The 70,262-nt window shown below is 32.1% G+C and overlaps 8 protein-coding genes across 11 annotated transcripts in view; 5 read left to right on the top strand and 3 right to left on the bottom strand.

Moving 5' to 3' along the window:
- LOC124822459 (filament-like plant protein 4) overlaps nt 1-5,523 on the top strand; it is a 6,083-nt gene extending 560 nt beyond the window's left edge. The window contains exons 2-6 of one of the 2 annotated variants that reach the window (XM_047294464.2): nt 837-951; nt 1,511-1,715; nt 1,815-4,239; nt 4,351-4,393; nt 4,769-5,523. In XM_047294464.2, the coding sequence (XP_047150420.2) occupies nt 853-951; nt 1,511-1,715; nt 1,815-4,239; nt 4,351-4,393; nt 4,769-5,191 (3,195 nt within the window). In that variant the 5' untranslated portion in view covers nt 837-852 and the 3' untranslated portion in view covers nt 5,192-5,523. Of the gene's footprint in view, nt 1-836; nt 952-1,507; nt 1,716-1,814; nt 4,240-4,350; nt 4,394-4,768 lie in introns of both variants that reach the window. The other variant, XM_047294463.2, reaches the window with a different exon arrangement.
- Nucleotides 5,524-11,772: 6,249 nt separating this feature from the next.
- Nucleotides 11,773-26,346, top strand: LOC124822460 (5'-3' exoribonuclease 3-like). 2 transcript variants are annotated; one of them, XM_088097522.1, is made up of 23 exons: nt 11,773-12,096; nt 12,226-12,328; nt 12,437-12,513; nt 13,875-14,066; nt 14,164-14,283; nt 14,446-14,508; nt 14,685-14,828; nt 14,925-15,089; nt 16,230-16,307; nt 16,406-16,492; nt 16,746-17,042; nt 17,235-17,330; nt 18,659-18,754; nt 21,059-21,129; nt 23,092-23,220; nt 23,307-23,383; nt 23,475-23,515; nt 23,611-23,685; nt 23,829-23,986; nt 24,839-24,943; nt 25,051-25,126; nt 25,313-25,395; nt 25,502-26,346. In XM_088097522.1, the coding sequence occupies exons 1-23, from the start codon at nt 11,893-11,895 to the stop codon at nt 26,199-26,201; spliced, it is 3,237 nt and encodes a 1,078-aa protein (XP_087953648.1). In that variant the 5' UTR covers nt 11,773-11,892; the 3' UTR covers nt 26,202-26,346. The 2 variants fall into 2 exon arrangements, with proteins under 2 accessions (XP_087953648.1, XP_087953645.1); XM_088097519.1 differs by having other exon boundaries at nt 24,827-24,943.
- Nucleotides 26,347-33,572: 7,226 nt separating this feature from the next.
- LOC124829652 (cytokinin riboside 5'-monophosphate phosphoribohydrolase LOG3-like) lies at nt 33,573-36,530 on the bottom strand. The gene is made up of 7 exons (XM_088097514.1): nt 36,201-36,530; nt 35,370-35,467; nt 35,044-35,074; nt 34,859-34,958; nt 34,250-34,320; nt 33,891-34,034; nt 33,573-33,769 (listed from the first exon to the last, which is right to left on the bottom strand). The coding sequence occupies exons 1-7, from the start codon at nt 36,327-36,329 to the stop codon at nt 33,704-33,706; spliced, it is 639 nt and encodes a 212-aa protein (XP_087953640.1). The 5' UTR covers nt 36,330-36,530; the 3' UTR covers nt 33,573-33,703.
- Nucleotides 36,531-44,548: 8,018 nt separating this feature from the next.
- On the top strand, nt 44,549-46,684 carry LOC124829651 (elongation factor 1-delta 1-like). Its single transcript, XM_088097509.1, has 8 exons — nt 44,549-44,699; nt 44,982-45,090; nt 45,175-45,291; nt 45,384-45,471; nt 45,572-45,698; nt 45,809-45,922; nt 46,150-46,311; nt 46,440-46,684. Coding segments are annotated over exons 2-8 (696 nt in total). The 5' UTR covers nt 44,549-44,699; nt 44,982-45,004; the 3' UTR covers nt 46,442-46,684.
- Nucleotides 46,685-48,545: 1,861 nt separating this feature from the next.
- LOC148204772 (L10-interacting MYB domain-containing protein-like) lies at nt 48,546-50,649 on the top strand. 2 transcript variants are annotated; one of them, XM_088105338.1, is made up of 3 exons: nt 48,546-48,777; nt 49,538-49,873; nt 49,947-50,649. In XM_088105338.1, exons 2-3 carry the CDS (start codon nt 49,544-49,546, stop codon nt 50,529-50,531), a joined length of 915 nt encoding a protein of 304 aa, XP_087961464.1. In that variant the 5' UTR covers nt 48,546-48,777; nt 49,538-49,543; the 3' UTR covers nt 50,532-50,649. The 2 variants fall into 2 exon arrangements, with proteins under 2 accessions (XP_087961464.1, XP_087961459.1); XM_088105333.1 differs by lacking the exon at nt 48,546-48,777 and adding an exon at nt 48,837-49,062.
- Nucleotides 50,650-52,390: 1,741 nt separating this feature from the next.
- On the bottom strand, nt 52,391-54,882 carry LQY1 (DnaJ/Hsp40 cysteine-rich domain superfamily protein). The gene is made up of 5 exons (XM_047325904.2): nt 54,624-54,882; nt 54,456-54,539; nt 54,312-54,363; nt 53,561-53,717; nt 52,391-52,593 (listed from the first exon to the last, which is right to left on the bottom strand). Exons 1-5 carry the CDS (start codon nt 54,771-54,773, stop codon nt 52,572-52,574), a joined length of 465 nt encoding a protein of 154 aa, XP_047181860.1. The 5' UTR covers nt 54,774-54,882; the 3' UTR covers nt 52,391-52,571.
- A 3,781-nt stretch (nt 54,883-58,663) lies between these two features.
- LOC124848263 (HVA22-like protein i) lies at nt 58,664-61,870 on the top strand. Its single transcript, XM_047325905.2, has 7 exons — nt 58,664-58,961; nt 59,534-59,574; nt 59,681-59,779; nt 59,998-60,054; nt 60,156-60,219; nt 60,313-60,522; nt 61,043-61,870. The coding sequence occupies exons 2-7, from the start codon at nt 59,543-59,545 to the stop codon at nt 61,565-61,567; spliced, it is 987 nt and encodes a 328-aa protein (XP_047181861.1). The 5' UTR covers nt 58,664-58,961; nt 59,534-59,542; the 3' UTR covers nt 61,568-61,870.
- Nucleotides 61,871-66,446: 4,576 nt separating this feature from the next.
- The window catches only part of LOC148204771 (eukaryotic initiation factor 3 gamma subunit family protein), a 5,750-nt gene continuing 1,934 nt past the window's right edge, over nt 66,447-70,262 (bottom strand). The window contains exons 4-13 of the mRNA XM_088097491.1: nt 70,229-70,262; nt 69,705-69,775; nt 69,260-69,301; nt 68,759-68,883; nt 68,428-68,521; nt 67,798-67,894; nt 67,549-67,718; nt 67,367-67,472; nt 67,015-67,101; nt 66,447-66,862 (exon numbers count right to left, since the gene is read on the bottom strand). The exon at nt 70,229-70,262 is cut by the window's right edge and continues 48 nt beyond it. Of these exons, the coding sequence (XP_087953617.1) occupies nt 66,752-66,862; nt 67,015-67,101; nt 67,367-67,472; nt 67,549-67,718; nt 67,798-67,894; nt 68,428-68,521; nt 68,759-68,883; nt 69,260-69,301; nt 69,705-69,775; nt 70,229-70,262 (937 nt within the window). The 3' untranslated portion in view covers nt 66,447-66,751. The remainder of the gene's footprint in view (nt 66,863-67,014; nt 67,102-67,366; nt 67,473-67,548; nt 67,719-67,797; nt 67,895-68,427; nt 68,522-68,758; nt 68,884-69,259; nt 69,302-69,704; nt 69,776-70,228) is intronic.

The raw sequence follows: 70,262 nt of genomic DNA, 5'->3' as shown, positions 1-70,262 counted from the left end.
AGTTGCAGAGTGTCCAATTCCGCCATTCATTTCCGAAAATTTGATTCAATTTTTTCTCAGATTTATTGTTTCCGTTTTCAGGAAATCTTGACTAATTTGGATCTAATTTCGACTTTGTAATTTGGATTTGAATTAATTGGTATTAAATTGTTGCAGTTTATTCTGGAGTTTGAGCTCGAGTTGCTTTAAATATTCCAGAGAAGAGTTTTATAGTGTTGTGGCTGGTAGTTGTGTTGGTTCTCTTTGAGGATGATTTTTTTTACCAAAGGACTAAGGTTCTTTTTATTTTTGTTTAAAAAAAAATTCTGAAGAGGAAATGCATTTTTGTTCGAGTGTTCGGTTGTGTAATATCCTGGAACGAAAATATGTGAAGAGCTATGGTTAGATCTTGGAGATCGCGGTTACCATCATTGGTTTATGTTTGCTACTGTGTGAATGAATGCATTAACATCACAAATATAGTGACATGAGTCAATCGGGGACCCAAAATTGGTGCCAAATTATGAGCAATCTACAATTTGGCCTTGCCCTGTTGCACTGTTCGCTTTTGGTGTTGTGTCCTGTGTGCTTTCTATGGCCACCGACACTACCGACGAGTGCATATACCATATATACTTTATGTAGTGTTGAAAATGGAAGTCACTTGTGTGATGGTATGTTGTGGCTTTTTGTGAAACGGTGGGATGGTTGAGTATTCGGTTTCAGTTACTGTTTGGTGTGTAATAATATAGCGTGTGGGAAAGTAGCAGTACCCACTGGTTAAAAAACGGAAAAAGGAAAGTAAAAGAAAAGAAAACTTGCTGTTGGTTATAATTTCCACTGTTTTCGATTATAAGGTGTCCGTACTTTTCAATGGACCGACGCTGGCCATGGAAGAAAAAATCGTCGGACAAGGCTGTGATGGAGAAAGCAGCTGCAGAATTGGACTCTGCTGCGGATGCTGCCAATCAGGTATGTATTTATTGTCGGTTCACTAGAGCAAAGAACTAGTAGTTTCTAACATTTCTGATCGAGGAAATTATCCTGTATGTTTTTTTCTCACCTTCTTGACTCACGTGATTATTTTTAGTTTTAACGAGTGGAAAATGTCCAAATTGGTCCCCCACCCCGAAATAGGGGACAGTTTGATCCCTGTAAAAAATAAAATTCTATTTAGTCCTTCAAGATTTCAAACATGGGATGCTTTAGTCCTTTTGCCCATTTGAGTTAACTTTTACAAGGACAATTTGAGTCATTGATTATTTTGTCAAGGACTAAGTTAGTACAGGATTAACTTCTTTAAGGACTAACCATATGTTTACAAGGAAGAGAAAATGACTGAAGAACTAATGTGCCCCACTTTTGTTATCATTCTTGAAGGACTATATGATTATTCTTTTTAAGGGACTAAATTTTCTACTGTTATTTTTTTCAAAGGATGACTTTGGACATTTACTCATTTAGCCATTAGATTTGTCTTTAATTTGTTTCAAACTTACATATGATATTTGTTTTTTTGGTAAACAAGAAGCCGAGCTACGTCCAAATATCAGTAGAGTCATATTCTCATCTGACTGGTTTGGAGGATCAAGTGAAGGCATATGAAGAAAAAGTTCAGACACTGGAGGATGATATCAACAAATTAAATGAAAAACTGTCTGCAGCTAATTCGGAGATAAATACAAAGGAAAGCCTGGTAAAACAGCATGCTAAAGTAGCAGAAGAGGCTGTCTCAGGTATACTGCTGCAATGGTTCCTATTTAAAAATATTCAAAAGCCTTATTAAGCAGTGCGTCTTTTTTTTCTTGGAATTAATATTCATTGAAACCCTTCAGGCTGGGAAAAGGCTGAAGCAGAAGCTTTGGCTTTGAAGAACCATCTGGAGTCTGTCACTCTTGCAAAACTCACTGCTGAGGATCAGGCATCACAGTTAGATGGTGCGCTTAAAGAGTGTATGCGACAGATAAGAAACCTAAAGGAAGAACATGAACAGAAATTACAGGAAGTTGCTCTCACAAAAACCAAGCAATTGGACAAGATTAAGGGTGAGCTGGAGGCAAAGATAGCAAGCTTTGAACAGGAACTCCTCAGGTCTGCTTCCGACAATGCGGCTCTGTCAAGGTCCTTGCAAGAGCGTTCTAACATGATAATCAATTTAAGGGAAGAAAAAGCTCACGCTGAGGCTGAAATTGAGCTTCTTAAGGGCAACATTGAATCATGTGAAAGAGAAATCAATTCACTCAAATATGAGGTTCATGTTATTGCCAAAGAGCTGGAGATTCGCAATGAAGAAAAGAATATGAGCATGAGGTCTGCAGAAGCTGCTAACAAGCAGCACATGGAGGGTGTTAAAAAAATTGCTAAATTGGAAGCAGAGTGCCAAAGATTACGTGGTCTTGTGCGGAAGAAGTTACCTGGTCCAGCTGCACTTGCACAAATGAAGCTAGAAGTCGAAAGTCTTGGTCGAGAATACGGAGAAACTCGATTAAGGAAGTCTCCTGTCAAACCTCCTGGTTCTCACATGTCTCCTATGCCTGGGTTTTCCCTAGATAATGCTCAGAAATTCCACAAAGATAATGAATTTCTTACTGAGCGTTTGCTGGCAATGGAAGAAGAAACAAAGATGCTGAAAGAAGCTTTGGCAAAACGTAATAGTGAACTGCAGGCTTCAAGGAGTATGTTTGCGAAAACTTTGAGCAAACTTCAAAGTTTGGAAGCACAGGTTCAGACAAGTAATCAGCAGAAGGGATCTCCTAAATCCATCATAAATGAAAGCATTTACAGTCAAAATGCAAGCAATGCACCAAGCTTCATCTCCATGTCTGAAGATGGAAATGATGATGTGGGAAGTTGTGCCGAGTCTTGGTCTACAGCAATTCTCTCTGATCTTTCCCAATTCCCTAAAGGAAAGAATACTGAGGAATTGAGCATATCTGATACCACTAAGAAGTTGGAACTAATGGATGACTTTCTGGAGGTGGAGAAGTTGGCTCGATTATCAAATGACTGCGGTGAAGTTTCAGGTACTTCAAACAATATAGCAAACGAAGCTGTGACCGATGAAATATCAGAAGTCAGCACTGGGAAAGATGTTCCCTCTGACTCCCAAGAGAATAGTGATCCAAATCCACTGCCAAGTGAGGTGTCTTCTGCTGAGGAGTTATCAGCACCTGATCCCCAATCTGATGTTCCTAGCTTGTCGCTAGCAGAGCTTCAATCAAGAATATTATCAGTTTTCGAGTCCATGGCTAAGGATGCTGATATGGAGAAGATATTGAAGGATATTAAACACGTTCTTGAAGATGCATATGGCGTTTCAATCCAGGACTCTGTATCTGCCGTTCCCCATGATGTCACGCCTTCTGATATTACGTGTGATAAGCAGGGTAACGCTGAAGATGTTGCCTTAAATGCGGAGAAAAAAGTTATTTCATCCCAGCAACCTCCAGAGTATGTTCAGATAACTACGGATCTAGAAGCCGCAATGTCTCAAATTCATGACTTTGTATTGCTCCTCGCCAAAGAAGCAATGGCAGCGCATGATATATCTTCTGATGGAGATGGAATAAGCCAAAAGATGCAGGAGTTCTCTGTTACTTTTAACCAGGTTACCTCCAATGAAGAAAAATTGCCACAGTTTGTTCTGGACCTGTCTAGTGTTCTAGCCAAAGCAAGTGAATTCAGATTTAATATTCTCGGTTACAAGGGTACGGAAGCAGAAACCAACAGTCCTGATTGCATAGATAAGATTGCTCTGCCAGAAAATAAGTTAGTTCAAGACGATTCATCTGGGGAGAGATATCAAAATGGTCACTCCCATATTCTTAATCCCTGTTCCGATCCTGAAATTCCTGATGATGGAAATTTGGCCTCAGGCTATGAATCAAATGCCACGCAGAAGTTCTCAATGGAGGAGTTTGAAGAATTGAGGTTAGAGAAAGAGAAGGCTATTGCGGATCTGTCAAAATGTGCTGAAAATCTTGAACAGACAAAGTCTCGGTTACTAGAGACAGAGCAACATCTAGCTGAAGTTAAATCACAGATGGCTTCTGCTCAAAGAGCAAATAGCTTAGCTGAGACACAGCTAAAATGTATGACAGAATCGTACAGGTCAATTGAAACACGTGCAAGGGAGTTTGAGACTGAGCTTATTCATCTGCGAATGAAGACAACAACTCTGGAGAATGAACTAGAAGATGAAAAGAAGGCTCATGAAGCAGCTTTGGCCAAACACAAGGAGCTAGAAGAACAACTACAAAGGTTAGAGATTGAAGTACTGAAGTTACACATTGACATGCTTTCAAATATTTTGTGAATGTCTCGTGCTGCTTCTAATTCTGATTGCTAATTTTCCATGTTAATCTCTGTCAGGATTGAGAGCTCAGCTGCTGATAATGACATAAAGGCTAAGCAGGTAAAGCTGTAATCCCATTCAAATACTTGAAAATATTATTAAGTTGGAGAACCTTTAGATCTAAGTCTTACTTTCACAATTTTTTCTACAAATACTTATAGAAGAAAAAAAATCAAAATGAATTGAACTTCTTTCATAAGCTAAAATAAGCTTATACACCTCATCTTTTGGAGAATTTATGATGGAATTTCTACACAAGTTATAAGTGCATTAGTTGAATTTAGCTTACAAGAAAAACTCATTTTATTTTGGTCTCTTACAAGGGTTTACTGAGAAGTTTATACTCATAATATGTAACATCAAAATAGGCATCTCAATCTAGGATTCTTTGTGATGAGTAGGCAATCTAAGATTGAATTTTTTCCTTTATCATAGGAGAGAGACTTGACAGCCGCTGCTGAAAAGCTAGCCGAGTGTCAGGAAACCATATTTCTTCTTGGCAAGCAGTTAAAAGCTCTGCATCCTCAAACAGAGCCAATGGAATCTCCTTATTCAAAGGCTGAAAACTTCACGGAGCGTGAACCTAATAGCCCAAGTTTACAAGATCAAGCAGAGATGGACAGTGCTACTTCTACATTTGTGCAAAGATTGGATGGAGATTCCCCTTTACATTTTAGCAACAGTTTATATAGTCCATCAGATAACGAGACAATCTTTCCAGCCATATCTTCTGTACAGAATCCAAACCAAAGGCCTACCAAGTCATCCTCATCATCAGCTTCGTCCACTCCAACACCAGAAAAACACACCCGAGGTTTTAGTAGGTTCTTTTCTTCAAAAGGTAAAAACGGTCATTGAGCATGAAGCATGCATGACCGATGGGAATTCGTGATTCAGGGAGCCACACAGCAACAATGACATTTGGAAAGCATCAAGGTTCAATCCCCTTCATGATTTGACAGAATCGAGTTTTTGGGAGGTTTATCTAGTTAAAACACAACAGAATGCAATGGTTATTGGGTGGTTCTTGTATTTAATGGGTGTACATGGTAAACATATGTTTTTCTTCTTTTCCTTTCCATTGTTTTACTCCCTCTGTTCTGTAATTTCATTAGCAAACATTGACATAGCCTCTGAACTGTTACAGGATATGTTGAATATTGTTGTATTTCAGAAATTTATGCAGCATACCTTCATTCTTTATCAACAACAATAGATTAGTGATTTTTCATGTTGTGATAACCAGTGTCAGAAATGACAATGATTTCAGCCAATAAAACAGAAAACTAAAATAAGTTTTTCTTTCCTCTAATGTATCTATTGGGAATAAAGGTTCACTACTGTCAACAAGAGACAGTAGTCTTGTATTTTTCAGTTAGTTATTTTTGTACCGTTGGTTTACAGTTTTGTTTGTTTACTGTTTTGGGTTTACAGAAGCTCTATAAATAGAGCTTCTATGTTGCAGTTTCGAGTGACGAAAACAGAGCACGTAATACTTTGAAACACATCAAAATAATACAAGAAAGAGTTTTTCTTACCTCTCTCTCTATCCTCTCCATTTTTGTCTTCATCATCACCTCGAACAGTGGCCTCCTCCGTCGCCGGATCGCTCCCGAAGCAGCTCCCGAGACGAAGCTTCTCGACGCCCTAATCTCGCTTCTCCCTCAGGTTTCTCGTGGTTTGTTTCTGCCACGCTGGAAGTCACGATGCTTGGCAAATACCAAGCCGCATTGGACTGGGCCATACACACTGGTTTAAGTGCACAGTGTTGGGCCGTTTGTAAAATGGTATCAGAGCAGGTCTAGTACCTGCTCTGCTTCCGTTGGCTCTGATCTTGGCATCCTTACTCTTCTTGGTATCTTCTTGGTATCTTCTTGGACTGGTTCTTCCACCATGGATCAGATGGATCAATTTTCCAATCCATCCAGCCCCTATTATCTACATCCAGGTGAGAATCCAGGCCTCACACTGGTTACTCAAACGTTGAATGACAGCAACTACTCCTCTTGGAGCAGAAGTATGAGGAGAGCCTTGCTCTCTAAAAACAAGATAAAGTTCATTGATGGGTCTATAAAGAAACCCCAGAAAAATGACCCATTGTTTGACGTATGGGAGAGATGCAATGTGATGATTTTGTCTTGGATAACAAAGACTCTATCACCACAGATTGCAGAAAGTGTTATATACATTGAAGAAGCCAAAGAATTGTGGGATGAACTGAAAGAAAGATTTTCCAAAGGTGACTACTTCAAGATTTCTGATTTACTTCAAGAAATACATTCCATTAGGCAAGGAGAGAGAGGAGTTAGCCAGTTCTTTACTGATCTAAAGATTCTATGGGAAGAGTTGGAGTCTTTAAGACCCATACCCATTTGTACATGCAAAGTTCCATGCAGCTGTGATCTGTCACGAGTCTCCTTGAAATATAGAGAAATGGAGCATGTGATGTGCTTTTTAAAAGGGTTAAATGACTCTTACAATACTGTTAAAACACAGATTCTTCTCATGGAACCCCTCCCAAATATCAACCGGGTTTTTTCACTCATTATGCAACAAGAGAGACAAGAAAAACACAACTCTGCAGATACAAAAATCCTGGCAAATGTGACTGACAAAAACAGTCAGTGGAAAGGCCAAGGAAGGGGTTCTGGATTTCGTGGCCAAGGAAGGGGAAGAGGTAGAAATCCTAACTATGGTAAACAGTGCTCATACTGTAACAAAATGAACCACACTATAGATGAGTGCTACTCTAAACACGGATACCCTCCTTGGTACAAAAAGGGTGACAACAATCAAGATAAAAAGGCTGACTGGAATTCTGTAAATGCCTGCCAAAACAACACTGAAACAGAGGGGACTCCAAGCACACAACAGACTGCTAATGGTACTGGTAACAGCAATATTTTCAACTCCTTTACAGCAGAACAGATGCAGAAACTTCTCAGAATCATGGATAAAATTGATGAGCCTACCCACAAAGTCAATCAAGTTCAAAGGAATGACACTGAAAATAGAGAAGGTAATCTTTCCTGGATAATAGACACTGGGGCCACAGACCATGTGACCCATGATAGGACAAATTTTGTCACTTTCTTTAAAATTAAACCCATCTCTGTTAAATTACCAAACAACACTGCTCTCACTGCTGAGCATGCAGGAACAATACAGTTCTCAAAAGATTTTATCATTTTTAATGTTCTTTACATACCTGAATTCTGTTTCAACTTGATTTCTGTCCAAAGTCTTATTAAAGATTTGAACTGCAGTCTAACTTTTACCTCTAAGACTTGTCAGATAAAGGAGAACCATACTTTGAAGATGATTGGTTGTGCTAACTCTTGGAAGGGACTCTATTACCTACAAGCTTTTCCTAAACCTGACCAGAGATACATTGCTAATACTGCTTTCTCTTTTAAGAACACTGATGTAAATTTGTGGCATTGTAGGCTAGGTCACCCTGGAGACAGGGTTACAAAACAGATTTGTGAGAATTTTCCTTATGTTAAAATTGACACTAATATTGTTTGTGATACCTGCCACTTTGCTAAGCAACGAAAATTACCCTTTTCTAAGAGTGTTACTGTCACTGTTGAATCTTTTGAAATTGTGCATTGTGATATATGGGGCCCTCTTAGTACCATTTCGGTTCATGGTCATAGGTATTTTCTTACCATAGTAGATGACTACAGTAGGCACACATGGGTTTTCCTAATGAACAATAAAGGGCAAACTAGAGATTTATTACAAAATTTTGTTGTTAAAATTAAAAACCAGTTTAACAAGACTATCAAAACCATCAGATCTGATAATGGTCCTGAATTTAGTTGTGTAGATTTTTATAACTTGCATGGAATCAATCATCAGAAGAGTTGTGTTGAAACACCTGAACAAAATTCTGTTGTTGAAAGAAAACACCAACACATACTAAATGTCACCCGTGGTCTCATTTTCCAAGCTAATATCCCTAATGCCTACTGGTCTTATGCTATTGGTCATGCCGTTTATCTCATAAATAGGCTGCCTACCACCACTCTTAACAACAAAACTCCCCATGACCTTCTCTACAATCTGCCCCCCACATATTTAAACCTCAAAACATTTGGCTGTTTATGTTTTGCATCTACTCTTACCAACAACAGAAGCAAACTTGACCCTAGAGCTAGAAAAGGAGTTTTTCTAGGGTACAAAAATGGAGTCAAAGGCTATATTGTGCTTGACATCAATACAAAGGAACTCTTCATAAGCAGAAATGTCATCTTCCATGAAGATGTTTTTCCCTACAGAAATCTGCAGGTGAGCAGGGAAGACTGTAATACTGAAAAGGACAGGGCTAATACTCTCATTGATCTTCTAAAAGATCCCTATACAACTGATGCTGACAGACACACAGGGTCAGATGTCACTGATCCAGAAGAGGTCCAACTGCCCTCTGATGATGAAGACAGCAGCAACAATATAGAAAACAGCCAAGAAAATCAGAGATGTAGGAGATCTGACAGACCCAGAAAAACCCCTGAGTATTTGAAGGATTATGTTCACCAGGTTAACCATTCCTTGACTGAAAAGAACTCTTTTAAAACTCCGTATCCAATCTCTGATCTCTTGTGCTGTGACAATTTTTCAGACAAACATTTACGATACACCATGGCTGTCACTGGAAATAAAGAGCCCAAATCCTACAGTGAGGCCAAAGGCATGAATGAATGGGTAGAGGCAATGCAGAAAGAAATCAAAGCCCTGCAGGACAATGACACTTGGGTTTTGACTTCACTACCTCCAGGAAAAACCGCTATAGGATGTAAATGGGTGTACAAAACAAAATACAAAAGTGATGGAAGCATTGAAAGGTATAAAGCCCGTTTGGTGGCAAAGGGATACACACAGCAGGAGGGCATAGACTACCTTGACACTTTCTCCCCTGTGGCTAAACTTACCACAGTACGGCTACTCATTGCTCTAGCTGCCTCAAACAACTGGTTCCTACACCAACTAGACGTTGACAATGCTTTTCTACATGGAGATCTTAATGAGGAAGTCTATATGGAGACACCCCCAGGTTTGAATGTCTCAAATAAGGGACAGGTTTGCAAACTAATTAAGTCATTATATGGTTTAAAGCAGGCCAGCAGACAATGGTTTGAAAAACTCTCTACCTTCCTTATAAATGCTAATTACACCCAATCCAAATCTGATCATTCATTGTTCATTAGAAAAACACCTACAAGTTTCACTGCTCTACTTGTATATGTTGATGATATTGTGCTAGCAGGAAACTCCATGGTGGAAATCAATCACATAAAGAGGCTTCTACACAACAAGTTTCGAATAAAGAATCTTGGAGAGCTCAAATACTTCCTAGGAATGGAAGTGGCCAGATCTAAAAAGGGCATCCACCTATGTCAAAGAAAATATGCTTTGGATATACTGGAGGAAACAGGAATGTTGGGATGCAAACCTTCATCTACTCCTTTCCTAAGTGATACGAGTTCACTATACAAGCCCAACAACTACCTGGATGACCCAGGACCTTACAGAAGGCTAATAGGGAAGTTGTTGTATCTCACAAATACCAGACCCGATTTGTGTTTTTCAATTAATCTGCTTAGTCAATTTGTACATTCACCTACTGATCACCACTATCGTGCTATACAGCACATTCTCAGGTATATAAAGTCCAAACCATCTGAGGGATTGTTCTTTGCAGCTGATTCTCCTATGCAGCTAAAAGCTTTTAGCGATTCAGACTGGGCAACGTGCCCTGACACGAGAAGATCCACAACTGGCTTCTGTGTCTTCCTTGGATCTTCCCTTATCTCCTGGAAATCTAAGAAGCAGAGGACCGTTTCTAGATCCTCCACTGAAGCTGAATATAGAGCCCTTGCAGCTACTGTATGTGAGATACAGTGGCTGAGTTATCTCCTAAAGGACCTTCAGGTTGAAGAGACAGGAATCCCAGCCTTGTACTGCGACAACAAGTCTGCAAGGCACATAGCTCATAACCAGAGCTTTCACGAACGGACTAAACATATTGAACTGGACTGCCACGTCGTCCGTGAGAAAATCCAGGAGCGCCTTCTAAATCTTCTTCCCGTGCGATCTGACGAGCAGCTGGCCGATATCTTCACCAAGTTTCCTCACCGCGTCAAATTCAAGACTATTGTTCCCAAGCTTGGACTGATGACAATACATCGTCCAGCTTGAGGGGAGGCTATTGGGAATAAAGGTTCACTACTGTCAACAAGAGACAGTAGTCTTGTATTTTTCAGTTAGTTATTTTTGTACCGTTGGTTTACAGTTTTGTTTGTTTACTGTTTTGGGTTTACAGAAGCTCTATAAATAGAGCTTCTATGTTGCAGTTTCGAGTGACGAAAACAGAGCACGTAATACTTTGAAACACATCAAAATAATACAAGAAAGAGTTTTTCTTACCTCTCTCTCTATCCTCTCCATTTTTGTCTTCATCATCACCTCGAACAGTGGCCTCCTCCGTCGCCGGATCGCTCCCGAAGCAGCTCCCGAGACGAAGCTTCTCGACGCCCTAATCTCGCTTCTCCCTCAGGTTTCTCGTGGTTTGTTTCTGCCACGCTGGAAGTCACGATGCTTGGCAAATACCAAGCCGCATTGGACTGGGCCATACACACTGGTTTAAGTGCACAGTGTTGGGCCGTTTGTAAAAGTATCAAAGGCAGTGCAGAGATAACGTCTCTTCTCAAATTTCATACCCATCCCATCATATTGGTACAGGGAAGACTCTAAATTCTAATAAATCACTAATATGTTTAAAAAAAAACATGCTTGAGAATGAGTCTCTAAGAGCATGTAAAAATGGCTTTCCCACTGGTTCTTAGGAAAAAAAGATTGAAATGGGCCAACCCTACCCCGTCTGATTGATCAAATGGTAAAAAATGGTGACTTGGAGGTTGACTGAATAAGGTTAAATTGGTCCATTTATTTATTTACTTTCTTAATTTATATTTATTTAAATTGGTTTAATCCTCTTAATCTGTGACACTCTGATCAAATTAGCACAATACTTTCAAATTATTCCAACATTTCTTACATTAAACTTTTCAAATTCCACCTTACTTCGGACAAAACACCAAAATGAACTTTTAAATATTCCAGTGCAGGAGAAAAAAAACCTTCGATAAAGTTAATAGAAATCCTTTCCTTTAAAATTAAGTTAAAATAACTTATATAGTATTTAAATAGAGTATTTAAATATATATATATATGCTATATATAATACTTTATTTAAATTCTATTAAAAAATAACTTAGCATGGATGATTGAAACCTAAATGACCTATTTCAGGAAGACAAAAAAGCCGCTGTTAAATATTGAACTTCCATTACACTTGCGAATTTTGTGAAGGGCAGCATCGTCCTTTCGCTCAGTTCTGTACCTCGTAATATTCCAACTCGCGCGAGCGCAGTGGAGGAATCAGTGTTTACTTGTTTCGCATATTCTTCTTCCTCTGCGTTTATATTTGAGAGAGAAGTGAATTGGATAAGAGACTTTCGCTTTCGGCAAATTGAATCTGAGTTCGCGACGGAAAGATGGGAGTCCCAGCCTTCTACCGGTGGCTGGCCGAGAAGTATCCGATGGTGATTGTGGACGCGATCGAAGAGGAACCAGTCGTCATCGACGGCATTCAAATCCCGGTCGATACGAGCAAGGAGAACCCTAACAACATCGAATACGATAACCTCTACCTCGACATGAATGGCATCATTCATCCCTGCTTTCACCCCGAGGATAGGGTAGCTTTTATCCTCCTTCTTCAATCTCACTGCGAATTCCTCTCAATAACTTATTTATTTGGTTGATATTTTATTGAATTTCAAGCATGCGAGTTTGACGATGATTACGCGTTGTGTGTTTCGATGCAGCCTTCTCCGACGTCGTTCGATGAGGTGTTTGAGTGCATGTTTGACTACATTGACAGGCTGTTCGTTATGGTGCGGCCGCGGAAGCTCCTCTACATGGCTATTGGTGTGTGTTTTTTGCTTCGTTTTTATTATTTGTGATTTGTAATTTGTAATTGTGTTGTTTATGTTGCTGGTGGGGCTTATTTGCTATGTTTGGTTTGACTTGATGTAGATGGTGTTGCGCCGAGGGCGAAAATGAACCAGCAACGGTCTAGGCGGTTTAGGGCTGCGAAAGATGCAGCTGACGCGGTATGTATTTTGGTCATTGGTAATTTTTTTAATCCTTAGTAAGGTTTTGTGTGGTTCTGGATTCTTTGGGTTTCGTTATAGACTTCATTCTTTCGTGTTTCTTATAATGTAGCAAGGAAATATTATTTGAACAACAGATTTTACGACTAATAGGGAGAAAGAAAGAGAGAAGTAAAAGATGTAACTAATGATGGAGAGATAGAAACAAAAAGTGACGTTGTATGAATAACATATCTCTAGCTAGCAATTACCTTGGATTCTGTGTGAACGTACTCTCTTGGCTGTTATCAACAATTAGGTTGAATCAATTGCATACCACATTGGTGGGTAATTGAAAGCTTGAACTTAGAGGTTGTACGGTTACTCATATATATAGTTCATACTCTGGTATTCGTCTCAAGTATTTAACCATTAATCAACACACTTTTCATTTTATCATAATTTTGTGGCTTGCTACATGTACTGGTCAAATATTTCTTGAATTGGGTGGTAGGGTTATTCGGATAAAATGCAAGTTTTCTTGTATCTGAGTGGGGTGGCTACTGCTAGTGATTCTTGCTTTGCTCCCTTCCTTTGAGGTTAATGTTGTAACTTTCTTATGTAGGAGTAGAAATATGCTGGGTAGATGAGGCTTTGTTAGGTTTCGACTTGAAATTTAAAAAAAAAATAAAGCTTGAGCCTCCTGACATATTTAATTGTTATAGGTCTTTTGAGAAGACCTTGGCTCACTTGTCTAAAAATCTTGTCTGAACTATGAGCCTGTTTAAAAGCCTATTTTGCTTTATTGTATTAAAAGGTCTTTAAAAGGCTTGTGGATTTATTGCATTATTGGTCTGAATAAGGTCATTAAAAGTTTCAATTTTCTTATATTATTATGCAATATATGCTTTGCTGGCCTTATTATATATATAATTATGCATAATCAATGTATGAATTGATCTTTCAATAACCTTATGAGTTTGACATTTTATGTCGCTTAACTAGCATAATTATTAAGAAAGGTATATATATGATTTTAAGACACTATAATAATAGTACCATAAAAAATGACTATTTAAAAATGCTGCCATGTTCATCCTAAAAGGCTTTTTGAATGTCCTGATGTTTGATGTTTTCGACCAAATAGACTTTTTTTTTTTTTAAATCCAGGCCTGACCTACGTTTTAAAAAGGCCTGGTCTACGCCTGATGTAAGCCAATGGTAGACTCTTGTGGGATAGCCTTACCTATTTTCACCCTTAGACTTATGATACTGATGTTTATGTGAGCGACTATAATCTGTCAAGAAAATGGTGAAATATCTGATAAGATATGTAGATATGATTTCTGCTTATGTTTGCCTGTTTTTCTATTTTGTGATAGGCTACTGAAGAAGCAAGGTTAAGGGAGGAATTTGAGAAGGAGGGTAGAAAGCTTCCTCCTAAAGCAGAGTCACAGACGTTTGATTCAAATGTCATTACACCTGGAACTGAATTTATGGCTGTTTTGTCAATTGCACTTCAGTACTATGTTCATCTTAGGTTGAACAACGACCCTGGTTGGCAAAATATTAAGGTAGAGAGTTCATTTTATATAAACTGTCTGGCAGTGGCAATTGCGTCTCATGATGGGGAATCTTCACTGATGTCATGGTTTATGTTTGTGTCCACAGGTTATTCTTTCTGATGCAAATGTTCCTGGTGAAGGGGAGCATAAGATTATGTCCTATATCCGCCTGCAGAGAAATCTTAATGGTTTTGATCCAAATACAAGACATTGCCTATATGGTTTGGTACGCATCTTACTTCCTCATCTTCTTACTCTCCAAAATTCAACTTTGATTTTGTTTATCAAGAAAAGAAAATCTAACTTCTTTTCTATTTTCACTCTATCTTCTTTGCTTTATTTAGCATGATTGTAATTAACAAATTCCTATGACGTGTTTGGATGACAGGATGCCGATTTGATTATGTTGGCATTGGCTACCCATGAAGTTCATTTTTCAATTCTTAGAGAGGTTTGTGTCTATCGAGTTGTTCTTTGTATCTGAATTGGAGTTTATTAGAGTAGTCAAATAAGTATATGATGTTGACATTGAAGGATGATTGATATAAATTTTATGCAATATTTTTGGCTTCTTTCCATTAGTTGTTGTGAGTGATTGAATCATTGGTAAATAATGTGTTATTGTAGGTTGTATTTACTCCTGGACAAGACAAATGCTTCCTCTGTGGTCAGATGGGCCATTTGGCGGCAAACTGTGAAGGAAAGGAAAAAAGAAAGGCAGGAGAGTTTGATGAAAAAGGAGAGGCTATCGTGGCTAAAAAGCCATACCAGGTCAGGATTTGTGATATGAAATTCATATCTTATATTGAGTATGACAACACTTTTGGTATTTAGTCCTTAATTTTACTTCCTTTTTTTCTTTTGTAGTTCCTGAATATTTGGACTCTAAGAGAATATCTGGAGTATGAGATGAAAATACCTAATCCTCCTTTCGAGTTTGATTTTGAATGCATTGTGGATGATTTTATCTTCATGTGCTTTTTCGTCGGCAATGATTTTCTTCCACATATGCCTACACTAGAGATTCGTGAGGTCTGGTATTCTATTTCTTAGTCTTTCTCTACTACTTTCTGTATACTTGCTTTGAATCAAATTTCAGGATTGCTCTTCTATTTTGTAAGCATTAATTGTGGATTTGTCCTTGACTTGTAATTGGTATTGGACAAAATATGGAGCGGTTTTTTGCCCCTGGTTTGGATTTTGGTACCTAACTTCAATAATTTGGGTCAATCTTGAAAATGATGGGTTTCTTCTATCTAAATAACAAGGAAATAACTATCTGGAAAGACTAAATTGTTGGGTCGGACAAGGCTGAAGTGCTTTGAGCTGAAGCCCGGATGGAGTATCAAAATAATTTTACCTTGCTCTGAAAATTAAGTTAATTTAAAGCATGCGACAGTTTTTTCAGGATTTTGTAGTTTACCAGTACGAACACGATCCAAAAGCTCAAGCTTTTACATGGAGGCAAACAAATGTTATATATTTGGCAAACAAAAAAAACTTTAGAAGTGACTAGCCTACATTTTTTTATGTCACTGAATCAAAACACTTTTAAGATATATGGTATGGTCTATGGGTCAGTCTTTATGGTTTTCAAAAGTAGTAATAGCTTTGAGATAACATATCTGTTTGCCTTTTCATATATTCTTTTCGGAAAATGTTTTAGAGTTTATAGTTTAATTTATAGTGACCAAAAAATTTCATGAGGTATGCTGCTGTGTATTCAGTTTAGGTGAAATTGAGAATTTGGATTTTAGGTTTAACTTTGACATGTATTAATGAAACAAGAAGTCTGGTGTTATCATATCAATATGACCTTTCCGATGGGTTGTGGTTATTCAAACATCAATTCTATTTGATTTCATTGAGTAAAACAAAAAATGATTGTGAATTATTTTTAAACATTTTGCATAGCTTAAATCATTTTGCATAGTGCAGATAAATGGATCTGAATTTTCTTGCTGCCTATACTTCAAGAATGGTCTCACTGTTAAGGCAGAAAGAAGTCCTAATCTTTAGCATCCTTTTAAATTTCTTAATTTTTTATGTAGTGCAGTAATTATTTTGTTATTATATTTGCCATGTATTAACTGACCTGAAGTGTAATGTTTTATATGCTGCTTTTGATTATGTAACTGATCTATTTCTTGGAATTTCATTTGTTCTACATAGGGTGCAATCAACTTGCTGATAGCTGTATACAAGAAAGAATTTAGGGAATTGGGTGGTTATTTAACCAATGGTAGCACGGTATGTGGTAGTAATGGTGGGGATCTGCTTGAAATGCTGTGCCACTTTTCGTCCACATAATCATTGACATTGTCTTTTTCTTTCCTGCCTCTTTTTAGATAAACTTAAGCAGGGTGGAGCACTTCATTCAGGCTGTTGGATCTTATGAAGATAAAATATTCCAGAAAAGAGGTCGATTGCATCAGGTTTGTTCAGTTGCATTGCATTTACTCACCCTTTAAGGTTTACATAGAAAGAGATCATCAATTTGTGCCTATTGGTAGAATGATGTCACACAATTGAGGAAGTGTGACTGTTCAAATTTTCTCATAATTGACGGGAACATTTTTTAAAGAGTGGGAGATAATTTTTTTTTAATCTATATAGTTTTCTTCTTAAACATAGATGCTTGAGTGCATGTTTTGAAGTTATTCTTTGCATTTATTTGTCTTCATTCAGCGGCAAGTGGAAAGAATAAAGCGTGAGAAGGCACAGGCAAAAAGGGGAGATGATACCGAGCCTCAATTTCAACCAGAGTCTTTAGTTGCAGTTTCACGATTCCATGGTTCTCGTCTTGCTTCAGCTCCAACACCATCACCATTTCAGCAATCTGGGCATTATAACTCTCAAGTGTCCTCATCAGTTAAAAAATTCCATAAAGAAACCTCTGAGAGGCCCCATAAAGTGGCTAGGTTATCTTCGGGAGCCGCTCTTGCTGCTGTTATTGTTGAAGCCGAGAGGAGTGTTGAAATAGAAGTATGTTTTCCTGCTTCGGGAGAGGCATTCTTTAGAACTAATATATGGGCTAACCTATTACTGGGTATGAGCCTGGCGAGGAATTAGATGCACTTTGTTATCTTGTCAAATAATTGTTATTCTAAGGTTTTTACAATGATCTGGTTAGGTCCTCTGTGTCTTGTCTGAGTTTAGTATTCTTTTACCTTTCAGGCTCAAGATAATAAAGATGAATTGAAAACAAAATTGAAGGAGATACTTCGTGAGAAAGCGGATGTATTCAACTCAAAAAATGCTGAAGAGGACAAGGTAAAAATATAGAGTTCTTATAGTCTTTTTGTTTAGTATTTTAGTTTTCCTATGCATTTATGTTTGTGTATTTTTTTAATACATAACAAATATGTTAAGTTGTCCTCCCTGTGGATATTAGATTAAAAACTTTTGTTTGTTAAAATATTTGCTATGGCATTTTAAATTATTTGTCATAAATCTTTTGATTCACTATATGGTTAGTGCATGATATGGAAAATAGATCTTTTGATCCAATGTGGGGCAAATTTCTTTTGTTACCATTCTAAAGACTGTAATTTATGTTGAGGAAATTTTGGGAGTTCGTTAGGATATCATAATATTAATTAGATTGATGTTGACTAGTTAAATTTCATAACGAAGGAAAAAAATTGGAAGGATTTCTTAAATATTTAAAATTGGAAGTGTTTCTTAATTATGTCTCCATTATTATATAACCTACTTGACCCTGTATTCACATTTTCCTCATTTTTAAGATTTTTTCTATCAAGTCCTGGAAAAATCTTTGCTCAAAACAAGAAATAGAACTGAAGAAAATCAACTGACTTTTTAACCTTATAATTTGTCAAATTATGGATCTGCATTTATTCTTTATTTCCAAAGGACTTTTGAATTTGAAGTGCATGCCTCAGAATGATCTTTACTAGTGTATGTGTAGGGAATGGTTGGAGTTCTTGCCATGTGACCAATATAACAAGTTCAAATGGTGACATGGTTGCACTACCCTTCCCTTAGGCCTGTGCTAAACAGGAGCTAGGGGAATTGATTGGATGATAATGCTACATGGAACTGAGTTATGTGCAGAACCTTCTAAGTTTCTTTTTGAATCTAGGTTACAGCTTGCTATTTTGAGAAGCATGAGATGCATCTATATGTAAAGCTTGCAATTATGACTCTTGTACTGAAGAAAGTTATTTCTTTATCTTTTGAAGTGAAGTTAGACATATATTTAGTCCCTTTACCACAACTAACCCTTACACTATTTATTTTGTCTTTGTTTGTATGTGCAACACATTTTTAATTTTGACTCTACGTATATCTCATTCTAATTTGGTCCTTCTTCCTATATCACATTCTTAATTTTGTCCCTGTATGTAAGGGACCAAATTAAAAATGTGCTACACGTATGTGGACCAAATCAAGGATGTTTAAGAAAGGAGTAATGGTGACAGGAACCAAATTGGTAATGTTTTCCAGTGTATGTACTGATTTAACATGATTTTATGCATACAGACTAAATTGAGAATTTGTTACATAATAGGAACTAAATCATATGTTTAACCTGAAGTTGTTTCACTTCATTTAGCTAATATTGCTGGTTTCGACAGATTAAGTTGGGAGAACCAGGCTGGAAAGAGAGGTATTATGAGGAAAAATTTTCTGCTAAAACTCCTGAGGAACTTGAAGCGATACGGAAAGATGTTGTAAGTTAATGAATCAAAATTTTATTAGTTTTTATTTTCAAACTCTCCTCCAAGGGTTTCCCGTTCCCAAGTCTTAATCTCTCTTATTTATATCTTGCTATTTATATCATACTAACCTGTCTTACTAACTAACCCATTAATATTCCAACTATCTCAATTATATACCCTTCGTTAATTTCCTCAAGATTGGAATTTGAAAACTGGAATTCCACACTGAAATAATACACTTGTCAAGTTTTCCTTGATTGCGGGAAGACAACTACACCCATTTTATCTTTTGCTGGGAGAAACCCGCTGCCTTGCATGCAAGATTGGGTTCAATGGCTCTGGTGAGTTCCAGGGTGAAATCAAATTCTGAATAATCTGGACCTCTATGGGTGTTGCTTAATTTCTCTTCACCTCTGCACTCAACATGTCACCAGCTACCCAATCATCCAAGTTTAGCAGCATAAATCCACCTAAGCAATTCAATATAAGAATTGATTGAAAGAGTTTCAAACTAACATGAGAAAAATTTCTCTCAATTTTCTATTCATTCAAAAGAGATTTAGTGTGATGCTTTTATAGCCTATCCCAGAGTCGAAGGGAGGAGACTTTTTTTGTGTGTAGGACTAACACTAAGCCAAAAAACGCATGGAGTTATGCGTGAAGCTTACTTGGGTGCTAAGTTCAAATTTCAAAAGGAAGTCACACCTATAGCATGTATACCGGTGCGCCTTTTTGGCCAGGAGAGGAAGGAACATGTTTTAAGCATGCGCATGGCACACCTAGTGTAAAAGTAGAGGGCCTTGCTTGTCTGCAACCTAACCTAGGCATGGAAAAATACTCCTTAGTGATGCTGGGCCCTGATATGGGCTTATGTCCATGTATTAAAACTTAAATTAGTTGGGAATATTTCTAAGCTTAGGTTAATTTGTTTCTCTCTTGGCTTAGGTCACAGAGAAAATTATAATTGCTAGTAGAAACAAATTCTTCCATCGTATGAAGCTCCAAGCATTCCCTAGTATCTCCTTCAACCTATTTAATTTTTTATCTTGGCCATCTCATTTTGTAGCTCCCAACAAAAAGTAGAGGGCCTAGTGTAAAAGTTGATGGAGAGGAAGGAACATGTTTTAAGCATGCGCATGGCACACCTAGTGTAAAAGTAGAGGGCCTTGCTTGTCTGCAACCTAACCTAGGCATGGAAAAATACTCCTTAGTGATGCTGGGCTCTGATATGGGCTTATGTCCATGTATTAAAACTTAAATTAATTGGGAATGTTTCTAAGGTTAGGTTAATTTGTTTCTCTCTTGGCTTAGGTCACAGAGAAAATTATAATTTCTAGTAGAAACAAATTCTTCCATCCTATGCACTCCCTAGTATCTCCTTCAACCTATTTAATTTTTTATCTTGGCCATCTCATTTTGTAGCTCCCAACAATTGTTCAATCCTATCTTCTCCGTTGACTTTGTCTTGGCTCTTGTGATTGTTCATGGATTGTTGGTTGCCCCTCTTGGATCTTCATCATAGTCTTTCCTTCAAAGATATGGCTACCATAATTATCTTTTCTATCAAAGCTGTGGCATCCCGAAGTATTCTTGTATATAATACTTTTTTTCCTTTGAAGATCTGGCAGGTCAGAACTATTGTTACGATTCAAGATTTGAAGTGAGAGAGATAAGAAAGACTTTCATCGAATAAGATGAAAATAGCAACAACACGAAGGGTTTCCCTCTCACAAAAAGCTAATGGTCAATTTAAAATGATAACAAATCTGAATCTTTGATAGGTTTCTGGATATGAAACCTATCTGACTTCAAGCACTCACATACACTGTAAAAGAATGGTATCTGTATTCAATTCACAAGATACAAGTACAATCAGGAATACGGGAGCCTAATCCCCCTCTTCTGGTCAAAGCCTAGACTTTACAAAAGAATACTCTAAAACTGTCCTCTCTACCAAACCCCCCTTGCCTTCTTATAGAGGCAACTCCTTTCTAACTACCCAACATACCGTTCGGCTTTATACCGTTCGGCTTCCCCCCTGCCTTTATACTGATCGGCTTCTGACTCACGTCCCCCCTGCCTTTATACCCTTCGGCTTCTCACTTCCCCTTGTCTTTATACCGTTCGGCTTCTATCCTAAACCCATTATATCCTATTATCTTATATCCTATCAATCTCCCATTCTTCTTCCCTATTTGTATCTAGCTAACCCCTCTAAAATTCTAACTATCTTAACTAAACCCCCCACCCCCTCTTATATACTATCAGATTCATTTGGAGATCTAGGTTTTCTTATTGCAATCTTTTTTTTTTCAGGTCTTGAAGTACACTGAAGGCCTATGTTGGGTGATGCACTATTATTACGAAGGTGTTTGTTCTTGGAACTGGTAAGTTCCTTCTTTTGTTTCTTGTGATTAACTGTGTAATCCTGAAATTATGTTGCCTTTCCTTTATCTTTAATTTGTCATCATGGTATTTTTCTCTACCTCACCTATCAAATTTGTGATGACCTAATTTTATGATGAATGCTTCATTTTAACACTTGTTTGGTTGATGGTAGGACTAATACTGTGTGATGCTTGCTTATAGTTCCTGGCCTGTCCTTTCACTGTTCTGCTGCAGTTTCCCTATCAAAGCCCTTTAATATTTTTGGTGAATTTTTGATTAGTGACTAAGGTCCTTCAGGCCCGATTCTTGATATTATGTTAGCAACTGGTTCAGGTTGGTTACATAATATAATCTGCGTTGGAAATTCTTCTGCTCTGACACAATACCAGTGTGGTGGCAGAGTAGAGGAAAACAGAGAAAAAGTACACCCTTACTCATTCTAGAGACCATTGTTGTCCCTAAGGATGCCCTCCTACAATTTCTGACACCTCCCCTCCTTTCTTTTCAGTCTATTTATATTATTTTTTACCCTAGTTAACTACTGTCAGTCTGGTACATGGTTATGATATACACCAAAGGAATAAACCCTCGTTACTTCTCTATTCCTCCTCACATAAACCTTCTTAATAGGGGGTTTATTCTATTTGATTGACTTTCGTGCTTTTAGCAGAAAAGAAGATGCTAAAATTTTATGGTAATCTAGATATGTATTTACTTTGAAGTGTTTTTTTTTTGGTATTAACATTCGGGGAAGTAAGCTTAGTGTATTTAATATTTGTTATCTACCTGCTTCTGGGGAACATAGTGGGATAAGATTTTCTTGTTGTACCAACTTGGTTCCCAGTATGGCTGCTCATGTTTTGTTATAATGTTCAGATCCATAAGGTATTGCTTGGTTTACTATTTAGTATCCTAGTTTCTTGTAAATTGTCATGCACATACCTATTTTCTCTCTCCCTCACAGCCGTTGTTCTCTCTGTGCTGTTTTCTGAGTATCTTTGCTCCCCTGTAGCTAGTGCACTCCCTAAACATTACAAACATTTTTCTCTCAATCGGCTGAGTATTGTTTTTTGTTTCCTGGCAAGCATTATGATCTCCAGCCATTTTTTTTGCTCTTCAACAGCCGCCATGTCCTTTGGCATTTTTAACAAACAAGATGATACATATGCTCTAAGTTGAGGGAATGTTAAAGATATCAGTTCCTTCCTTATTTACTATGTCAGCTTCAGCAACCATCTCGCTGACATGATTCTCTCAAGGGGTTTTGTCTTTTTAACATTTGTTACAGCTTTGTCTCATATGGCACATATGCTCCAATTTGAGAGTGAGTGTTAGGAATATGGTTTAAATATTATATTAAATAGGGAGATATGATATGATTTGATAGGAAAATATCTGACTAATAATTCCCATTATTAAATATTGATTTTGTTTCTTATTGTTGTATTGAGAATACTCGTGTGCAGCACAATTTAGAGCAATCGTTTCCATGAAAATAATTTTTTTTGGAGATCTCTCCTCTCATTTATTGGGTCTCTTTTTGATTTTGTAGTTCTCAATAGATTCCAACCAGTAGGGCAATGTGTTGTTAGCACTCCTCAGACAAAGTCCTTTGTTTCAAAATATTGGAACAAAGGCTGTTTTATGCCTTGTATACTTTTATCTCGCCACCTGTGTTTACAATATTAACCACAACACAACCTAAATTAACTATTATATAATGTTTGCTGTCCATCACTGGTAAGGCCACATACATCTATCCTTTGTAGACCTCACTGGTTGGGGAAGTTTGTTTTGTGGGTTACTTTTTTAGATATACAAGTAAGGAAACACAGCTAGGGCAAAGAATAAAAATATTTATTTACTTCTCTTGCCTGTGAATTTCAAGTTGTTTAGAATCTAGATTGCATCTACAAGAATTCCAAGTCTTATTTTACCAATTTTATTGTGTTATAAAATAGGTTTTATCCATATCACTATGCCCCCTTTGCGTCTGATCTCAAGGACCTTGGTGAACTTGATATTAGTTTTAAGCTGGGAACCCCATTCAAACCATTTGACCAGCTTCTAGGGGTCTTTCCTGCTGCCAGGTTTGCTTGCTACCCTAACTTATTATTGTTGTTAGCACTCTAAACTCTGTTAGTGTAATAACATTGGTACTATGACATATCTGCAGCTCTCATGCTCTTCCTGAGCCGTATAGGAGACTTATGACAGAATCAAACTCACCTATCATTGATTTTTATCCTGTTGGTATGACTTCTTCAAAGTCTATTAATTTAAATTTTAGAAGTTCTACTGTGTTATCAGGATTGATCCCTACTTAATATTAATGTTGTCTCAGATTTTGAAGTTGACATGAATGGAAAACGCTTTGCTTGGCAGGTTCGATCCAAATTTATGTTGCCTGCATTTTTTTCTTTAATATTTTCTAGATATGGCTGCATCGCAGTTGATAATATCTTCCTTCCTCTTTACAGGGTATTGCTAAGTTACCTTTTATTGATGAAGAGCGTCTTCTCGCAGAAGTTCAGAAGATTGAAAATTTTTTAACGGTATGTCTTGGTCCTCCTTTGAGCTTAAATGCATGCACATCTGGTTCAACTTGCTGTTTGTAATTCATCTCGCCTCCCAAATGTTTACTAATATATAGCTTATGTTTTTTCTATATCCTATTTCTATTAAAAAAAATCAAAAGCCAGAGGAAAAGCGACGGAATGCTATAATGTATGATTTGCTCTTTGTGAATTCTTGCCACCCTCTCTCTGCATGCATAAGTACACTGGACAACAAGTGTAAAAACATGTCAAACAACGAACGGGCTTTGGTGAAGGAAAAAATCAATCCCATAGAAAGGTTGGTGCTTAATGCTTTGACATTTTCTAAGCAAATTTGTTTGTGTTATAGTAGTGCATCTGATGGAATATTATTTATTCTCACGCGTCACAAAATGTATTGGGATTATTATGTGGCATTAATATGATCTTTGAAGTTGTATGGAATATACACACTGATTTAAATCCTTAAGAAAAAAATTGAGGCCTTTGTTTTTCAACCTTTTGTCGATAATGTGTAGCAGGATTTATTTTGACAAACAAGTCAATTAATACAGAATTTCTTCTTATTAAATTTTAATTGAAAGTTTAACTTAGACATGCAAAACTTGTCCCTTTAAAAGACACAATACAATAAAAATAACACGCAAGATAGTTGATCGAAATGTGGGTTTGGGTAGTGGAACATTTATCACCAATAAGCTAAATGCTGCTGAAATTCCAGTTGATTTCGTAGTTATTTTCTAAGTGGTTTAGCCGTTTGGTGGTTCATTTTGAAGTAACCAATTTTTACCCAATAATTGACATTTTGAACAAAAACTGTTATTTGTGTCAGGACTAGACTGGAATTGGTACTATCCCTGTTTAGGAAATTAAATGTTAAGATATGAAAAGAATACTAATATATTATGATAAAGTGAGTGGGCCATGTTAGTTCTTATAGAGGGTAATGATTTTAGGGTTAGCATAAAAGCACTTCTGTGAAAAGATGATTTTTTTTTTCCGCAAAGACAAACAGAATAGCTGTTGCTTTAGAACTTCACAACAGTTTTCAAATGTATGAAATGGTCAAGTTTGTTTACTTCATATAAATTTAACTTTGAAAAGATATCCTGCTGGACTATTTTCTGATGTTATTTAGGGATACATGCAGTGGTGGAATGAATGGTTACTTATCTTTATGCGGTGGAGAACCTTGCCCTCCTATCTTTAGGTCTCCTGTTGCAAGCATGGAAGATATCATGGACAATCAAGTTATGTAAGTCTGTCGATGCTGGGTATTATTCAACAAGAACACATCTTATGGTCTTGGATCTGTAACTGACTCTGATTTATCTATTTTCCTTTTCGTGCCTTTTTGCTCAGATGCGCAATATATAGACTTCCAGATGCTCATAAACACATTTCCCGACCACCACAAGGAGTTAAATTTCCTATTAAGGTATTAAATTTAGTAGCAGATCCTTGTTTATACCCTCTAATTTCCAAGTCCCTTTTCCAATCTAGTTTTTAATTTCAAACGTTGCCACATTAGGACCCTACTCTGTTTAAAGTAGCATACTTATTTGTGTTTGGTCTACTTATACTGTAATGTTGGTGGAAAAATAAAATTATATGCTGTGTACAGTCTGTTACCGTTGGGGATATACAGCCTGACCGTGGTTTATGGCATGAGGATTCAGGTAGGAGACATCACACTGAAAATGGGAGGTAAGGCTTTCTTTTGAGTTAAATTTATGATTTACTGTTGTATTGGTTGCGGCATCCATTCATCTAGTTGGCTGAAACTGACCGGGGATCTGGTTTTCTATATCAGGAGAAACCCTCCAGGGTCTTCTGGCCGGGAGCTTGGAGAGTCTGCACACAGACTCATTCTCAATTCCTTACAGGCGAAGGTTGACTCCAATGGCTACCGTCACCCACATAATGGACCACCTATATCTTATCCTGCACCAATGGGTCATCGGCCACCGGTGTCTTCTTATGGTTATGAATCACACCCAGGATACGTTGCAATGCCCCCTGTTCCTGCTCCCTCACTCCATGGCAGACCCCACTTTACACCTTACAATGCTGTCCCTACTGCTCAGCAGTATGGCTATAATCAACAATACCTACCACCTCCCGTAGCATACAATCCTCATCAGCCATCAAATTCTTACGAAAGAAATGACTATCAACACCCTGGATCACATCATTATGAAAGAAATCAGCTTCAGGGTACTGGTGGTAGTTTAAGGCATGGATATCAATCGTCAGGATACAATCAGAACGCCGGGTTTATGAACAATACGCAAGGTGGACATGCTAGTCACCATCATGATGTTAGTCATCATCACCATGTTATTCACCACGGCCAAAACTTCCAACCATCTAGAACCCATGAGAATTGGACTCCACGAAACAATCAGGGTGGAAACAGGGAATACGGTCATCATTCGTCCAATCAATTTTCTTTATTAGATAGAAGAGGAAACAGGAATCCAATGCCACCACCCGGTTACGATCGCCAATAGACTCATTCAGTAAGTTGTACCATATATATTTTCTCAATTAGTTGATGTTTCAGAGTTGTACCTGCATTTTCTCCTATTATCTCTAGAACACAGGTTGTAAACATTTTCCTACTTTATAGGCTATTCAATTCATCGTGTTTTCTCATCTCTTTATGAAAGGAGCTACAGAAAAAAGATAGATACCCTAAAGCAGCTTCCTATGCTACTGTTTTCACAAAACTCAAAGGCCTTTACTGAAATTGAATAATATCAAACCTTCTATATTTATGTTTATTATTTCTCTAAAATAGCATATTCTTCATTGCTTAAAAATGTTATTAATCTTAGTTTTTGCAGTCCTACAATATCACCTACTTTTAAACACTTCACACAAAATTTGCTACGTTTATGGTAAATATTAAAAGTGTGTAAGTCTAGTATGTTACTTAATATTGCCCAAAAAATAATGTTACTTAATATTATTACTTAGAATATTGTTTAATCGTTCTCTCTCTTTTAAATCATATTTTTTTAAAATAGCGCAGTTTGTATAAAAATTCATTTTTATGTAAGTAACAATATGTATTTTAATTTTTTAAAATTATTGAAATTTTTCGTCCAAATATAAAGAAAAAATTTAACAATTTCCTAAAGTTGTATTAAATATGACAAGTTACTCTGATCCCTTTACCATACTCATATTGCATGGTTAGTGTTTAAGTTTGCTAGGAGAATATATTGTTAAAAGTAAATTATTGAAATCAAAAGTATAAACATTATTAAAAGTAATGAAGTTTTATTTTTATAACATATTAAAGATTGAAATAATTATATGAAAATACATCACATAAATAAATTAATAAATTCATTACACATATATAAATAATCTAATTATTTATAATTATTTTTATCTTAATTAATATTTCTTATTCTGTTAACCAATACAGTAAACTCAATTAATTAAACTTAATGGCAAAAGCTAAAAAATGTTCTTTTACAAAGAATAAAACTAAACTACATTAAAGGAATTTAAAACTAAACTAAAAATATCAAATTTCACATCTCTGCCCAAAAAAATAAAAAATGTGAGGAGACAAATATAGTAGGTATTTCCACTAGTAGAAATATACATACTTAATCTAGTATAAAATTAAATACGAAGATTTTCCTCCTCTCTTTAAATAGTTGTACAGTTAAAGAAATATCATATATAAAAGTATTGTTGTATTATCATTATTGTAATATTTCTTTAAATTCAAGATGAAAATATTCAAATCATTTGTTTTAAAATACTTAAATTAGAATGTTTAGTAACTTTTTATTATAAATGTGAAACATTCATATATGAAGTTAGAGTCTCATATGATTCATATAATTAGTATCATTAAAATAAAAGATTTATAAATTTATTATATTTAAGTTTTTTTTAATGTAATGTGAGGCTTTTATATAGTTTGATTTATAACTTATAAAATTAATATATGATTCTTTATCAAATTAATATATGATTCCTTACGTTTATAAATAAGGAATACATACAGATAATATATAAAGTGGGTATTTGTCTAAAATATATTTTTTATTGTTTAAGTTTGATTTTACTTTTTTTACGTTTTAGTTTGTTTTTTACTACTAGGATTGTTTCTATTAATTTATTTTACAATTTCAAAATAAAGATTAAAGGTAAATATACACACTATTTAACATAATAAAAAATTTAAACACATTAAATTTAAGATAAAACAAAATAAAAATTATAATAAAATTGATTTATTCTTCAAAATATATACATAAAAACAAATCGTTATTATAATTTAATTTATAATTTATCAAATCAATATATCATTTATTAGGTTTACAAATAAGTAATTATATAAATAATATACAAGAAAAATATTCCTAAATTTAATAAAAATAATGATTAAATATTAGATAAAATTTGTCGATAAATCTCTAATTTTATTTATTTCGAGGATCTAACTCAGTGTTTAGTCGTTGATATGATCTATTCACAAAATGTAAAAATAGAAAATATCATGTTACAATTTTTATTATATGCTCAAAATTGTTTGATAAGTATTTATATAATCATGACTAGAATAAGTATTCAGTGACTAAAATTGCACGTGTAGGGAAAAAGTTTTATTCTTATTTGTTTTTTTCGATGTTTACACACTTTTGGATTGATGTGAAACTAAGAGGGGAAATTGAAATCAAAGTCTATTGCCACATGTGAGTAAAAAATAAAATATATATATTATTCTTATTTCTATATTTTGATGTCTACACATTTTTAGATTGATGTGAAACTAAGGGTGGAAATTAAATCAAAATCCATTAACACATATGTACACAAGGAAAAGGCCACACAATGGTTACTTTTAGACAAACTTTTTTGTGGAATGTGGACCAATTGCTACAATTACATCATCAAGCTTTAACAATATCAATAAAATAAAATTTAAAAAATCCTGAAAATAATTCAATTAGATAGTAATGGATTATTCACTTAATTTAATCAATTATTTGTAGGTTTAATGTCTCCCTATTTTTGTTCAGAATTTGAAATAGGTCCCTTTATTTTTTGGCGTCTCAATTGGGTCCTTATTTTTGTTAATTTGATGCAAATAAATTATTTCCGTCAATTTTATCAAACGGCGTTAATGAATGTGTGACGTGGCCTGAGGACAGTATTGACACGTGTAAGGCCACGTCACACATTCATTAACGCCGTTTGATGAAATTGACGGAAAGAATTTATTTGCATCAAATTAACAAAAATAAGGACCCAATTGAGACGCCAAAAAATAAGGGGACCTATTTCAAATTCTGAACAAAAATAGGGACCTATTGAGACATTAAACCATTATTTGTATTATGAAAAGTTAAGAAAATACTTGAAATCCTTCATTTAATTGATTAGGCGTGCAAGAGATTATCGCTAGCTAGTTTTATTTAAATTAGTTTATTATTTCAAAACCTAATTGATTATTTGCGTATATGAATAAATTTTTCCTAACTTAATATAATTTGATTATATTTTATATTAGAAAGTGATTTTAAGCTTAACTCAAATTAATGAGTGATTTGATAGTGGTCCGACAACGAGTGGAAGAAAACGTCCACATAGATCTCGTTAGGATGTTTTAAGCTTAACTCAAATCTTTAAAACCGACTTATATAGTGAGGTTTACACCCCACTTATATATTATAATTTGACTTTATCTCTAGTCGATATGTGACTTCTAACATTTTATTCTAATCGATTATTCTGTTATCAGTTTGAAAACATATACAATAACCTATTAGAATTGATCATATACTAAATCTAATTAAGTATTTTGATTATGAAAACATTTTATGTTCTTCGAAACACTTTGACTGATAATTCAAATTTTACAATCATTAAACTACCCTAATAACATTTGAAGAAATCCTCATCATAAAAAAAAATAGATTTCATAGATCAACAACACCCCGCTTCTAATTAATAATTAATCTTCATTACTTTTAACGGAGTTTTTCCTCCCATTAAAGATATACTATTTAGATAATTACTTGATAAAATTACCTTCTAAAAGTGATTAACAATATTTGTAAAGTGTGTTTACGTTATTAAGTTTGTTAATTCATCTAAATTAAATTGCCATGTCAAAATCGAATAAACCAAACGAATGGCTGCGACTTTGAAAAACATGATACATCGAAAATAACACATTTTGTAATTCATCTGTGTAATAATACAAGAACATAAAATCAGAATATGAATAGATAAACTCCTACCTAAATATTTTGTGGAGGAAAGAAAAAACTAAAACTAGAGTATATATATATATATATATTTTTCTTATTAGTTTATAAAGAAATTATATAGACTAAGTTTTATATGATAAATTCAATTTTTTTTTTCTTATTTCTTCTCTCAATTTATGAGTTGGATGGAGATATTGACATGTTTCTTAAAGATGACTAATTACATATTCGATTTTTATATTTTATAATTATATTTATTTTCTTTTTGTCATGTTTAAACAACAAGCATAACAGTTGGTGTATAATTAATAAATTATAGATTTTTATCTCTCATTGATGTGAAATCTTTAATGTATTCTTAGACATTGAGACAGAATAGAATAACAGACATAACAAATATTAAAATAGACTTTAATATCATTCAAATACTATATTAAAAAATAAATTTTAAAAAGTTTAATTTAACCTTAAAACTAGATAAAGATTGCTATCATTCTTAAATAGTACTTTTGATTTTATGGATGTGGAAAAAGAGTCTTAGTATTGTAAAAGTAAAAACAAAATTATATTCAGAATCAAAATTCTCCTAACCCTACTAAAGTTTTAACACATTAACTTTGTCCTTTCCTTTTTGTTTTTGACACTTGCCATCTTCTTCATTTGTCCATTGAATAAAGTCACCATCACATGTTTTCTTCAATTATTACTCTCCTTAAAATTAATTTTCATGGAAAAAAATGCATATGGGACAAAATTCATAACCATTTATTCATTGACTTTATTGCATGTAAATAAGTAAATTAGTTTGCTAATTAAAAACTATATTATTAAAAGCTCAATCACAATCTCAACAACCCAAATAAGTATTAAGAACATATTCCCCCATACAAATAATTTAGCATTTAAGTCTTTTATTCAAAATTTAAATTTAATTTATTTATTTATATTGAATAGAAATGTTGAAAGTTAATTGACTATAAATAAAGTCAATTTATAATATATAAGTAAAGATAAATTTCATTTTATAAGTTGATTTTATAAGATTTAATTAAGCTTAAGATTCACCCTTTAGCATAATACCAAACTATGTTAAATACGTTCTTACTATGTTTTTAATTAAATTATATTATATCGGAGTTATGAAAAAAATAAAAATTAATTTTAAACATTTTAAAATCATATAAAAGGATAGAAATAGGTTATCTGAAATTTAGATAAATGAAATCTCACTTTATATCATATTTTCTAATAAAAATATATAAACAATGATCTTATAATGAAATGGGTGTCTACTAGTGAGTTAGATTATTGTTTATAAATAATATAGTTATAATTTGTTTATTGGAAGAACTATGTTTATACTTTTATATACCTTCTTATTGGATACAAATATTTAATTTTACTATTCAATAATAAAAATGTTTTTTTTTTCTCTTTTTCTTGTGAATTAAGTGAGTCTAAATTCTCAATTGGATTTGAAGTGTTATTTTTTTTATTATCTTCAGAATATATTGATTTTGATATATTTCAAAAAATTACACATGTTTTAAAATATTTAAATTAGTAATAAGACAGGACAACATAAAAAAAAATCATTAAAGAATCCAAATCCAAACTGAATTGGTATCAATCAAAAAAATTGAAAAGTTTATTGGAATGATAAAAAAATGTATTATATCACTTTGTATTTGAATATTTGAAATAAAAGATGAAAAAGAAAGAAAGATGTGATGATGGAAGTGGCTTAAAATAATTGTAAGATAATTCTAACAATGTCTATTAATTTTATCCAGTATTCAATTTTTTCTTCATTTCGATGAGTCACCATCGTAGCCTTTCTATATCAATCTTTTAATTGAAAGCTTACTGCAGCAACAACAACAACCACCCATCACTAATCCTTGCAGATTATTATAATTAATGGGAGAAAATAAAGGTTTATAATTGCAAAAATAGTGTTATGCCAAAGTCAACAACCAATCCACTAAATAATATTACAGTGTTAGGTCTAAGAGAAAGAATTATAAACTATACCATCTAGTTTTGCACAAACAATATAATATGTTTCTTTTAAAGAATAACAATTATTTTATTAAAGAAAAGAAAAATCATTATTTCAAGAACAAGTTATACTAAAACATCAAACACAACTGAGAGAAAGAAAATCAAAAAACTGAAAAGATTAATTATGATTTATAAATTATGTATAGTGGGATTGCTCGTGACTGAGGAGTTAACACCCTTAATCCATTGCAAAACTTTCGAACGATCGGAAAGTCGAACTACAAACAATATTAGTAATAAAAATAATCATGTTAATTCTAATCTTGGTCATTATTGAATTGGGTCGTACTTAGGTTGACACTAATCAAAAATTTATCCCAAAATCTATAAATACAGATTTGATATCGTGGTAGTTTGTGATTTTTCACTATGCATTTATTGCAAGAGTATTCAGACAAACACTAATTTTAACATCAAAGTGATTATTACATGTAGCACCCGACCTAACCAAATGGCGAAGAGAAGTTTGAAGACTAAATTTTGACCTAAACTTTGAGTTTGAAGATCATTAGTGTGAAAAAACCTAATTTCGACCCATAAACGAAAATACTATATAACATAATTTTAGATTTTATCTCCATTTCAAATTTTAATTTTGTTAGATTCCAATTCTTAATAAATGTATACATGCAGTCTTCCATCTCAATAACCTTAAAAAGAAAAGGCAAATACAGTGTTAGTGTTTTATAAATATGTATAACTTTGTTGTTTGTCACTTAAAAAAGTGTTAATGTTTTTTTTTATTAGAAAGACTGTATCCACATTATTTTTAAGTAAAGAACCTAACATGATTAAAAAGTTTGAAATATAAATGAAAATTAAATTGTGTTATAGTTTATAGAAACTAAAAATATAATTAATTTAAACTAAAAAATAACTTAATAAAGTATTTTTGAAAATCTAAATCTCACATTTTGACAAAATTAAACACTATATAAAATAAATACATAAAACCCATAAATTTATTGCCTTAATATAAAAATGATATTAATATTTTATATAAATTGAACTTAAATTTCATTATTATTGTATCAACAAATCTCTTATATAAAGACACATTAGGTATTTATATTTTAAATATGCAATCAAAGTGTTTTATTTAATAAATTTGAATTACAACTTCTTCTAATGTATTTAACTAAAATAAATAAAATTTATGAATGTTTTTATCTAGACAAAATCACGCTGTTTTATTAGTTATAAGTTTTCTATTTATTAGAAATTTTATTTGCTCTCATTTTTTTCTCCTTTAAAATTCATATTTCATTTTTTTTCTCCTTTAAAATTCACATTTTATATAGAGATAAGTTTCAACAATTATTTTCCACGCGTCCTTATTTGTATAAAGACATATCTTTTCAAGAGTCACCCTCTCCATCTTCAACACAATTTCTACTAAGATTTAAATAATAATTCATTAATTAAAAATATACTCATCCTTTTAAATTTTTAATAATAATTATTTTATACATTTAATCAAGTGTTGCGTTTATGATAAATTTAGATATTTAATTTCAATGAAATTTGAAGACTCATAACACTGGAGCGAGTTTTACTATATATGCACAATATCTATAATGACGGAAATTTTCTTGTATTGATCATAATTTGTTGGTAATTAAGAAAATACAAAATGTATCGAGAAAGATATTTTCTAAAGAGAAAATATGAAGATTCATTTCATCTCATTCTGCAATGTTATCTCTTTATAACTGTTGGTCCATCTCCCAACTCAGCTTCGGTGCCACACCACTGTGCTTCGGCACATATTCCTGGAAAATTTATCAAATAAAAAAATTCACAAGAAAAAAAGGAAAACAATTAAATTTTTTATTACTTTAAGAAAATGGAAAAATAAAAAACGAGAATTTTCATGGCAATGTTATGTACAACCTCAAGCTTCGACATGAGGTCTTGGGCAGTTTGGGCAGAGACAATAATGTCACGGGCAGCTGGTGTAATGAATCCTTCGTCTACAGCATTGTCCATGAATGACAGCAACGAGTTGTAGTAGCCATCCACGTTCAACAGCCCCACCTGCCACCATTTTTTCCCTTATTCATTAATTCTTTTACACACATTTCTTTTTCTTTTTCTTTATAATATGTGATTATAACCACTTAAATATATTTTTATTTATTTTTAATTTATATTTAAAATTAAAAACTTCATTCCACTAACGAATTTCCACCACTTCCTTAAATACTAATAATTAATTAAAAAGTTAAGTGATTAGGTTTTGGATGTCTCACGGGTTTATCGTGGATTCCTAGTTGAGCCCAAGTGATAACTTCAAGCAGTTCTTCCAGAGTGCCATATCCACCTAAAATTATTAAAAAATATATATATTCCAATAATTAATCACTTTTTCTACCTTAATTAAACAGTGTTGCTATTACCTATAAATAACTATGCAAATGCAATAATGCATGAATAGAACCATCATAAGGGCTGCAGGAATCTCATTAATTTGCAGCATACAGTTGACAGTTATGATCCGTTACTGATAAAGATATCTTGAGAAATTATTTTCTCTGCGAGGAACACGGACAACAAAATATATATATATATATATTTGGTCCTTTTTTTAATTAAAATGATTTTTTAATTAAAGTTCACAAATCATAACTTCAATTATAATAGGAAAAGTCTTTTTCATAACTTAGGGGAGAGTTCTCTGTCATATGCAGCAACAGGAACTTTTTGCGTTGTTGATTGAAAGGATATACATATATACAGATCCATTTATTATTTATTATTATTTATTATAATGAAGATGTTACATCATGAATTGTTTTAGGTTCTATTACATAATAAAAATAATTTGTATTTTTAATTAGTTCGAAAAGAAGAGAACAAACCTGGGAGAGCAATGAATGCATCAGCTTGTCGAGCCATTTCTGCTTTGCGTTGATGCATCCCTGATACTGCTCTAACTTCTCCTACTGTTTCTCCAGTTATCTATTCAATTTGGTTATAGTTTCTAATTTAATTTACTCACTAATTATAAATTAATGATAAATTATTTATTAAAAAAATAAAATACCTCTCGCGGCATTAGAGTTGTGGGAATGACCCTGCAATTGTTGAAGATGGTGAAATTAATTATTAGGTGATAGATGAAAGGAAAATGTTATTTGGACAACAAAAATTTGACACAATTTTGACAACGGCGACGTGGCAGCTGTGCATTGGCTCAGTGAACCGGGATGAGGGGTATTTTGGGTTTTTTCTGGTTTGTTTTCAATTCACTGAGCCAATGCACAGCTGCCACGTCGCCGTTGTCAAAATTGTGTCAAACTTTTGTTGTCCAAATAACATTTTCCTAGATGAAAAAGAAAGAAAGGGAGAGACAGAGATATGAAGAATTACCCTAACACGTGGCGTCCACCATCAAACACCACTTGTGAGATTAGCCCCATCAACCCAATGCTCCCTCCTCCATAAACCAAGTCGATGTTCTTCTCCACCTGCATGCATTCATTCAATCTCATTTCTTAATCTCTCACCATCACATCAATTTAACAACCATTAACCCTAATTCAATTATCTTTTGTTACAAGATTATGGTATCTATGGCTCCCGGTCACTGATGGACTAAGCGATCAACAATCTTTTTGATTTCATTGAAAGATAGTCAGATTACAAATGAAATTAGTAACAAGAATAATTATATTAATTTTAAATCAAATTATTATTGTTTGGGCAGTAATTAGACTCACACTAATCAGAAATTCATTCCAAAATCTATAAATACATGTTTGATATTTAGATAATGAGTTACTTTTACTATATATTTATTGTAAAAGCATCAGACAAAAACGGATTTTAGTATCAAAGTGTTTTCTTTAAGTAGCACCCAACTCGATCGAACGGTAGAAAGAAGATTAAAGACAAGATAAAACTCTTTATGAAAAGAAAAAACTTAACTTCAACCTCATAAACCCAAATAATATCATTTACATTATTACAAAAAAGTTAACTTGTAAAAGTTACAAACAAGGACTCATTCGTAACAGAATTGAAGGGTTGTATTTTCATTTAATACCACAGGGAATTTAAGAGTGGAGAGAACGTTGTGTTTGTGATTATGTACAAACATGGTTTAATTTTGGAAAAAACAACATGGTTTTGTTCGAAAAAGTTAATGATAGAGTAGAAGAGAATAAGAAAGAGTTGTGTTGTGACATTATGATGACTTACAAGTTGTTTGCCGAGTTGGACTGCAGCGAGTTGGTAGCTAGGGTTCTTGCCAGGGCTGGTGCCACAGAAGACACAGATACGTGAGAACCTTGACTTCATCTTTATTAGGCCTTGTTCTTCAATTTCCATATATAACACGAAAACTCAATAATTTGATTTTGCCTTCAATGATGTGATTGAATGAATATGGATGATGCAAAGGTGTTTGTTTTTTTGTTTTTGTTATATCTTATGCTAACTTGGAGAAGAGATAGAAGAAGTGAAGAAGGAAGCAATCTAATAAGATAATAATAACAATAATATAGAAAAGTGGTGTGAATTGAGAATTGAGAATTGAGAATTGTTCTCTTAAATAAATAATGTGAGAGGAATGAGATCCATCTTCCTTCCCACGCCATAATATCACATATATCAATGTCTGCAATGCATCATATCTTACATCATTATTATCTCCAATACTCACTTATTCTTCATTTGGATATTCCCATAATTTATTTTTTCCTCTTTTAAATTCAAAACATTCCATTTGTCTTCTCCCAAAGAATGTTCATGTGCAGCTAATGTGAGTTTTTATATTATCTATTAAGTAAAAGTTACTTAGATGACTTTTATAGTACTTAGTATACTAAAAATATGAAATTATATAACTTTATGTTATGGTTTGATAGCAATTTTATTAACTAGATCTTAATTAAGTTTAACTTACTTTTACAAAATCAACTTATAATAAAGATGGTTGTTTTTACATATATAATTTGTGTTTGTAATTTGTATTAAAAATTTAAGATGAGTTAAAAGTTACATATTATATGTAAAAATGAGAGAAATAATTAGTATATAAATAAAATTATTATAAATTTATTGTTTAACATTTTGAGTTAAAAATAGTGTCATGATTTTTTATATAAGTTTTTGTTCACGACTCATTGATATAAAATATTTTAGTGTTTTTTCTAAAAAAATCCTTACTATGATATTAGAGGCGATTATTTAATTTAGTGGTAAGTCAAACATAAAGTATACAATAGGTGAAAAATTTTAACCAGAGATTGAAAGTTACATCCTAACTAATTTTTCATATAAATTTACTCATTCATATTGAATCTTTTTATGTCTTTTATATATATAAAAAAAAAAACTCACAATTTCATCTTGTTTTTAATTTGATCTTTTTAGTCGACGATTTTAAATACCATAAAAAATTAAGTAATTATGTGCTTCAAAACTTGTAAAAACGAGAATCACATTTAATTAATTAACTTTGAGAAGCATCACTAATAAAAATAAAAAACTCCTTTGTAATAGTTTTATTCAACACATTATACAAATTCCTCAAATATACAGGTATAATAAATTAATACTTTTGTGAAAAAGACTTACTCAAAAAAATAAATTGCATTGATTGTTTTAAGTAACGGAAGGAATTTCTTTAACTATTTGTTTAGATATGTCCTCTTTTAAAAAAAATAGTATTTTTAATAAAAATTAGTTAAGACTTTCTAATAATAAATAATGGGATATTAACAATATTTATTAATTTTAAAACACTCATCATTCATTATTTAGAAAGAAATTTATTTGACTATCACTCGATCGTGATAAGCTTCAATTTCCAATATAATATTTTTATATATACCTTATATATGATGCGATGCATAAAGGGGAGCCAATAATTTGTTATCATTATAATCAACCTCATTTTATTAACTATATAATACTTATCACCAATTTTGAAAAGATTTAATTTGACTATCAACTTTAATTAAAGATGAATCCCATAATTATTTCCAAGAAAAGCATATATATGTTAATAAAATGCACCCATGATAAATTCCACTTTCCAAATTCATAATGCCACGTGAGAAATAATTGGTGCAACCAAAACAATCATGGAATCCCTGTCCCACACACAAACACCAAAAGGTTAAGCTTCTCAATTCTTTATTTGGTTTTTTTTATTGCTTGCTTTGATTTTATTAAATATTTACTCCAAAAACACAAACTTTCATATATATATATATATATATATATATATATATATATATATATATATATATATATATATATATATATATATATATATATATGGGTTTGCTAACGCGTTGTTTTTCACTTGGTACATTTTAGCAATGTGTAGCGGGTTTTAGTAGACAAAAATATCCTTATATATCATGGATTCTAAAATGTTAAGGGTATTTTAATAATTTTCATTCTCAAAACTAAAAAAAAATAAAAAGAAACCTCCCAAACCCTTACTCACCTCTCTCATTTCTCTCAACCCTTTCTCTTTCGTCTTTCTCACTCCAATCTTTTCTCTGTCATCCCTACTGTAGTCCCAATTGAAAAAATCAGAAACACCCTACTGTAGCCCTAATTGAAAAAATCAGAAGCACTTGCCGTTAAACAATCTTACAAAAAAAATTATTTTATAATAAGTTTTGATCTTATAATTTTTGTCTCATCTAAAACAGGCGTATGCGCGTTAGCAAATCCATATATATATATATATATATATATATATATATATATATATATATATATATATATATATATATATATATATCTTCATGATTTTAAACTTAAATTAATATGATACAAACTATACTCAAATCATCCATATTATATCAACCCTAATGAATTAATTAGTATTCTAAATTGAAAGAAATAATATAGAAAAATATATTGGAGTTTTCTGAGTGCTCTACCTATTATGGCAATAAGAATGAATGAATCTTCCACGCTTTAATTTCAGACTTATCCAATTCAGAGCTTTCTCCACAATCTTATCAAATTCAGGTAGGTGGTGGTTGCCTCATGCTTCTTTATGTTTCTATCATCTATTTTCTTTTCTTTTCTGTGTTTCTATTATTTGAAAAACTACCAACCCACTTGTGAATTCGTGTTTCTGAATATGTTTGATGTAACAAAATGATATATTATTCTGAATATGTTTCATGTTCTTGTAAATGATCAGTGTATGATCTTTTTTGGAGTTTAATTTTAGTGTGGGATAGATATTGAGTTATAAATAAAATTATCTAACCTTTTATGCTAATTAAAAAAAATAGTTAATATTATTTAGCTTTATTTAAAAAGAATAGAATTTTTTTCATCAAAATTTGATAAAAAGAACACAGTAATTTAAAACGACATCTGAATTATTTGGAAATATTTATGAAATATTATTAAATTAAATGAAAGTACGATCTTAAGTTTGAATAATTTTGAATAAACAACATGTAGTTGAAAGGAGGGATCAGTTAAACACGATCCACTAAAATTTGTGAGCCATTGTTGCATATTTTGTACAAATAATTAACATGATGTTATAAAAAATAATGTCACATTATTTGATATATATCACATTATTTGATATATATATATATATATATATATATATATATATATATATATATATATATATATATATATATGATAATATATGAAATAACAGGAATTTTTTATATTCTGTTTTATTGAAACTATCAAGTTTTGTTTCTTAATCATAATTAGAAAGGGTGGTGTTTCCAAAAGGCAATTTATAAAACACAAAACCTCATACACATCCCTTCCTAATCCTTCATTATTTAATTACATATATTTAATTCAAGGAAGACTATTGACTGTACAATAGAGTCGGTTTGAACATTGAAGTTATAGTTTTTTTAATTAATAGGGGTTTTCACCATGAAAGAGTACTTCAATTAGGTGTATTTGACTGACCAAGGTTTATTTAATTAACAAGGTTGATAACGTGGTTTCACATAACGAATTAGATAATTAGGGTTGAAGTTTTTCGTGTTTAATTATATATATCCTTTAGAAGGTAGGAGAAGAAACAAAGCTATATTGAAGTCTTTCTCATTTTATATATTATAGGTTTTATTTTATGCAATTATATTTAAGAATAACCATGCATTCTATCACAACAAACTATCATCATTTTGAAAATTTTACTAAGTTGTTTTTGTGTAAATTTTTTCATCGTTGTTTTTTTATTTTAATATATGTTCCCGATATTAAACATGTTAACATGTAAAAAAAATTAAAAAAAATTAAAAAAAAGGAAATATGATCAAAATTATGTTTTTTTTTTCAAATTTCTTATATGTTAATAGGCGATTGAAAATATTTAACAATTTGATGAAATATTCACAAACTAAATTAATACGTGATGATAAAATACAATTAAAATTGGGTAATGAGATGCATTAAATAGGATTATAAAAGGATAAAAAATAAAGTTTGATTTTATAATTAATTATTTTCTAGAATGGCTTTTCTTGAGTTGGTTACGTCCTATCAACTATATATCTACTCCAATGGCTGTGGCTGAGGAAAGAGCCACTTGGCATATTACTAATACACCATTCTTTTAAGTGGTAAGTAGGAATATAAATATATGCATAAAATAAAGAAGACCCTATGATGGGTGACATGTTTTTGGAAGAGCCAAGAATCATGTTGCAAAAATCAATTTCATGAAACTATATATTATTAGTATAGTGATTTTAATATATATCTTGATTAGTGAATGATTTGAGTAGGCCATAAGAAAACACTAATTTAGAATTTCATGTCATGGTAAAAAAAAATAATGATAGTTCAAGATAGTTGAGACATAAACGATTGGAAAAAAAAAGAAAAAAATACAAAAGTTTTTTTGTAAAAACAAAAATTATACATCTTATATTTAAAATTTAAGTATAAGAAATATTATATATATATATATATATATATATATATATATATATATATATATATATATATATATATATCATAAAATCAATTTATAATATAGAGATAAATGTAAATCTAAAATTATAAGTTAGTTTTAATTAAATCAAATCTAAAATTTAATTTCTAATAATATGTATTTATGTGAGTTCGAAATCGTATACATAGATTAAAAATGATAATAAATTATACTATATAAGTTAAACAAAATTTATTTTATAAAATCGATTTAATGAAATTAAATTAGATTTAAATTCTACTTGTTAAATATAATATTAAAGTGAATCATTTGTGTCACGGTTAAGTAGTCTTTATTCTCACACTATATACTCATGTGAGATGAAGATAAGATAAAAATTATAAATTAACTATTAAAATTGATTTATAATATATAAAAAAAACATTTTTTTAAAATAATTTAGTGATATTGAAACTCTTTTATATTGTCAACATATAAAATGATTTTATAATATATAAAAAAATTTAAAATAATTTTTTAATATATATGTGAAAGATTGAAACTCTTTTATATTGTCAACATATAAAATGATTTATATATATATTTTTTGAATGTGTCAAATGTATCATATTACTCTCTTCCTTGTTGTTATGATTGGTTAAATATATGTAAACTTATGAACCACATATTGGATGGTTTGAATTAGCATGGCTCGAAGTGATGGGATAGTGATCCTTTTAAAAAATAAGAATTCATGATTGAAAATAAAGCAGCACTTTAATCTTGCATATCCAGATATTTGGAATCCATGATGGGATATGCATTTTTTTTGGGAAACATACATGTTATCTTTATGCTTTTTCGTTTTAATTAATTAATCATACTATAGCCTTATTAAAATAATCATTTGGTTTATTAGGGCAAATAAAAGGTTTTAGATTTTGGATTATTTTTCGTCATTGTTTTCTTAAAGAACAATGCCAATATATAGAGCTTCTTAACTCCCTATGCATTACACTAATCTACTTTAACTCTTTAACAAAATATTAACATCAACCTCTTAAGACGTGGTTGTTCTAAACTTATGGAGTATCAATGCAATTTCTTCTTTATTATATATATATAGGGGTTTGTACGCCTGTTTTTCAGTTGGTACATTTTAGCAATGTGTACCGGGTTTTAATAGACAAAAATATCCTTATATACCATGGATTCTAAGTTCTAAGGTTAAGGGTATTTTAATAATTTTCATTCTCAAAACTAAAAAAAAAAAAGAAACCCTGAAACCCTTACTCACCTCTTTCATTCCTGTTAATCCTGTTAACCTTTTCTCTTTCATCTTTCTCACTCCAATCTTTTCTCTGTCATCCCTACTATAGCCCCAATTGAAAAAATCAGAAACATCCTACTGTAGCCCCAATTGAAAAAAATCAGAAACACTTGCCGTTAAACAATCTTACAAAAAAATGATTTTATAATGAGTTTTGATCTTATAATTTTTGTCTTATCTAATTTTATCCAATTTTCACAAGCATAAAGGAATTGGTAATTGACCTGGAAAAAAATCAGAAATACTTATTGTTAAACAATTTCTTACAAAAAATGATTTTATAATGAGTTTTTATTTTATAATTTTTGTCTTATTTAATTTTATCTAATTTTCACAAGCATAATGACATCCGAAAGAATTGGTAATTGGGCTAGAGGGTTTTTTTTAGAGATGATGATTCAACATATGCAGATGATGAAATTAGAGAAATTAGTGAAAATGGTGAAATTGAAGAGATCTTGAATGAACCTTTGCCTCAAGGTGAATATGTCAATGACTCAACTTTAAAGGCAAGTGTTTCTAATTTTTTCAATTGGGACTACAGTAGGGATGACAGAGAAAAGGTTGGAGTGAGAGAGATGAAAGAGAAAGGATTGAGAGGAATGAGAGAGGTGAGTAAGGGTTTCGGGGTTTTTTTTTTTTTTAGAATGAAAATTATTAAAATACCATTAACCTTAAAACTTAGAATTCATGATATATAAGATATTTTTGTCTACTAAAATCCGGTACACATTGCTAAAATGTACCAACTGAAAAACAGGCGTGCGCGTTAGCAAACCTCATATATATATATATATATATATATATATATATATATATATATATATATATATATAATTTATTTATTTGTAAAAGCATCAATGTCAAAATATTTAAGGACATCAATTTCAGATTCGCAGATGGGCTTTTGAAGACCTTTGCTTCCTGCACCCTCCATAATTTCTAGATACATCTCCATGATTTTTAAAATTATTATTTACAAAGTAACTGCAAAATTATTTGTTTTAAAATGTTTTGAATTTTTTTTTCTAAACATTCTCTAACATAATTTTCAGAAAAATATTTATGTAACAGATATTTTGAAATAGGATTTTTAAAGCAATTCTTTTAAATAGAATTTTTAGAACAATTTTTTAAAATACATATAATAGTTTCCAGAACTAAATTTACAAAATAAACTCTCTAAAATGCATAAAATATGTTTTGAATTATTTTCTTTTGGAATGACGACGGTGCAACAACAGTAATGATAACAGCAATGAGATATTGTAGTAAGAGACACCATTTTAATTTTTCTCTTAGCATCGGGTGCAATTAGTTATAATGTAGGTGCAGGAAGAAAAGTTGTTAAGTTGTTTTCCACTTCCCACAATATTTGTGATAATTCAATCAGTTACATCAACTTAAAACATTTATTTCACTTAAACTTTTAATAATAGACTATTTTTTGTTTTAAATCTATTAATTTATTATTATTATTTTCATGAACTACAATTTCAAGTCATCACATGATAAATGTACATGAATACGAGCGTAGTATATGGGTATGAGTAATTATTGGAATGTACATGAGTCAATTTAGAAAACTTTCATTACCTTTTTAATTCAATATTTTTTTTTTTGGTCCCCGATCAATAAAAAATATCATTAAATCTTTCTATTTTAAAAATGCAATAATACAAAAATGCAACAATATAACTCTCTTAAATTCAATCAAGTTCCTTTGAAATAACTAAATCTTAAAATATATCATTAAAAGGACATTGGACATACATAGTTTTTTTAAATTATGAAAAAAAAAGTTAGCAAAAATATCCCTTGAAAACATATATTTTTAAAGTAAAAGATTGAATAATTTTTTGAGAAAATTCTATTTGAAACATAGTTAATAAAATAAAATAAAAATAAAGAATAAATCTTGTGACACATTAAAAGTGCAGCAAAACTTTTGATGATAATTAAACTAAAATAAAAAAAAAATTAGTCATAGTAAAGTATTTCTCTAATAATAATAACTTATGAGTAGAATTGAATTAGAAATATGTTAGAAAATAATAAAATTTGGGTTGAGTGCAACAGAAGTAGACAAAAAAAAGGTATTTGAGGAAGCTAGGTGTATTATTATTATTATGATTTATAATTTTTTACTTTATAAATATAAAAAAATATTTTTTATAACTATTTTACGTTTATATATATGAGTGTCAAATAGTTCAAATAATGTGAAGCAATCTTTTTTCCCTGAATGAACAACTAATGTTATAAAAAGTAATAAGTAAACTTAATAACACCAGAGAGGTGAGAATAGTAAAGGCCATTCAAGGGGTACATAGCCCAGTTTGATGATGACCCATATCCCTATTGCAGAATTGGGTTTAGGGTTTCAATTTCAAGCAAATAGAAAGAGATTATTTTTCTCTTACACTCCAAACCTCTCTGCTTTGTGCTGCATTACTTTGCCTTGCTCCCACAGGTAAGAAACCTCAACAGTTACACTCCAAACCTCTTTGTAACAATTTCTATGGAATTTGTTTTCCCAAAACATATGCTAATTGTAGCACTTTTCTCTTTGAATTTCCATATTCTCTTTGTCATATTACAATTTTGGGGGTTTAATGCCTTTTTAGTTCACTTCGCAGTTGAACATTCTATTAATGGATTTCAATGGAAGATTTGATTTTTCTTGTTTTGTTTTTGTTTTCCTTGTTAAAATCGAATTGCTGATGTTGCAATTCGTGTTTCTCAATTTTTCCAGAAGAGTTAACATACATAGCAAGCATGGCAGTCACATTCTACGACCTTAGTTCTACCTCTGGGTTGAAGAAGCTTGACGAGTACCTTCTCTCACGTAGTTACATCACAGGGTATGGCTTTTATCCATCTTCATTTTGTATTTTTTTTTTGGTAATTTTGTTTTTATGTATTGTTTCATTTCATGTGTTGTTTAGGTACCAAGCTTCAAAGGATGATCTCACTGTCTATGCAGCTTTGCCAACTGCTCCATCAGCAGAGTATGTGAATGTGTCCAGGTGGTACAAGCACATTGATGCTTTGTTGAGAATTTCGTAAGTTTTCTTCCCTTGACTTGCACGCCAATTATATGTGTAATACTTGATCTGGATCTGATTGTATTTGTGTGCCAATTTTTTGTGCACAGTGGTGTTTCTGGTGAGGGATCTGGTGTCACTGTTGAGGGATCTCTTGTTGCCGAGCCTGTTGCAACTCCCCCAACTGCTGATACAAAGGCAAGTATCTTTCTCGTGATTGATATTTCAACTGTGGTGCGTCGAATGGCTTAACTGTAATTATTCATTGACATTTGACTGAGTGTAAGTTGATTTTCAGGCTGCTGCAGCTGAGGATGACGATGATGATGATGATGTCGATTTGTTTGGTGAAGAGACAGAAGAAGAAAAGAAGGCAGCTGAGGAACGGGCAGCTGCAGTGAAGGCATCTGGAAAAAAGAAAGAGTGTAAGTTTCAGTTTTGTCATTTACCTCTTATCTTTTAACTTTATCCTGCTTCCTCCGCTGATTATAGCACTTTTTGTGGGCATTGAATTTTTGCTGATTCCATTTTCCAGCTGGGAAATCATCTGTTCTGTTGGATGTGAAACCATGGGACGATGAAACCGACATGAAGAAGCTCGAGGAAGCAGTGAGATCTGTCAGCATGGAAGGGTTGCTTTGGGGTGCATGTACGTCGTTATTTGTATATACTTTGGCTGTGGTTATTGATATTTGTACATGTTTTGCACTTTTTGAACTGTACTAATTTTGATCAACTTGCTAAAATAGTTGAATGATAAGATTCAATTTTTTGTCTGTAAATGTTATATATGTTGTTCTCTAGTCTTTGATTTAGAGAAAAGTCGTACTTTGTGCTTCTCTTTTGTGATTCTGATATCAATTTTTTCCGTCTTAGCCAAACTTGTTCCAGTCGGGTACGGCATCAAGAAACTGCAAATTATGCTTACCATTGTGGATGACCTAGTTTCTGTTGACAGTCTTATTGAGGAAAATCTCACAGTTGAGCCCATCAGTGAATATGTCCAGAGTTGTGACATTGTAGCCTTCAATAAAATTTGTACGTATTTTTTAGATGGCCTTTTTCTCTCTAGTAATTACCAAGTGTTTTTTGTGTTTCGTGATAAGATGCATACTGTTTATGGTTTTACTGCTTGTTCTAATGCTATTTCATAACCTTTATTACAGAATCGGCAATAGTTGGACTTCGAGATTGGCAACTAGAGGAGTAGTGATATTTAGAAACTATGGTCTAAGGAATGCTCTCATGTGAGAATTTTTGTCTTTAGAATCCTGTTTGTTACTGATTTTGTTAAGCCTTTGATTTCTGTTGTGTTTCTTAAGCCTTTGATTCAAAGGTAATCCTGATGAACAACTTCAGTTCTGTAGTTAATGTGATAAAAGCAGAAGATGAGCATAACAATTTATATCAATGGGATCGTGTGAAATAGAAACCTGTTGAGAGCAATTTAACACAAACCTTTACCTTGAAGAAATTAACTTTTGATAAATTAAGTCTTCTTAAATAGAGAAATGAAGCAAATATACCTAGTTTAAACACAAGTTTTAGCTTTGAACTTAAGTTGAGACCCAGCAATATGGATTAGGTGCTTTTGAGGAGTTAGGTGTATCTGGTTTCACTAGCTGGTTTATCCATGTCTGTAGTCAAAGGGTTTTCCTGTAACTCAGCCACAGGATTTGTCAGCATTAAAATCTATCTTTGGGGAGCTCAGCTTCCTAGGAAGTCACATCCTATTGTAATGTATGAACACAGAACAAATGAAGATTCATTATGCGTTACAGGTAAAAATAACCTTCGATGGTACATTAATAAAAGATATAAGAGATCAGTAATGCAATTCGCGCACTCCTGCAGGTTCTTAAAGTAGAATACGAGGGTTTATGGTTGCAAGATTTGTGGTTTACTTTCCATGTTGTCTATGCTTCACTCGAAAGTACATTTTTTGTATTCTCACTGAAAGAAGATATAAATATGATCAGAAACGCATTCAACATTTAACATTCTAATTCTTAGAACTTTCCCTATCTAAATCTCCACTGTCTTGCCTCAGAATTTAGAGTCGGACATTTAACATTACTAAATGAAAATTCACTTCTCCGAATGTTAAACAGAGCATCTAGATGGTAAGAAATCTCTTTCGATTCATGAATATTAGTGCACTGGCAAAAAAAAATCTAAATAATACTAAAAATATGTTTGGTTTAAATTTTGAAAATATTTTCTTTCATATTTTTTCAAAAACCAGATGACAATGTGTTGAGAAGGTTCGTACTCTTCTACATCCCAATAAGGAGTCAATTTTTCCAAATCTTAAAAACTTGGAAATGTGAACTATTTTTAACATTTTCTCCTTCTGAGTTGTTGTAGTTTTTGTTTTCCAATATGTGATTTTATCCTTTTATGCCTAAACCTCAAGAAATGGTTGAAGCAATTTCTGGATACCTTTTTAAATTTCTTTTACTTCCCAAGGTTATTTATTTATAATAGATTGCATGAAACTGATTACTTTATAATTAATAATTGACATTAATTTGATGTATTTGAAGATGAAGTCAATCTTTAATCGAATATGACAGATTAGAGTCAATGTGGAGTGTTTAATGGTTTTCATGGCAACTTTCTGAAATTTGTACAAAAAACTTCTAAGGGGAATTGTGATTCTAGGTGTTCGATACATGGTTGTAATATGTTATCTTAGTCAAATTAGACTTAAATACATGCTTGACTTAATAGGGTTGCAAAAAAAAAAAAACTAATTTTCAACCTTGCCAACACTAAAATTTTAAAGAATAATTTTTTTTAACCAATACTAGTTTATCTTTGATTTAAAAAATTTGAGTTACAACACAATATATCACCGAAAACAATGTGTCTATGATTTGAATAATTATTTTCTAAGTTTTTCTTAATATTATCATATATATTATACATATATAATTATTTTTATCATAAATATTTTCATAATTTATAAATTAAATAATAAAAAAAATTGAAAGTTTAACATCAGATTGTTGAACATAACAGAAAAAAATATTCAACCATAACATAAAAGAATTCAAGCATAATATGAAAAAAAAAAAGACAATTTTAAATTTGAATATAAAGTATTAGTTTTATGTCGTTTTCGTCGATTTGAAATTAAAAAGACTACATTGCTCTGTTTCTAAAAACAAGTCAAACTTAATTGAAAACTTAAGAAAAAGAAATAATTAATCTGATATTGAAATTAGACGATTTAGATTATTAATAACACTCAGAAAACCCATTTAAAACGCTCATTCTCTTCTAAATCCCAAATCCTAATATTTTTTTATCTTCAGTATTTGTTTTTCCCGACACCTCTCGCCGACAGCGTAACGGTTCGCGGTGGCCGTTCACGGCGCCGTCGTTGATCTCTTCCATCCTCTGCCGTCAAATTTACCTCTACTCCTCTCCTTTCGTATTCACACTATCATTTCCTTTTTTCCTCTTTCTCTTTCTCCACCGCAACACACTCAACTCTAGGTATTTCTTTTTCATTTTCATTTCAAATGTTAGTTTTATTGTTGATTTGCGACGTGTGAAACGAATCTGATTAAATTAAGGCTTTTAGTGCATTAGACGGTTCTGTTACCTGTGCTGGTTTTATGGAGTTTGATCTTCGATGCTGATCTTTAATTTACTTCGCATTGCTTCGACCTAGTTCTTTGGTTCACCCGCTTTCGCCTCTACATTTTTTGTGCATTCAACGGTTGTGTACTGAGATGACTAATGAACACTATCTACGTTCAACAACTCAAAATTATTGTTGTAAGAACACTGTCCTTGTTATTGTTTAAGTTTGGAAAGAAAACCAAAAGGAATTGTGATTTTGTGAAGGTGAATAGGCTATAGGAATTAGGGATAGTCTATTGGATATTGTCAAGTTGCAATTTTTATGAGTGTAATTTGAGGATTTTTTGCTTTGAATTGTAGAATGTTTTGAAATACAAGAACTATTATGGCAATGCTATCGTTGTTATTCAGTTTCATTTGCTTTAATGTTATTGTGTTATGCTGTTTGGAGTGACCTTTTTTCTTCAATGCCTCTGCTTGTCATGATGGATAATGTGGCACTTTTGTAAAATTGAAATTGTTGATATGTGACTTTGGTTTGGGTGATTAGTTTAAGCTTCAAAGTCAAGAGGCCCTTTTGCTTTTTCTTAAATTTTAGTGGGATCACTGCCGGAGGGGCTTTTATGAGGATGTTATTGAGTAAATTATTGAATTATAATCATTTGTACAGGTGTGGATGGAACTTGAAGCTAGCAATCAGCCCAAGCAAGAGCGATCAAGGACAAGATGGACAGCATCCCTTGACAAGATATTTGCAGACTTGGTTGTCAAGCAGATTCAACTAGGAAATAGACCAAACAATGTTTTTGACAAGAAAACATGGAATCATATTCGGGATGAGTTTAATAGGCAAACAGACCTTAGTTTCAACAATAATCAATTGAGGAAGCATCTAGATGTACTTCGGACCCGCTTCTACAACTTGAAATCCGCTTATGATCAGAATAATGATTTTGTAATGGATGATTCCTGTTGCATTGGCTTTGAGCAGTGGGATGATATAGGGGTAAGTTCCTTTCATTGTAGCGATCTGTTCCTTTCTTTATTCGTAACCTGAATAGTGCTATTTTTTTATGTAGGCACAGCCTAGGCACGAAACAGTTAAAGGGAAAGATTGTCCAATATATGAGCAACTGTGCGCAATCTTCATAGATTCAGCAGCTGATGGGAAATACGCCCAGTCTAGTCATTATGAAGAGCTTGACAAATCTTTTGGAACTGATGCATCTGGCTTTACACCATGTCTAGAAGCTAAGGTCTCACATTATGAAAACCCATCAACATCTAAATCTATTCCTGGGAATATCTCAACTTCTGAGAAGGTGACCAAGAATTCTCTAGATAGGAAACGGAAACGGTCGTACGAGACACAAACTACTGGCCTGGATCAGGACACCTGCAATGCTATGGCAGAAGCCTTGTTAGATATGGTTGCTGTTTCAAGGTTAAGGGCAGTCGTTTCAAGTGTAAGTGATGACAAGTTTTCCATAACAAACTGCATTAAGGCTCTAGATGAGATAGAAGGCATTGATCAACAGCTCTACTTTTCTGCCCTGGATCTCTTTGAGAACCCTAGCTTAAGGGAGATATTCATTTCTCTAAAAAGTGTCAAGATAAGGTTGACATGGTTACAAGGAAAGTGCAGTAGAAGTCCCTTCCATTAGAAAATTCAAGTCATCAGAATAGATTTCATAGTCACAACACAAATGCTCAGTCTATTATACCGTCCTTTTTGTTTGACTGTAAGTAATGCCATTCCTAGTTTTAACTTTTACAACCTGCCGTAGTTGTTTATACAACGTGCTTTTTCAACTGGATTTTATAGTTACTCTTTCGAATATGACTTTTGTGAACCTTCTGATCCTATTGACTAAATGTAAACTATTGTTTGTTGAAAATGCGCCAATACCATTATTCTAAATGGATGGTTGTTGTTACAGTGTCTTAGGCATATTAGTAGTGTAATTTATGGACCCTTTAGATTTAAGTCATCTAATGCTTTGCTAAGCATGCTCAATTTACTGGGGTGTGAACAAATGTATATTCGATCTTTTTAGAATGACAAGAACATCAGATTTCAATCCATTTTGTAACCACTTCAGATTAAATTTGTAACAGTTCCAAACATAGGGTGAAGCTAGTTTACCTTACAGATTTTCTTTCGGAAATGTTTAATTTGAAGTTACATGGGCAGTGCCATAATTCAGAAGAGTTGTATAGTATCATCGCACACCATATTAAAAATAAATAAAATCATCATTTTATGTTTAATTGTTCATTCAGATCAAAAGCCGAGAAAATGCACCCTTCTGAGCAGGAGTCTATTATATAAGATTTACTTTTTTCTAAAATTGTCGCATGACATTTTTTTTTTAAATTATTTCAACTTACCATTCCACTTAGTTTTTAGGGTTTAAAAATGGTTAGCTATATTTCTTCAAAGTGTAAATTATTATCTTTAATTTGTTACCAGATATTTCTTACCTAATATGTTGAACGAAAAGTAATGTGATCATATATCAAAATCTTAAAAAATAACTTTTAAATTTCTGTTATTTATCTATTCTAAATGCTGGACACTACAATCAGTGATTTGAAATTTGAAAGAATGAAAAACAAATAATAATATTTGACAGGAATTGAAACCAAAATTCGTATATATTACAATATTAATAACAGGCATTCTCAATTTTAGAGACATTAAAAACAAAGGGGAAATAATTAGGAACCAAAATAAAAAACATTCATTTTAGAAGTATTTTGAAAACATTTTTAAACCTTTTATTATTATTATTATTATTATTATTATTATTATATGTTGATTATTCCAAGTTGTGTTTATTGAGTTTTTTTGGATTGTCAATCTTTTAAATTTATATTTTGTATTTATTATTTAAAAAAGAAATTATGCAAATATTATACTTTTCTATAAAATAAAAAATTATCGCTTTATTAATATACGCACAAATTCATTCATTTAATTGCCATTTAATATTTTTTTTGTGCTTAATGATAAATTTATACTCATCAACCTTACAAAAAAATAGTTATTTAATTATTTATCTATGTTCAAAATAATGCCCAAATTTTTTAAACCCAAAAATATTAGTATGTTGTAAGTTCAAATTCCTTCATGCTTTAATGATCTTTTTATTTAATTTCATTGAATTTGTTTGTGCACGTCAACAGTAAAACCCATGAAATTTATTCACACTAATGTGGTTAATACAAGAAACATTTTTAACAGAGATCTTGCTTAGTATAATATGGACAAGTTTTTACACACATTTTCAGCAGGACAGGCTGTTTTATTAAATGGAATGATAAAAAAACTTGACAATGAAATAACTAGAAAGTAGTAAAGTTTGAGTTTTACAAGTTAATAGAACTAATATTTCTATTCTTTTTTTTCGAGTGAACTAGATGAAAAGCAATTGAAATAACGAATTTTTGATAGAATGTGTTGATGTACAATTTTTGGATTATTAAATCAGAAGATTATAAAAAGAATAACATAAACATAGGAAACAAAAGTGAGTAACCTAATAATATCATATCACTGATTAAAATGTAAACAAATCAAAGGATGAACATGGTTTTGATTTTTCCAACTGCATTAGGTGTGTACTCATATCAAAGATATTAAATAAGTACATTAACCTCATATCAGATCCAAAATCAGAGCCAAATATTCTTAGCTTGCCTCAGTCATCATCTTTGAATTCTCTGATTAATATGAAGCACAAAACAGTAGTCAACAGTACAATACAGAAAACCTGAAAACTTTTCTATGAATAAATTATCATGTTTTTGTTGAAGAATAGTTTAAGGTTTCTCAAAACCCTTGCTCCTTTTAGCCTCTTATATGGTGACTCAGTCCTTATAGCCTTATTGTTATAGCAGAATGAATGCTGATTGACAAAAATTCCATGGTATACATATTCACTAAATTTGTTCTTGGTAAATTTTATGGTAGAGTTTTGGAGATATTCTTTTGGAAACAGAGAGATTTTAAGCAGGAGGAAGATAGGGTATATATAATATGTACTGCAATTTTAGCAAAAGAGGAAAATAACTTCAAAGTAAAGATGAAAGATGTAACATGGCAGTTCAAGTATTTTGGATCAAAATTTCAAAATGATGAAAGATTGATTTGATAAGAGGCCTCACACAAAATATTCAAGTGGATGGCTAAGTATGATAAAAAAATATCTACTGAACTCAAAAAAAGAGTTTTATGGAAAAAGGAGTTAAATACGTTTTTACTTCCTAAACTTCGATGCAAAATTGAAATTCCTCCCTGTTATGATTTTGATACATTTTTGTTCTTAAATTTTAAAAATAAATAAATGTACAAGCAAAAATGTTAACGTCAACAAGTTCAAAAAACTATATTCATTCATTTTTTAACTTTAAGAATCAAAATATATCAAAATTTGAGACTATAACAACTTTTAATTTCACGGGACTAAAAACATATTTAACCTATGGGAAAGCTATGACAATGAAAGTTGGACTTTAGAAAACTAGAGAATGTTAGAATGAATGTATGAGCATACAAGATATGACATAAAACGATTTTAGAGAAATGACATGGTATGATTCATGTAGCTGATCCCAACTAATGGAAAAAAGCTTTTGCTGTTGTTGCTAAACTACAAAAGAAGGGAAATGAGGTTGCAGAACTGCATACCTGCGGTCAAGGTAACGAGGTTGAATTCCAGATCCTTGACAAGTTGTGCATGTGAGTGAACCAACACCATCACAGTTTATGCATCTAGACACCTCCTTCTCACCCCCACCAAGTTCAACTGTCACATTGCCAGATCCTAAGCAAAATCTGCATTTCTCTGCCCACAGTATAACAAGATTGGTCAAAAACCTACAACTATTGAATTCTCAAATTCAGAGGAAAGAAAAAAGATTAACTGCTAAATCTATGAAATAGCAGATTTCCTGCCATGCTGTAGTGCTGAGATGAGACAATCAAATTGTCAGATATAATGGTTCCTCTCCATTCTCATTAATTCATCATTGTTGAATTTGATTGTTTCCCTTTTCCCCTCATGAATGAGCCTTACCTCAAGGTATAAGCTACCTTAATTTTACAAAACTTACTTATAGAATGAAATTTGAACTTACTTATATACTGTAAATTTGTATACCTCAAGGTGATAATTGTTACCTAGACAGGTACTGTATAACCAAGTACACTTTCACTGTGTGTGGAGTTGAGCTACCTCTTATGTTATAAGAACTAAATGAAAAAACCTTAATTAAGCTAAATAGTCAAACGAATCCTTATTCAACAGTTATGACTGAATAAACAGTGTATGCACTCGGATAATGGAATGAATATTCGTACCATCATTCAAGCATAAACCATATTAGTAATGACAATAATTTCTGATCGAATAATGCATCATATAGAAAATAAAACTTACGAGCACCAGATCCAGTACATGGGAAGCAGGGCTGCGTGTTATCTCTCTTAGCCTGCAACAAAGAGAAACTGTAATCAAAACCCAAAACATCAGATGAAAAATAGAACATACAAAAGGGTACAGTGCAAAGTAAAAACACTTCACAGCATTATCGATTTGGGTTTCGTAGAACACTGGAATGCCAATTCCAACAGCCACACTCACGAGTCCTACACTTATAGCCACTACCTGAAAAAAAAAAACAAAAACAGATTAAGGTTATGTCTGTTACGCTGTAGAAATAAGTAATACCTAAAGAAGAACAGGAAAAACCGTGTTTTGATCAAGCTCCAAAGCTCTAATGCGAGGATAAGAAGAGGGTTTTGGTTGAAGAAAAGTTGTTGCAGAAGGCTTGGATTTCAGAGGGCAAGAAAGAAAAGAAGAATGCAAGTTAGGGAGAGAAAGAGAAGGAGACAGTGTCATCTCTCACTCCCTTCAATTCAAATGTTGTTTTATATTTTGATCAGTTTTTGTGGCATCTGAACTGAACTGAAAAGGAATCGTTAAGAATGAGAAGTGAGGCAATGAAACTCCCAACAACATCATCCAACCAAAACTAGTGGCAGTAACGACCACATAGTCTTTGTCCCATCTTACACGTGGCTCTATTATCCTCATCATCATGCATTTCATTTCGATTCTTTATTATCCTATTTTAACACAATTTCTTTGCATTAAAACAAAATTTCTAAAAAAATAATAATTATTTAACATACATAAATTTTTTACATTATCCTTTCTTATTTTTAATTTTTTTTCTTAAAATATATAAAAATTTACATTTTTTTATGACCATTTTAATTTATATTATGTGTCAAATACATTTAAAAATATGTTATAATATTATTGCTCTTTTTAAAATGAGATTTTAAGAATGTAATTTCCGGAACGAAACTCATCAAAGACCTTACGGAATATATTTTCTGCAATATCCGTATATGAAATATATTATTAAAAAAGGCTTTTTGAAACACATAAAATATTTGGAAAAATGTTTTTTTTTTTTATATATTGTATTTCTTCTTCTTTCTTTGCAGCGTGTTTCCTCTTTTCTTCTTCCTCTACAGTACAGCAGCGGTGGTGACAGTGATGAAAGGTATCTGAGTCTTTTTCTAATATTGTGATATAGTTATTAATTCTGAGGTGCAGAAAGTAATAGCCTATTTTAATACCCCAAACCCCATCATTTTGTAAAGTCCAATTCTAACGAGTCTAATGTATTTTTTGGTTTGAGTAAATAGGAAACTTGATTTTTGGTGTTATATTTTAATTTAATTGTAAATGCTATCCTTTAATTTTTATTGTCATTATTATTATTTTGAAAATTTTACTATCTATTTTTTCTTTCATATTCTACTGTCTAAATTTTCAATTCTCACAAATTTTACTGAAATTTTAAATTTCTAACGATATGATGATGGGTTGTCTTTTTAAATGAAACAAGGTAAAAAAAACGGCATTTTGCAAAATTTAATAACAAAATGATGCTATTTAAATTTTTTTACATTTTTACACAAATCAGTAAAATTTATAAGAAAAATTAATGCTTGTATGAAAAATTTAAGAAGTAAATTTTTTGTGAAATAATTATAGTTGAATTTTATGTAATTCCGACTATATTCTACTTTCAATTTAGTTTAAAAAATTGTTGTTTTTCAAAAAAAATGTTTTTAGGGACGATAAACCAATATACAAGTGTGAAAAAAATTCAAATTATTCATAACTGAAAAACATTTCCAGTTATGTAATATGTCAATATAGTTCAGTCTTATTCATTCAGTGGACTTCGAGCTTTGACCGCTCGGTCGCCTTTTTAGAGTAGTAGAGTGTGAGTAAAGCGTAAGTGGAACGTATCTGGCCTTTGGCCTCTTTTGGCTTTGTCATTGTATTTATAAGTGTTTCATAAGCCAAATAAAAACAACCTTACCTGAAAATTCGATTAGTTACTCATAAATATCTTCACCGCTTATCATATCTTTAATCATATCTTCAATAAGATATTCTTGATTATTCCTTTGATTATTTTATCTTCTGCTGGACCATTGGCCCAATAACTTAAATGCTGGCTCAAAATCCATTCGACCTGGTTGACTTAGTTAATGTTGTGGATGGTGGTCTGGTTGACCATTGTTGTGGTGGTGACCGATCGGTTAACAATTAATAACCGATCAGTATACACTATATCCGATACAGTATAATATATTTTTTATTTATGCAATTTAGAATTTATTTTTACATCTAAAAACACATTCTAAAATTCAATTTTTTTTTTCACATCTTATAATCTGAAAATGTAAATTATGGAAAAATTAGACTTTTCCAAAAACACTCTCATGTAGGTGCATGAAGAAAGAGAGGAGGTGGAGAAAGAAATTTCCTCTTGTAGTTTATCAGCACTGGGCTTAGCCCACTTTATAAATTAATTTTAGTTATTTTGTCCATCTTTATAAGTGAATCTCTTTCTCCATTATAAGTGGCTAAAAACTGACCCAAAATTAATAGAAAATATTATTTTTCTCAGAGAGGCCAACATCATCAAAAATGATATATTTTTATAATTATTTTTCTTAAATAATAATTGTTACTACCGAGGGCCCATTCAGTAGAAACAATAATAATAATTTAAAACAATTCTATTGATTTTTATGAAATTTGATTTTGTCTTTCATTGCGACACCTCCAGACACATTACGACATGCACATTTTGTTTCTGACACAATAATACCTTCTTTGCTGTTTGAATTTTATTCCAAATAATAATAGCATTCCAAACACATTAGGTTTATGCCATCTATCTTTTGTTATCATTTGCTTTATAATTCGACCAGGTTCGGTTCAAAACGACTAGTTTTTAAGAGAAAACTGAACATTTTTTTTTCTTAAATTCTCTCCAAAATGATAAAATAACTAACCATTTTTTGTTCTAAAATAAGTTAAATGAAAATACAGTAACCTAATGCGAAGGATCCATGAAAGAAAGAAGATGAAACATGATTTTGTTTGATATATTGTGAATAAGGTAAAGGAAGAAAAAGTAGAAATGAGTTGTGGTGTGAAAGAAAGGGAAAAAGTTGTAAATAAGAGATGGGTATTATATACATAAGAAACGAGAGCGAAAGGCTACCAAATAGACATAATTAGGTGGCACATGAGGGAATGAGCAACAATGAAGATTGATGTTGAACTTGAGCAAATTGGTATCATGGTACATAGAAAATATCTATATTCAACATTCGCATGCCCCATAACATGCAATGAAATGGATCACTCATAAACTTTAAGAAGAAACGTAGAATCCAAGGCTTTCCCTTCTTTTTCTTTTTGGTTTTCATTTTCATCTTTCCTCTTGATGAGGAAACATCAACTTCTCCAATCTCCACATGGTACCCTTTTATTTACCTTTTATAATGCATAAATTATTAATGATACCCTTATAGTGTCACCTCATCTTAGGGTCCCTTTGCCTTTCTCAAATAAACTTGAGCCTTTATTACATTAGGATAGTGCTCTTTTCTTCTTAGCTTTTACTTTTGAACCCAATAAATCTACCATCGACATGCTTCGTTGCTTCTCTTAGCTTTCTTCTGCTTCACAAAAACTCTCCATGACCCGTTTCCTCTACTTCACCGCTCAAACATAATAATCATCCCAACCCGATTTTCATATGTTTTGAATACAATATTACAATGACACTAAAAAATTTAATAAAGAATCGAATTTGATAGATTATTATAATAAAATATTAATTTTACAATAGATATAATCACGTATTTTCTTATTTATATTTATAAGTTTCAAAATAAATTTTTAATTAAAATTAATTTAATTACTCTAAGAATTCATAAACATGTTTTACCTTATTAGACATGTTATATTTGTGTTTGATAGTTTTTATGTGTATTATCAATGGGTCATTTGTGGAGATCATAACTGATTGGTAGAAATTACTGAGGTTGGAAAAATCCTTATTTTTTTAAAAAAGTTGATCGGTAATAACTAAGGAGAATGCGTTGAGTGAGTGGTTATACTATACATATTATAAATTCTTCTAATTAATTCTTGAAATTATGAAAACTTTATATAAAATTTCGAAAAGCAATTCATCAATTAAAGATTGTGTTAATTGACTAAAAAATGTTGATTTGTGGTGTGATGAGTATTAGAGTGAAAGTGAAGGGTAATTGATGAGCGAAGATCACGCCACAGACAAAGTTGCAACACCTCCACGCACACAATCTTTTCTCTAGCTCTCTACAGTGTAGTAGTGTAGTGAGTCATAAATAGTCTATAATTTAATACACTGCACACACACACACTCTCACAACTGATCCATATAATGAACAGAAAAACCATTTAAAACGCTTCGTCTGTTCTAAATCCAAAATCCTAATCCTCTTTCTTTTCTTTTCTTTTCTTTCTCATACCACTGTTTTTCTCCCAACACCTCTCGCCGACAGTGTAACGGTCTGCGGTGGCCGTTCCCGGCGCCGTCGCCGATCTCTTCCATATTCCGCCTCCAGATTTACCTCTGCTCCTTTCATTTAGGATTCCGACTATCATTTTCTTTTTTTTTCTCGTTCTCTTTCTTCAACGCAATACACTCATTTCTAGGTATTTGTTTTTCATTGTCACTTTAAATGTTGGTTTCATTGTTGATTTGCGACGTGTGAAACAAATCAGATTAAGTCAAACGGTTTTAGTGCATTAGACGGTTCTGTTACCTGTGCTAGTGTTGTGGAGTTTTGATCTTAGACGCTGATCTTTAATTTACTTCGCATTGCTTCGACCTAGTTTTCCGATTCACTGGTTTCCTCCTCTGCATTTTTCTATGCATTCCACGGCTAGGTATTGCGATGACTGATGAACATTATCTAGGTTGACAACTCACGATTATTGTTGTTCTAAGAACACTGCGCTTGCTATTGTTCAAGTTTGGAAAGAAAACTGAAAGGAATTGTGGTTCTGTGGAGAAAAATAGGGTGTAGGGAGTAGGGATAGTCTTTAGGATATTGTCATGCTGATATTTTAATGAGCTTGGAATTGGACAATTTTTGGCTTTGAATTGTAGATTGTTTTGAGATACATTAATTGATATGGCAATGCAATCGCTGTTATTCAGTTTTAGTTGCTTGAATTTTATTACGTTATGCTGTTTGGAGTAACCTTTTTCTTTTCAATGTCAGGGATACAAAATGATTGGATCCTTTCTTACGTGGGCGCTTGCGTATGTATTTTGATGTTCTAAATTCCAGTTTTTTTCTGATATGAATGGTTTGTGTGTGAGATTTGAAGGTTAATCGTTTTATTTGGTCTTTTTGATTTATTGACAGGATGATCTTTGGCTATGCTTATCCAGCCTATGAATGTTATAAAGCGGTTGAAAAGAATAAACCGGAAATTGAACAGCTCCGCTTTTGGTGCCAGTATTGGTATGCGTTTACCATGTTTGGTTCAGCTGTTAGCAAGAGAAATAATCATATTTGTTTTCTGTAGCTTTTTAATGATTTTTGCTGGAAAATAATGCCATTTCCCCCTCAAAATAGAGCTAATTTGGAACGAATTATAGATCGGTTGTTTGTGCTGAACTTAACGTGATAACTTCTACTGACAAATACTGATACCAACTTTGTTTTTCCCCGTGTTGCAGGATCTTGGTGGCCGTTTTAACAGTATGTGAGAGGGTTGGTGATACTTTTATATCATGGTAGAGGATTCTATCTTGGATGTGCTCAAAGAATATCTGCTTTCCTTATTAAAAAAAAGTTTATAATGACTTCTTAGCTTTGAATTGATTTCTTCATGAAGGGTCCCAATGTACAGTGAAGCTAAGTTGGCATTTTTCATATTTCTTTGGTATCCCAAAACTAAGGTATGAAACTACTTATTTTGGTATAAAATCTTTTATTACTTTCTTATTTGCTTCTCTTCAATATGACAGTAAAATGTAATATTGTTGTGTTAGGGAACAACATATGTGTATGACTCCTTCTTCAGACCATATGTTGCCAAACATGAGACAGAGATTGATCGCAACTTGTTGGAACTGAGGACAAGGGCAGGGGACATTGCAGTTTTGTATTGGCAAAGAGCTTTCAGTTATGGTCAGACTAGAATATATGACATTTTTCAATTTGTTGCTGCACAATCGACTCCAGCACCTCGACCTGCTCAGGTAGTTGATTATGAATATGTACTGGTTGTGTCTGCTATTATGATCGAGCGTGACTTAAGTATACTAGAATATCAATTATCGGCTTTCGTAATTTGCCATTGAATTGTGCCCCTTATCCTGAATTTTTCTGGTTTGCAATAATAAAATATGTATTTTTTAAAATTTATGCATAAGTACGTTTAAAGGTGCCAGTCAGAACAATTGCATGCCTGTTAAAACGATATTGTACAGAAAAAGAAACTAAGACCTGAAATTATACTCATTTTTTACATAGAAAGAGGAAAATATTGTAGTAAGTAATATTTCCTTTTTCCATGATAATGTTGAAATGAAGATACTGCTATTTGGTTCCGTGTCTCTACGCTGTTAAAAGTTATATACAGTTATTATCCATTTGTAACTTCAGTTTGTAGATTATTGGTTATTTGGTTTTTGAGGAGGATACAGTTATTATCCAACTTATTATTCTTTATGCACATACCAATACCAATAAGAAAACAAATTGCTCTTGAAACCACAGCAACGCCCAGGTGTGAAGGTCCGTCAACCAGCACCTCCAAATCACCAACCAGCTGCTGCAACGGAACCACAAGTTGAGGAGCCTCCATCCCCTACCTCTAGCACATCTTCGAGTCAGCTCCAGAAGGAAGTAGCAGAGGAATTGGATTCTCCAAAAGTTCCCAAAGCAGCCACATCTGCAACAGGTTTAAGTACTCAGAAATCGGGTGGAGCTGGTTTGAGTACTCAAAAGTCTGGTGGTACTGGTTTGAGTACTCAGAAGTCTGCTGGAGCTGCTTTGAGTACTCAGAAGTCTGCTGGAGCTGCTTTGAGCACTCAAAAGTCTAATGTTGCGCCTGAAACAAGCATTCAGTCTGCACCAGCAGAGTCGGACGCAAAGCAGGTCGAAGCAGGAGCACCATCTTCATCTTCTTCAGTTAATGAAAATGGGAATCCTCCTACTCCTACCAAAGAAACCATAATGGAAGAAAGCATTCGGTTAACACGTGGCAGACTAAGAAAAACCCGATCAGCAGGAACTCGCTAGCACGCTGAATATTGTCAAATTTTAGCATGAAATAGGAAGTAGGTGGACGATGATGAGCATTGAATTGTTGTAGAACTTGATGTAAATCTGTTTTCCCAAGTTTCCATTCCATTTGTTGCTTCATTTTATATATTTTTTTTTATCAATTGTGGTGGCATGGAAGCATTGTAGCCTGATGTCATTATATGGACTTAGTTTCCATCGAGATGTTTGCATCGGCTGCTTTTGTATAGCTGGTCTTCATGTTGGTGTAACAGTATTACCAAGTTTTTCATTACAGGGAAGGCAGAATAATTTCATTAATTGGCAACTTCTCTCCATAATACCTTTTTGCAGGCATTAGGTGAAGCAGGTTGGTTATGCACCACATCAACCAAAACAGTTGGTTCCATTAATTTAATTTAGAATCTGCTAGGTACTGTTTTTGATTGCTGTCATCAATACAAACAGTAATATACTCAATTTCTATTTCTTTTTGTCTGAATTTTCTTTCTGGTACATCTACAAATAATTTTTTTTTAGAAAAATGAAGACATATTTTAAAAAATAAAATTCTTTGAAGGTCTAGCATCTCAATTGTATTGTATTTGCTGCTCTTTTATGTCAATGTCTCCTTTTGATCCCAATTCGTCTCTTCTGTATACCCTCTGTCTTTCTCTTGAGCATCTTATTGTTATCCTTTGCTTTTGTTTTTCTGTTTACTTCTCTTTATCTATCACATGCCCTCTATCTTTCTTCACCAACCTTTCTCCCTTACTCTCTTCAGTACTTCTCTCTCCCTAATCATTAAGAACTTAGAAAATGAGATTTCTACGTTTTTCAATACTTTCTTAATCAAACATCTTACATAATATTTTTCTCTTTTTAAGATGCCTGTATCTTACATAATAGTTGGGAACTTTCTCTTTAACCAATTCAAATTATCTTTTTAATCTCTTCCAAAGTGAATTTAAATATTTTTATAAAAATTTGTAAACACATTGTAAACTAAATTAATCACTATAATTTTAATTTGTTTAATTTATTCAAGGATATTTATTATGAATTTTAACTATAATATACAAAAAATGTTTATATGCTGTTATAAACTTCAAGTATTATACAAAAAATAGTTATGTACAGTGTTTTTAATTGTTTTAATTGTCTTTATAATTTTAAAAAACAAGACTGAATTTCTCATGAATTATTTTATGCCAATGGAGAAAAATTCAAATATATGAAAATTGAATTGTTTTATCAGAATTAAAATTAAAATTTAATTGAAACATGATTTAAATATATTTTTAGTCGTGAAAAAAAGTTTTAAATTCTTGATATTTTTTAATATTAAAAAAGAAAAAAATATTAACTAATATAATCAAGGTAACTTTTATTTTTTTAAACCAATAATTTACCTTTTGTATCATTATATTTTGATTAAAAATAATTATGATTTACTCATGCATTTATAATTATTTTCTATATATTTATTTTATACTATATTTTTTAATGATTGTAAAATCATTTATTTCTTTAATATATCCCTAATAAGGATTAAATTTCTAAAGAGAGTATGTATGTTAAGATTTACTACTTAAAATATGATTCTGTATTAAATTAACTATAAATAATAATAAGGATTTTAAAAATGTTAAAAAATTTAAAACTGATAAGCTACGGAACCATATTTACTGGAAATAAAGACGTACCTAAACTTTCAAACATTACATTTCCATCGATTTTAAAAAGCTTTGAAATTTTAAAATGCTTTATCTAAATTTTACCTTAATGACTTTTCTTTATTCCATAATGTAAATACTTTTATAAGATTTTAGGTGAAGGACAGGACGTTGCAGTAAGTAGAAAGTTGAACTATGAAATTCTACATGGTTTCGAATTTTCAAACGGAAACTGTCAAAAGCATTCAGAATTTTACATTTTCAATAGACTATTTAACTTCAGTTTGACTTTGGAATTTTATAACAAATTGAACCGTTGCAACAAAGACTTGGTCATTTTTTAATCCACTAGATTTTATATAATGTTAACTAAATCTGTACTTTTACTTTGCAAGGAAATCGTTTTTATCTTAATATTTAATATGGGTATCAGTGTTTTTTTATCTTAATATTTAAATCTAAGTCTAAGTCTAAGTAAAAAATTTAGAACTTGAACTTACTATTTTAGAATTTTTAATTAAAAATTGTGTTATTTGAGTTGAACTCAAATCATATTTATATAACTTTTTTTTCTAAAGAAAAGAATATACTCATCATATTTTGATATTAAACTTTCTAATCTATCATCTTGTTGAGATAATTGGTGTGAGTGGTTAATATCTAAGAAGATAAACTTAATTTGTTGAGAAGATACATGAATTGTTAAAAGTTCTCTTATACGTGTTTAATTTCTACCAAAAAAATATTTTCATATTTTAGTATGAAAGTTAAAAAAAAAATCAATTCTGACAAGTGTAATATACTAAAGTTGAAAATTCAAGTTGAATTTGAAGCAAAAGGGTTTAAAAAAAGAGTTTTCAGCACATGACAAGGGTTTGGGTATGGGAATTTTTTTCCACTAGCCGTTACCATTGACTTTTAACAATCTTATCCTCTCATTTTGTACAGAATTTAATCAATTTATATCATAATATATCTTTGATGAGAAAGGAAACAAGAAAATATAAACTTTTGTGGTGCATGTAAATGAAAAAGAAAAATTATATTAGTCATTGAAACTATTTTACTAAAATGGTGTAAATTTATTGGCTTTTTGAGTAAATAGAAATATTTTAAAAAAATTACAAATTTGGTTAAGTTGTGAAAGAAAACAACAAACTTGAACTATAGTCGATAAAATTTGCACCATTTTAGTAACATTCAACCAGTACAGTTCTCATGTAGATATAATAATTATTGTATATACACAATCAACTAATTGAGATAAAGTTAATTATTATTAAACATTTCAATATCTTCATTACACCATTAATCACTTGTGGGATATATTTAACTACCAAAACTACAAATTAATAATTATATTATACACATTCATTTACATTAATTCATAATCTTTTCTCCTTACTACAGTTACTCTACAACCAATTAGTGGTATTTTGTTCTTTAGAATGGGATTAGGTTAGAATGTGATTAGCTTGAAGTGATTGAAAAAAAAATGTGATAACCAAAGTGGACCTATATTTGCAGTTGCTTTTGGTATGCAAACTTGACAGCCCAACTAACCCTCCAAAAGTAGGGAAACCTCAACACAGTCACTTTCCCATTCCATATTCTTTGTATAATATATATATATATATATATATATATATATATATATATATATATATATATATATATATATATATATATATATATATATATATATATAACATACATAAATTTTTTTATATTCATTTAATATTATTTTTTCTTTATCTTTTATTTTTTGAAAAAATATAAAAATTTATTCTTATTTTACCTTTACATGTGTGTCAAATGAATGTGAAGATACGTTATCCTATCATTACTCCTCCATGAATATTCTCATTACAATTCTAACAGAAATATCATTAACCAACTCTTTCATATCACATTCATTGCACTCATTTTGTATTATCCTTTGTTTTGTTCTAATAATGTTGATGTATTAAAAAGAATTTTAATATATTTTAAAACATTAAAATCAGTATCTATATCAGTATATCTTGAAGATATGATACAGCAAAGGAACAGCACAAAAGATCCACCAGAGAATTCAAATTCTGCTCTTGCACTACATTACAATAGAATGCAATACTATACAGTATACATTTATGTGACTCTCACTATATAACCCTTTCATCTGTTTAGTAATAAGAGATATGCAGTTATATATAATGGGTGTTATTAAGTGAGACCAACTCTAACAAGAAGAGCAAGAACATCATCAAAGGGTTCTTCTTTTTTCTTGGAAAAGCATATCACTAGAGACACTAGAGAGTGATCCCTCACCAGCATTGTACCATCCTTGCTAGTGGAAGCATCTATTGTTCTTAATGGTATTAATGCCATAACAATCAACAATTATTGTTCAACTGTACTTTTCCTCTCTTTTTGTAATGTCACAGCAGCCGTAAAGTAGAAATAAATAATAAAATATAAATTATTTAGGCCCATTTAAGAAATATTTAGAGTTATGGGTTAGAGTAAAAAGTTTATTTGAATTGTTTAAAGTGGTAAAATTGATGTAGTATTATGGAGAAGAGTGAGTTTTATAGAGAATGAATTTTGACAACCTGATGGATGGAGTTGCTCAGTAGGACTTTCCCCTTATCGGTGTTAAATAAACAACTTTGAAAGTTACTGTTAATTTCATGTTTGTTATATCTCATTTCTCATTTATTGGTAGGTCCCAGAGTTGCTTTAAGTTTAAAAACTCCTTACCAACTTTTTTAATTGCATCTTGTGGCAACACTTGATGCAGTGCCTTATTTTGTTTTGTACTGTTGTAGTGCCAATTTGGTAAACTGCAACCACTAATTCTTCTGATTTGTGGTACATGTTTTGGTACACTTGCAGTGCCTTACTTTTGTTTTACAAACAGAGTTTGACATTAGTTTACACATACATTATAATAATCCATCAAGGGTTCAAAATTATTTTCATCAAAATCCATCCTGCCGAACTACATAACAAAGAAATAAAATTACTGTTAAGAGTTGGATACAAAGTTTAAGCACAACAGTTGAATTCTAATGGAGAAGAACAAGCTTAAGTTGGTCCTAGTATCCTACCAAAGCTTTTTTTGTGCATTTATAATTGGAAATATGTTAACCCAAACATCACCAAAGTTAAATTCGTCAAAGGCTTCATGAAAGATATGATAAACAGAATTGAAGTTACTCAGATTTTTAAGGACAACATGGTCAAATAAATGTTCTATATAGTAAAAGCATCATCAGATTACAGCCAACAATAAAATTTCTGTCAGTTAAAAGGATTGCAGGCAGTAAACATTGAAATAAATAACTAGTGTACAATCTCCATGTCTAGCCTTTGGCCGACCGAAAACCTTGTCGGAAACTCAAAAATGTTAAATTTGCACAGAGCACCCTATGCAGCAGAAAAGATGACAATTTGCCCCTGAAAGCATTGGGATTCATGTGCTATTTATCCAATATATGCATAAGCTGGAAATTGGACTGATGTAGAAAGAGTAAGGATGAAACTATTCTGTAGGAGCTGCGGAGTTAGCTGTGCTGCATATCTTAGTTCCACTGAGAATGTAGCCCCCAAATGCACTCATTTGCATGCATGGATGAGTTCTAGATGGAAGTACCTGTATATACATATATGAATAAATTGTTAAAGGGATGGTGTGATCTGTATTTTGTACCATAAAAATAACTTGAGTAACTGAAGGACTTCAAAAAAGTTGTATAATTTCGCAACAATGATATGAAAATGACATAAATAACGTGCGTTGTGTACCTGGTATTCACGTAGCCAAGGCTCTGATATTTGCAATCCAATGGCCATTTTCCCAAGCTGTAGATTGTGCATGCACGTTGCAAGCGGCTGCATTTTATACAACAGCGGACGAAGGAAATTTCATGAAACAATGGCGTGAAGAATTGGAGAGATCAGTTCAGAGAGATGCAAGACAACATTTTATTTCTTAAAATATTTTGGTATTCATAATATCTATATATGTCCCCGGCTACCCGGAAAAATCCGGAAAGTGATCCCTCAATATTACAGAATTAAAAGAAATCATGCCATTTAATAGAAAATATTATCATTCATGAAAACAATAAAATAAATAATAATTCATGGAAAATACCTGAAGATATTGATGATAAATTGCAAAAGGAGCAGAGTTCGCTAAAAGGGGCAAGAGATCTTTAACCACTGTCCAAGTATCCAACTCAGGTGCAGCAACAATTAGACTGTAAATGGAAAAGAAAAAAAAAGTTCATTTCCATTATTCTTTGAACAGTAAGGGACAGCTTTAAAGTCAGATACCTAGAAAAACCATTTTCCTTCCATAAGTCAATGACTTCTTTCTGCGCCCTCTCTCCAGCCTTTGGAGCTTTCCGAATAACAGGTTCAGTATTATCTGTCGCAATATCAGAAATTCCATTTTCCGACGAATGAGAGATTTCCACCATGCTGGCTGAGGCAGATATTTGATCCTGCACACATCATAACTTAACTTGTTCTAGTCTGCAAACAAGATAGAACTCATCAAGAGATCAAAGAGAGGCTACTTACATTTGACTGGCCTTCCACATTGCAAACATCATGTTGCAGAATTTGTTCAGAAGATTCTTTTGGTGATAACAAGTCGGAAATGGGAGAACGTAGAATTCTGCAACAAATAAGAGATGATGATCATAAAGCCAGAGACAAGAACAAAAACCACGTAACAGACATTCAAAACGGCCACCTAAGGTACCAGTGAACAAACAACCGGTTCAAAATCATTTGATATGATTCTCAGATAGAATCATGAAATTAATGAGTTATACGAATATAAGAGATTCATATGGTGCACGAGCATATAATATAACTATTATTTCTACTAAATTATCCAACATTATCTCTAAAGAAACCTCCATAAACTTTTCTCTCTTTATTCTGGGGCTTCATAAATTATTAAATTCAAAGAAAAAATGTGTCTAAAACTGTTCGTCTGGAATTAAAAAAAAAATAATCTTTTAATAATGTAAAAAATATCCACGTTTACAAAAGAACATCTAAAACTGTTTTTGAAAAATTAAAGCTTAAAATATGCAAGTCATTCATTCTTCTTTTAGTAACCAGTACAGCAAGACTTATAAAATAGATTATGATGATTTTAACAAATAAAAATTATTAATGCAATAAAACACATCATCTGACCTCTTGCAGATTTCATCACTTAAGTTAAATATCCTCACGATATCCATGGAACATGGTGCCTGCCCAAAATATGAGTTGCATACAAAACCGGTACCTGTAAAATATTTACATTATAACATGTCTATCACTTGCTCAGTCAAAAGATCGTTTAGAACAACAGAATATACGTATATATAAGCCAGTGAAGTGCTATTTCCTTTATGTTTACCATATTAGTAGCAATAATACGTAGTTTATTACACATTTAGGACCCGTTTGTTACAGCTTCTTTTGTGAAAGAACCATTTTCATTAATAGGGAAAAATGGCACTTAATTTAATGTATACTATACCTCCTAAACGTTCTGCCACTGCCCCAGTGAGAAGGCCACCAATCATATCAACTACGAGAATGTCAGAATTTGAAGAAACGTTAGCCATGGAAAGTAGAAGGGACAGCGTGTCTACCCGCAAAAATCTGAAGCATTAATAATTAGTCAGAAACAATATCAATCATAGATGCATCACTTCATCTACCGAACATAAACCCACCATTTTAATTCTATGAACAGCCGACTATGCATTGTAGTCATAAAGTCATAAAGTTGGGAGTTTGGTTTAATAAAAACCAGAAAATTAACAATTGTACAGCCTCTCTATTCAGTGAAACTTTAACTTTGAGATTTGCTCTCTTCTATTTCTTTTTCCGTTTGTTTTAAAACCACATACATATATCAAAGATATTTTAATACTTGTTCACAGTTTACATCTTGCTCCACAATAATAACGCAAACCAATAGACAATAAATACAAATAGTTAAACATGTGAGGAAAAAACCGAAGATAATACTCACCCAATTTTGGATGGATACTTCTTAAAATAGGCTTCGCATATACTGGAGAGAAAAAAAGACTAACTGTGAGTAATAGAGTAGAGACTCGAAATATCAAAAACTGATACAGTATACATTTAAAGATATGGCAGGCAAAATATAAGTCACAGACAACTTCATAATAGAAAAATATCCTTTTCTTGACACAATTATTTGTATAACTTTTATTGAATCAAAATAATGCTGCTTGGTCCCACCACCAGCAAACAGTTTGTAGTACAGCGACAAAAGGCATAACAGCGTAATGTATTATCATCAACAGAACAAAACTCAGGAAGTCCATATAGGATATATCTTTCAGGTATATCTCTTACATCCAAGGCCAGTGATCAATTGCACAAAAAATTATGTGAAACATTATCAATATATAATGATAAAAGCAGCAAAGAAAAATAATAATGAAAACCTTCGAGCAACAGGACGCCTCATAAGTACTTTTGGTGCATATTTCTTCTGTTTCTTAAGTCTATATTTCTCCTGCAAAAATGGCACAAGATTTACTTCAGTACCATTCCTAAAATAAAATATATACACAGACAACTTGGTCCCAAAGAGATAATACTATGATATTTTGGTCTCCAAAGGTTTACAAAGTAGTCCTCCAAACAAAGTTGCGACATGTTCAACCTACCGTTATTTGGTTATTGCTTATTTGCAAACCTTAACAGAGGAACTGAAGCAAAATACTAAACCAACATATATAATGCTATTTGTCTTACGAATGCTCACATGGAATGACATTCCCACCTACAACCATATTGGGTCCTGAAATCAGTTGTTGCAGTACCTTAAAAGAATTTTTTTGATGGCTTAAATTATCGAATCCAGTTGTTTTTGTTCAATGAAAAAAAAAACTGTTCGAGAATTTACAAAAAGATTTTCGTATATTTACTCCATAGTAAACCATGAAAGCTTCATAAGTCAAAATACCTGTGAGAATGATGTTTTCTTTTCAAATGTCGCA

Source organism: Vigna umbellata, chromosome 1 (assembly GCF_029865625.1).
Source record: "Vigna umbellata cultivar VRB3 chromosome 1, Vumbellata_1.0, whole genome shotgun sequence".
Lineage (NCBI taxonomy): Eukaryota > Viridiplantae > Streptophyta > Magnoliopsida > Fabales > Fabaceae > Vigna > Vigna umbellata.
The sequence above is the reverse complement of the archived record's forward strand: the minus strand, read 5'-3'. Positions and strand labels throughout refer to the sequence as shown.

Excerpts from the sequence above, each read along its gene's own strand:
- LOC124829651 (XM_088097509.1), top strand. The coding sequence starts at position 45,005 with ATGGCAGTCACATTCTACGACCTTAGTTCTACCTCTGGGTTGAAGAAG. Across the intron at positions 45,091-45,174 it reads TCACGTAGTTACATCACAGG|GTACCAAGCTTCAAAGGATG; the intron begins GTATGGCTTTTA and ends TGTGTTGTTTAG. Across the intron at positions 45,292-45,383 it reads GATGCTTTGTTGAGAATTTC|TGGTGTTTCTGGTGAGGGAT; the intron begins GTAAGTTTTCTT and ends TTTTGTGCACAG.
- LOC124829652 (XM_088097514.1), bottom strand. The coding sequence starts at position 36,329 with ATGGAAATTGAAGAACAAGGCCTAATAAAGATGAAGTCAAGGTTCTCA. Across the intron at positions 35,468-36,200 it reads TCCAACTCGGCAAACAACTT|GTGGAGAAGAACATCGACTT; the intron begins GTAAGTCATCAT and ends GAATGCATGCAG. Across the intron at positions 34,035-34,249 it reads TAGGAATCCACGATAAACCC|GTGGGGCTGTTGAACGTGGA; the intron begins GTGAGACATCCA and ends AAATGGTGGCAG.
- LQY1 (XM_047325904.2), bottom strand. The coding sequence starts at position 54,773 with ATGACACTGTCTCCTTCTCTTTCTCTCCCTAACTTGCATTCTTCTTTT. Across the intron at positions 54,540-54,623 it reads TGGAGCTTGATCAAAACACG|GTAGTGGCTATAAGTGTAGG; the intron begins GTTTTTCCTGTT and ends TTTTTTTTTCAG. Across the intron at positions 52,594-53,560 it reads CCTCGTTACCTTGACCGCAG|AGAATTCAAAGATGATGACT; the intron begins GTATGCAGTTCT and ends CATATTAATCAG.
- LOC148204772 (XM_088105333.1), top strand. The coding sequence starts at position 49,024 with ATGAACACTATCTACGTTCAACAACTCAAAATTATTGTT. Across the intron at positions 49,063-49,537 it reads AACAACTCAAAATTATTGTT|GTGTGGATGGAACTTGAAGC; the intron begins GTAAGAACACTG and ends TCATTTGTACAG. Across the intron at positions 49,874-49,946 it reads AGCAGTGGGATGATATAGGG|GCACAGCCTAGGCACGAAAC; the intron begins GTAAGTTCCTTT and ends TTTTTTATGTAG.
- LOC124822460 (XM_088097519.1), top strand. The coding sequence starts at position 11,893 with ATGGGAGTCCCAGCCTTCTACCGGTGGCTGGCCGAGAAGTATCCGATG. Across the intron at positions 23,221-23,306 it reads GGGGTCTTTCCTGCTGCCAG|CTCTCATGCTCTTCCTGAGC; the intron begins GTTTGCTTGCTA and ends ACATATCTGCAG. Across the intron at positions 23,516-23,610 it reads GAAAACGCTTTGCTTGGCAG|GGTATTGCTAAGTTACCTTT; the intron begins GTTCGATCCAAA and ends TCCTCTTTACAG.
- LOC124848263 (XM_047325905.2), top strand. The coding sequence starts at position 59,543 with ATGATTGGATCCTTTCTTACGTGGGCGCTTGC. Across the intron at positions 59,575-59,680 it reads TTTCTTACGTGGGCGCTTGC|GATGATCTTTGGCTATGCTT; the intron begins GTATGTATTTTG and ends ATTTATTGACAG. Across the intron at positions 60,055-60,155 it reads GGTGATACTTTTATATCATG|GGTCCCAATGTACAGTGAAG; the intron begins GTAGAGGATTCT and ends TTCTTCATGAAG.